This window comes from Lynx rufus, unplaced genomic scaffold (assembly GCF_022079265.1).
Source record: "Lynx rufus isolate CCGP_SWC_20201006 ecotype Redwood Valley unplaced genomic scaffold, mLynRuf1.p SCAF_3, whole genome shotgun sequence".
NCBI classification, from domain to species: Eukaryota; Metazoa; Chordata; class Mammalia; order Carnivora; family Felidae; genus Lynx; species Lynx rufus.
The window spans coordinates 116,059,316-116,131,404 of NW_025814845.1; the positions used below are offsets into that span (position 1 = coordinate 116,059,316).

Sequence of the window (72,089 nt, forward strand, 5' to 3'; positions counted from 1 at the left end):
CCACATACAATCCCACACTTCCTGATCTCTCGCTCTCTTCCTTTTGTCTCTCCACAGAAGGGGTCCCCTCCCCTCCGTGCCTATGCTGCCGGCTGCTTTCTCTCTCCCAATTCACAAACACTCACCTCTGCCTCGCCAAGCTGTCTCCTAAATCCGTGATTTTTCTGTCACTCCACAGACCGTGTTTCTGGGTGTTCTAAGTGTTCTGACCTCGATACAGCTGTACTTGAGGGATGAGGGAAGTCCCGGTCCCCCTACTTCTCTGCCATCTTGGAGAGTCCCTCAGAACCTGATTTCTCAAGTAAACGAATGCTGGCTTAGTTGTTCTCACATCAGATATTTGGAGACTGCTTCGTGTGCACCTGCTAGGATACACTTGCTGGTCCCCCAAAGCCTATCATGTACATGAGAAGCCAGCTAGATGTTTCACTCATTGAACAGTCGAGAACACGCACTGCATACCCTGGTGTGGCCTGTCGGTGTCCACATGGTGCAGACTATGTGGGGGAATGGCGAGGGCAGGTCCTGAAGAATCAGGCCAGCTTCCTGGGACACGGTCTCTTCGTTGGGGACTTCTTGGAAGGAGGCAGTCTTTGGCTATGCCCGGAAAATGGCATTCCGAAGCAACAGGGCCACAGTTAGTGAGCTTGCGCCATGGGTCAAAAGCAAACTTTTGTTTTGTTTCGTTTTTTTTCAGGTATCATTGTTAACGCAATTTTACACATAAGGAAACTGAGGCACAAGGAAGTCAGGTCACACAGGACGCGGCAGAGCTGGTTTTTTCAACCTAAGATGATGATCAAAGTTCTCTTAACCATTCTCTCCCATTCCTTCGTTCAATTTATTGAATGTTTACTATGAGCCAGCTGTTAAAGATCCATCAGTGAAGGAAACAGACTAAAATACATGCCCACCTGGAGCTGACAGTCTACAGGGAGAAGACAATAGACAAGCATGATAGATACTAAATTACATAGCGAGTTAGGGGTGACACATGGTATGGAGACAAAGAAAGGAAGGTAAACTGGTTTGGGGATTCTAATTGCAATTTAAGTGGGTGGCCAAGGAAGTCCTTATTTCAGTGAAGAGCTGAAGGAGGGAGAAAGTCCTGCAGCTATCTGGGAGGAAGACACCCACAGGTCCCAAGGGGGGAGCGAGCCTGGCATTTGGAAAGATAGGCAGGTGCCAGTGTCTGCACTGGAGGAAGGAGGAGGGAGGGGTAGCATGCATCATGCAATCTTTTCAATCCCCAAGCAACCCTGGGCAGCGGGTTTTATCCACATTTGCCAGAGTGCAACCTAGAGCCCAAAGTCACACAGTGCCAAAGTTAACTAACACCAGGCTGACTCAAAAGCAAACCATCCATTAAAAATGGGCAGAGAACCTGAACAGACATTTTTCCAAAGAAGACATACAGATAGCCAATCGACACCTGAAAAGGTACCCAAGATCACTAAGCATCAGGGAAATGCAAACCAAAACCACAATGAGATACCACCTCACACTTGTCAGGATGGCTAAAGTCAGACAGACAAGAAAAAACAAATGTTGGCAAGGATGTGGGGAAAAGGAATCCCTCATGCACTGTGGGAGTTGTCAATTGGTGAAGCCATTATGGAAAATAGTATAGAGATTCCTCAATTAGAACTCGAACTACCAAATGACCCAGCAATCCCACTTCTGAGTATTTATCCAAAGAAAACCAAATGCTCATTCCAAAGACGTATGCACCCCTATGTTCACTCCAGCGTTATCTACGATAGCCAAGATATGGAAACAACCAAAATGCTCATTGATGTATGGATGAATGGATAAAGAAGACGTGGTATTTATACACAATGGAATACTGATCAGCCATTAAAAAGAATGAAATCCTGCCATTTGTGACAACATGGATGGACCTAGAAGGTATGATGCTAAGTGAAATAAGTCAGAGAAAGACAAATACCATATGATTTCACTTTTGTGTGAAATCTAAAAAACAAAACACACACACACACACACAACACACATCGACACAAAACAAACAAAATAGAAACAGACACATCAATACAGAGAACAAACTGGTGGTTGTCAGAATGGAGAGTGTAGGCTATGGGCAAAATAGGAAAAAATAAAAATAAAAATACAAACCAAAAAATCAGTCTCACTGTAGAGCCCAGCTCCTTCCCACCACCTGGCCCTCCCGGTGCCACCATCCTCGGGCAAGAACAGGGAAGTCTTGTCACTGAGGAAGATCCACGTGGTGGAAGTAAGGAGTGAAACATAAGATGGGACAGAGAGGCTATGGCAGAAATCCAGGCAGAGAGGTGTTGGAGCTCTGGACCAGGGCAGAAAGCAATGAGAATAAAAGCATGGGAAGCTGGTCTGTGTATCCCATGGATTGGCCCAAGGAGGGACCACGGTCGGGGAGACCGGCTGATTGGCCGGCTAAGCAAATGATCGAGGAAAAGGAAGGCTCCGGTTATTCACTGATGGTCTTAACATGTGAAGGGCAGGAGGAGAGAGGAGATCCCACAGTTGTGGTTAAGAGAACAGCCTGGGGCCCAGCCATCCGGCTTCATACTCTGCCTCTACCACTTCCATGACTATTACTTAACTGCAAGTTACTTAATATCTCTATGCCTCAGTTTTCCCTTCTGTAAAATGGAACAATAGCAGCCGCTATAGCACATGGCTGTTAAGAAATAATCTAAATATTTAACACTGCCTTATACACTCTACATAAGTGTATCGTTTAGAACCTCTCTCATATGCACCACTTGAGAATTCTCTAAATTGACCTGAAGTAATTTAAAAATCCTTTCATTTATTTAAAGAGACTAACCTCCTTTCTTCTCTTAAGAAAATAAAGCAAAACCTGTGTCGCAGATGAGGCAGATACTGTGGGTGGTCAGCCTGTCATCTCTCCTTTCTTTCTTGCTGCCAAAACCCCAGCTTTGTTCAGGCCAACCACCCATCTCCACACAGCTATATGCTTCAGATAATCATAGCACCCCCATGGCCCTTGCTAAATGATTAGTTTAGGTTTCCTCAGTGGTAGAGATCACAGAAGAGACTTTCCTTTTTACCCACTGGATGCTACCAAATCCGGCTGTGAGGTCTGGAACTGCAGCAGCCATGTTGTGATTGTGAGGTGAGCTGGGGCCCTGAGGGCAAATCTGACTAAGAATTGCAGAGTAGAAAGATAGGACCTGGTTGAGCTGCTGACTGATCAACTCTAGCGTCACTCAACAGTGTCTTGCTTTGTGAGGGTCTTACACGTGAAGTAATAAATCTTTATTTCTTAAACCATACTGAGTTGGGTTTTTATGCTTCTTGTTTTTATGTTTCTTAAAGCTGGAAGCACTCTGACACTTTGAAGTAAAAATTGGGTAGCAATCTAGATAAGTCCATTCATTTTTTTTCTATGTACCCTATAAGAAGTGAAGCTCTAATTTCAAAATCATAGCTTTTGCTTTTCATAAACAAACAAAATTTTAAGAAAAACATATACCAATACATTGCAGCAGAGTTTGCATTATCGTTTTATATAAAAGGCAACAGTTGCTTTCTAAAATATTTTTGGGGTAGAACTTTCTTATTGAACCATCCCAAATTAGTCAGATGCTGAGCTGAAATTAAACGTCCACCACAGCAGAAGTGCCTTCTGAATGGCTGCTATCTAATTCTGGATATGACCACTGAAATAATTTCAAGTCTAATATGAACTAGCAGGCTGAACAGTCTGAAACATTAAAACCTAAAGAAAGATATTTAGTGGAAGGTACCTGTGGGGACGATTACTGAGACCAAAAGAATGTGGTCTCGATCTTCCTCACCTTACCTTATTCCACAACCTTTGACTCCACACCAATTTTAATGCCCCCAAAGTTGCCTGAGCCTTCACTTTTGAGATTTTAGCTTCTTAGACTTACCCCGTTGGCATTTAAATTTTAATCTCATACCCCTCTCCTGCACAAGGGGGAAGAATACTAATATTGTGTGTTAGTGGGTGAAACTTCGCCTTAAAGATCCAGCATATGGAAGTGTCTCTATCCAAGTGATGAATCTGATCCAGCATCAGGTTGGATTTAATCACCTTACTTGCTTCGGTCTTCTTCCTAGGAGGTGTGATGAGATCAAAGACTGGGCACCTGAGGGGGATAAGATAAAACAGGAGGTCTTGCCGCCTGCTTCAGTTTAATGCCTAACTGCCCTTCACGTAGTACCACCCAGCTTACTCCAATCCATTGCTTTGGGTCCCTGGGCACAAGGCACAACTAATAGCAAAGTATTATTTTTACCTCCGGTGTCTTTGGCTTTTGTTCCTTGGGAATGTTGGAGGGGCAAGTTTGGGAATGCGAGCTGTGATCTGGGGAGGAGTCAGGGGTTGCCGGTTTCCTCAGCTCAAAGCTGTCCTAAGGTCTCCACAATCTACCGCAACATCTCACAAAATTCCCATTATCTTCTTTAAACCATGAGCCGAAGCTTCCCATCCTTCAGGTATTTCCCCTGATCATTTCATTTATATCCAATAGCCTTAACCTTTATGTAATCAACTAGACCCTCTTGTGTGATGTTGATAATTCTTCTGGCTTCATAGGTACACGTGGAGTTGTGCTAAATCCAAAGCTCCTAACCATTTTATACCCCTCCTCCCCTCTCCTCTAACGCTTTGAAAATGGCAAATGGCTAATCACATTTTAAAATAACTCAAAATGTAAAGGTTGGCTTAGTAATTTCGACATACAATAGACATGTCATAAGAACAATGTTACTGCCTTTCTGCCCTAAATGACAAAGAAAGACACTGACAGATGATTGTATATTTTGTTTAATACTTGCATTGTTTCTATAGCGCAATTATAGCAATCTTTAAATTTACTTTTCATTACAAATATTTGTCAAGTTTTGTTTCAGAAACATTTTTCCTACTCTCTTGCACATGCACCCAGACACACTACAAAAAAACTCATTCATAACACAGTAAGGGCAAACATTATTCATGTAAACATCTTTCATTAATTTCCCATAATTTAAAAAAATCATAGAATCATAGATCTTGAATAAGGCTCATAGATTTAGTTCAAATTCCACAAAAGACCAATCTTTTGTTAACTGTGACGGGGTTAACTTTTGGTTGCAATGAATGCTGAAAGCATACCCCTAGGTTCCAATCCTTAAACATACCTCACAACCTAATAAATGCATTTCAGGATAAAAGGAGAACGTAGAAAACCCAAGAGGAAACCTTTTGAAAGAGGGAGCTCAGACCATGAACCTGATTTCTTCTATGGTAAGCAGACATCACACACCCCCGTGGTTTCCCAATGCAAGGATCGAAGTTAATTATAGGAACCCAAAATATAACCAAGTCACTATGTTAAGATACATTGGCGTGTGTGTACATATTGCTAGTATACACAGTGAAAATTTGTCATGTTTATCATTTCTTTATATCCAGGACCGAAGCAGAGGGAAAACAAACAAACAAACAACCCACTCAAGTTGAATGCCGTTACAAAGGAGTTGTTCTAGTAACGTAAGAGTCAGGAGAGTTGGGAGGTATGTCCCAGAGATGTGATTGGTCTTGATATTAAAACGACTTCTAACAACAGTGTGTAAAGTCACAGACAGAGGAAGCAAGGATTTGCATTATCCGAGGACGTCTCTCTCTGGTTGAAAGTTTGGTGCTTGCGTGCATAGTCTCCCAGAGCTGAGACGGGAAATGGACTGTGCTGAGAAATGGGCCCCTTGCCAGCGGCTCCCTCCTCCTTCCTCCCAGTGAGGCGGAGGCCAGGAGGCAGGGACTGCTGGCAAAACCGTGAAGTTCCACCCTGGGGTCTGAACCCCAACTCCACTGAGGGCAGCCTCCCTGACATGTGTGACTAGGCAGTAAGGGTGGCGGTTGATGGTGGCCAGAAAACCCAGTTCTAAGGTTCCCACGGCCACATCTGGCTTCTGATTCTGCTGCCCTGCAAAGAAATTGTGCTCCGGATAACTGCACCAGTGTCTCTAATGCCTCTAATTCACTCGCGGGCCCTCAAAGGCCTGGAGTGATGTCACTTAAAGGTGGACACACCTCCATGAGCACCTAACTTACACCAGGAAGCGGCAGAGGCACTGGGGAAGCCTACAAGCTCTCTCCACGTCAGATGCAACAACGCAGGGCAGTTGCCATGAGTCAGAGTTATTTGTAGGCTTTTGAGTTTTAAAAATCAAAATTGACCTGCATTGTATCTCAATAGACTCAGGTAATTCTCACCAAAAATTTTGTAATTTGTTTAAATAGCACTGGAATAATTCAACTTCATTTAAATATATTCATTCTACCGTGAAAATATTTCATACAAACATCTATTTACATACAAACACATTAAAATTTGTGAAAAGGGTTTCCACCCCTGTGGTTGTATGGCTTGAAATAGTTTCATTGCTTTGAATATGTCTGCACACATTTGGCAAAATAAAACTATTAAAATTTAGTAGTTGTAAAATAAAAAAGTGACAACAAGGCTCCAAATTCCTGAAGGGAAAGATCAAAGAAAACACAATCTATCAAGGTACCTCAAGTAGATGTAAATTTAATATATTTTGTGAACCTTTGATCTGTGGCAAATAAACATTACAACTATCAGTCTTGCAACATAGTTTTGCTTGTTTTTCTAAAAAAAAAAAAAAAAGATGTCTGGATTCTAAATCACTACTCTTAAGACAGAAACTTGAGGCAACTGTTTTAAAACAAGGCAAAACAGAAAACTATACTTTCTCGGAAGATCTTAAATGCACTTTGTAGTGAGTGATTTAAAATTTTATATATTAAAGGAAAGTTTCTATAAAGTGCCACATACTGTCTCACTGAGAAGGCAACCCTTGAATTCACTGTTTACAGTTACTGCCACTTTAATAGTTACAATTAAATGTTGTAAATGGTTACACTTTTGCTTCCACGTTGGCCTTTCCAGCTTGTTGGTGGTAAGGAAATAGTTTTTCAAGTGTGAAGAACCCGTGGAAGGCAAATACATTTAACTACAGCCCCGGACAGGTTCAAAGAGGTCTTGAAAAACGAACTTCCTTCTTTGTTTCTCAGGTAGACCAGGGACGAAGCAGGTTAAAATAAGAATAGGTACTACGAAACTCAAGCCCTCCCTGCCTGTTGCCTCTTAATGTCATCGTTCCTTTGTGTCGGAAACTCAGTCCTTACCGTTGTCTTGTTAGTCCGTTCAAATGTCCATGTGGGACATACTCCTACAGATTAGTTCCTATTCCTAACTCTAACACAAGATAATATTTTGTCCTAGAAAAGCTGCTAAGGAAAGATCTAGTCATGCAGGAGTTGGACTGAGACGGCTCTGAGTGAATCTCCTCCAGACGTACCCTCACGGGTGCCAGCGTGTTTTGGGAGAGCACAAAGTTATTTCTTTATTCCCCACCGCATGGAATCTTCCACAATTCTGCTGTGGTCATGATGCGACCAAAACTACCAGATTTGGCTGCTTCCTGACATGTTTCCTTCCACCGTGGATGTAAAGATTCAGTAGAGAAATACATCCCGAGGCTTTCCCTGTCACACTTCGGCTCGAATAAGGAACAAACACGTTCCTTTCTCACCCGTTAATTCTTTATGGTACCTCAAACCACCACGACTTCTTTACCTACCTACAGAACACAGTGAACCTCAACCCCCCTCTGATTCCAGTCCATGACAAAGCCTTCCATTTGGGAGTGGGGTTTGGTGGGGGGGGGGGGGTCGTGGGAGAGCAGGAGCGACAAAGCCAGGCAGAGACGCAGAGTAAATGGCCAGAGGTACGCACGGAGGGCCTTGCAAGAAAGGAGAGAGGCTCAGAACAGGGAGGGAGAGGACGGAAAAGAGCGAGAGATCAGCTGGACATGGACAGCAAAGCTTCCTACAGACAAGAGAGGAAGTGGAAAGAGATGGGACTGGAGAATAGGAGGAAGAGCCAGGAGGCACAAGAAGAGAGGAGGGAGAAAGAGCGAGAGAGAGAGAGAGAGAGAGAGAGGCTTGGGTGTACTTACTGTTTCCCCCGATTTGTCTGAAGGTCACAGACACACTGCTGGGTTTTTAAACTGAGGGTTGTCATTACATATCTAATTTGAAAAATGGGTTAGCTGGTACTCCTTACAACTCTTCAATGCCTTATATCAAAGGAAAGAAAGGAAGAAAAAAAGATTCCATTTGAGTGGGGTAGTTCCAATAACCCATCAGGTCAGAGATTACACCCCCACTGCAGCCTCAGCAAGAATGACATTGTCCCCGGGAATGACGTCACTCGAGGCACAGCTGTGTTGGAAGTGTGACCGGCTCCATCCTGACCTCGCTCGCTGACCTGGCTCTACAGCTCAACTGGCAGAGGGCCAAGTAGAGCCATCTTTCTCCTGAAGACAGTCACTGACTTTGGGACGCATTTGAATGAAAGCACCCGTCAGAATACAAGTCCCGAGACTGTCCCTCTGTCGCTGTCTACAGAATGGTCTCTTTCTACAGAGAAGAAGCTATCCTATCCTGCTGCGTTTTCATCCAAAAACCCTATTGGTTCCTTTTGCGGGAGGTCTTTCTGGCAGCCCTGACCACTTCTCACATGTGAACACTCAGCTCATCCTCCCTGAAACCACCGCCACCTGGATGCACGCCTTGCACTGGCCACGTGCCCTGGCACTGCAGGGGGGGGGGGGGAGCTCCAGGATGCTGGGCCCTGCAAAGGAGGGAGGGGCCCCTTCTGTCACTGTTTGAGGGCTGAATCCTGTGTCCAGGGGCCGCCTGAACTGAAAGTTGTGAACAGCGCTGGATGGAGCACTTTTGCTAACTTCTTCCTAAGAACAACGTGCACCTGACAAGAAGGAGCAAATTCTGTCCTGTTTCTTTACTCCTCTCACTGCTACCAAGCAATCCGTGCTCAGCCAGAGCTCCCCCACTGGCTTGGAAGGCTGTGGCTCTCAAGACCAAACCGGCTCAGGTGACAGGTGCCACCACCAGCGGCTGCATTTCAGAACCACCGCTGCTCTCCAGAACTTTCCAGCTGCCTTGTGGAGGCATCTGAACAAGACATGGCTAGGGCACGTGGTGAAGGCGCTGGCAAAAGCCCAGAACTCTCAGAATTCATTCAGAGCGATCCCAGATACGTTACATACCTAACTAGCTAAACTAAAAAAACAGGGGTTTTCTCCTTATTTCTGCACTTGTGGTTACACATGGCTCGCAAAATCGCTGAAATGCTATTGATATCATTGCTTTTAAACTATACAGGTATTACTCTTAATTCACAATGCTTTGAAGCAGGTAAGTGCTTTGAAGTTACAATAATGAAGAGTTTTAGTATTAAGGTTTAGATTTGTACCTAGTGATCAGTATGTCTCTCTTAACAGTAGCAATTAAAAAAAAAATCAACTTTTGAATTCTGTGTTAGAATTCTAGTTTGTTATTTGACTTTTGAATTCGATGCACTGTGCCACAAGCCAGACTGCTCTATGTTATGTACATTTAAAGTGTACCCGAGGAGAAGAAATTACTAGTACTATTAAAGATATTGCAAAATTGCCACAGTTACTGCTTAGAAGTACTAATTTCCCTCTCTCCTTTCTTAAAGTATATATTACAACTCTTCCATAACTTAACGCAAACAACGTAAACTCATCTCTTCTCACATCTTAAAGCAAAGGTATCTTTGTTTACATGCGAGAATAATAATTCTATAATAATACCCTGGCCCTATGAGCCAGTTCTTTATATTAGGACATAATAATGAAACAATGATATAGAAAGAGCCAGAGAGACCTACGCACTGGCACGGACACGAAATCCATTTGGAAGTTTTCTCTTATAAAAGATATAGCTAAGATAGAGAATGAGACTGAGGGGTGAAATGACTCAAAAAGTGGGGTTCTGTTCGCTAGGAAAAAAAAAAAACAAAGCCATTCTATTGCAAGATACAGATCAAAGGTTAAAAGGCAAATTATACTACATTTAGAGAATAAAAATGTAGTAATTCTCTATCCTCCATACGGCACATACACCAAGTGTGAAAACACACCTGGTGTTGGCCGTAGGAAAAAAACATCATGGAAAAACCACCGGCTAAAAATGACTGAAAAGCCCCCTTTCCCTTTTTCAGTCTAATCATTTGGCATCTCTGAGTGTGGTACAGATTTAGACTTGAACCACCCAAGAACATCATGCTGTGTCAAGTGTTCGACAATACCTCTCAGTAGGACGTTGTTGCAAGGCTAGCTAATTTTAAATCTGGTATGAGTAATACAGTCAAGCCTAGTTAGTATGCGAGAAAGTCGTTGCTAACGCAGCGTGAGAGGATGTGATGTCACAGCATGAGCAGTCCCTGGTTGTCCCGTTGTCGGAAAACGTAGTGCATAGATCCAAGTTTCTATTCCAGGTCTCTGAAGCCCAGGGCTGAGCCTTTCACTTCTGCTGGGTGGCCTGGAAGGCCTTTAGCTCCACCTGGTACCACTCAGGGGCTTCAGGCCCACTCTTCCCCGGGGGACTGTGGTCATAGCCGTAGGCAACGGTGAGTTCCTCATCAGCCTCCACAGCTCGGAGTGTGCGGATGCATTTGATGGGCCCAAAGCGGGGGTGGACAAACCTAGACACCAAGATGCACACAGTCATTCCTGGGCCAGACCAGGAGGTTAGAAGCAAAGCCTGGGTGCGGGTGGGGGTGGGGGTAGGAATCCCCCACGAGCTCTTCCCTGGGTACTACTGGTAGGTCCTCAAGTGTGGCCCACGTATCGGCCAGCATCAGCTTCTCACCTGCGAGCAGCTAGACGTGGAGAATCTCAGCCCCGCCCAGACCTGATCTGGAATCTGCATTTTATTTATTTATTTATTTAAAAAAAATTTTTTTTTTCAACGTTTATTTATTTTTTGGGGACACAGAGAGACAGAGAATGAACGGGGGAGGGGCAGAGAGAGAGGGAGACACAGAATCGGAAACAGGCTCCAGGCTCCGAGCCGTCAGCCCAGAGCCTGTCGCGGGGCTCGAACTCACGGACCGCGAGATCGTGACCTGGCTGAAGTCGGACGCCCAACCGACTGCGCCACCCAGGCGCCCCTGGAATCTGCATTTTAACAACAGCTCCAGGTGATTCGTGTGCACACTCAAGTTTAAAAATCTCTGTTCTATCTTCCTTTTTGAGCATATATGGCACTCTGTATTTATAAACCAACAATCATGGTCAACCACAAAAATCTGTCCTTAATGAGAAACTGGATCCAGGGCAGCCGGTCGGCATTTCGGCTCACGTGGCCCGTAGCAGGCGATGAGCCGGCTGTACCTTGTGGGCAAGGCTTTACCAGGGTGCTTTGGGAGCTGTAAGGAAGAGCCCTCCGGACTTTTAAAAGCAAAAAACTCTGCATTCCACCTATACAGACAGAGGAAGTGTCGTTTTCTAGCATAAAAGTAGATGAAGATTTCTTTCCAAGAGGGAAGCCTAGACCTCTCTGCCAACCTGCCTTTTAAACATTTCCCTGTGAAGCATCTTGTGAAGGGAGCAGCTGCGGGTGTCTCAGAACCTGAGGCAGGGCTAACGCTATGGCTACGTTCCTCTACCAAAGGCTCCCAACCCGGTTCACTCCCATAACACCTGCGGGAGAACAGGAGATAAGTCAGTAACAGACTTTTAGCTCACCTAACGGCTTCCGAAACCCCAAATGGATATATACATATATGTAAGGCATGGCCAAAAAGAAACTTGCTTTATTTCTATATGTATTGGTCAAATAAATCTCATTCGTTTATAGTCACATTTTGAGCAAAGGACATTGAGACACCAAAGGAGAAGTTTCCAGACCCTAAGTTAGATTGGCACATGCACCATGATAGGAAGTACTTGGCTAGTTCCCTCTATTGGTGGTGAGGAAAGGAGTGTGTCCGTGGTGTAGGGACATCTTTTACGTGGTGGACAAAGGAACAACCTCACCCTCACTCCCAGGGGTCTCTATGTTCACCCCACGTGGGTGTCATCTTTCCTGGAAAGCACTCTTGACTCAGGTTCAGAAGACTCTGGTATGAGTCCTGGTTCGACACGTTATTACTGCCCCCTCTCAGAGAGCTTACTTCCGTATCTCTGAATCTCACTTTCCTTGCCTGCAAATTCATGGTAATAGTAGTAATCCTAATCCTCTAAGAGTTGTCATTGTGACAAAATAGGATCACATATATAAAACATCTCACACAATACTTGGCACAGAGGACTCAGCTACTCTAAGTGACTACATGTGCGTTGTGTGTGAGCATGTGCACATGCACAGAATTCTCACACTGTGCCCCATCACAGACATCCATCCCTGCCCCAGGAACTCAGGAATTCCTTATGAAAATCACAACTCTTTGTCTCTAAATTAAAACATTTCATGAAAAAAATAATACCCCTGGGGTGCCTGGGTGGCTCAGTCGGTTAAGCGTCCGACTTTGGCTCAGGTCATGATCTCGGGGTTTGTGAGTTCGAGCCCCACGTCAGGCTCTGTGCTGACAGCTCAGAGCCTGGAGCCTGCTTCGGGTTCTGTGTCACCCTCTCTCTCTGACCCTCCCCCGTTCATGCTCTGTCTCTCTCTGTCTCAAAAATAAATAAAGGTTAAAAAATTAAAAAAATAATAATACCCCTGAAATGGAGCTCAAGCTAATCTTCTCGTGCACTGAAAAAGTCTGGGAGAAGCCTAAGACTTCTGTTACAACCCTCTTCTATTTTCATTTTCCTACGTGTTACTGTTATTTTCAAAGAGTAGAAAATGGACACCCTGAAAAAAACTCAATTTCAGGTGCTGATTCTCCAAGGCAAGCACTAAGGCACAACAATTAAGGACACTTAGCCACTTGGACTAAGAGGTCCGAGTTTCCTGTCCATGAGTGAGGGGACAGTAACGGAAGTTGCCCCACAGAGGTACTGGGAGGACTAAATGAGGTAATTCAGGAGAAGCTGTTTGCACAGCACCAGCCTAAAGTGCTCAGAAAACGCCAGCAGCACGATTACTGGTCAAAGCAAACCTCTGCACCGAGTGGTTTGACCCCTTGGTGACATGTTACCTATATTTACAACTAGGAAAGTAGTCCATCTGGCATTTTGTATCAGACTACAGCTTATGGGATATTGTTTTATTTATGTCAAAGTGTGCATAATAATACCAACGATTTTACAGACAAATGAATGCCATGAATTGGTATCTGATTTTTTTTTTAGTGTTTATTTTTGAGAGACAGAGAGAGAGAGAGAGAGAGAGAGAGTGAGTGAGGGAGGGAGGGACAGAGAGAGAAACACAGAATCTGAAGCAGACTCCAGGCTCTGACCTGTCAGCACACAGCCCAACGCGGGGCTTGAACTCACGAAGGGTGAGATCGTGACCTGAGCTGAAGTCAGAAGCTTAACCAACTGAGCCACCCAGGTGCCCCATGTCTCTGAATTTTATATGATGATATATTATTATTCAGGTAGTCTTCCCATTACCCCAAACAACTAATATTTCACATTGGACTCAAAGAAAATAACCCTGAAGAGTACAGGGACTTGATTCTGCACAAATGGTTCCCTCCCTTGTCTCCTGTGCTCTCTTCCTTTTGGGGAGAAAAATCATGTCCTTGCAATGAAATCACAGAACTAATTTGTTTTGAAAGAGCAGTCTAAGTAGCATTTATTATCGCTAGTCACCACTGCTTTAAAAGATTGTTGGTAAGCTGTATGCAGCTTGGAACGATGCTTTGGCCTAACTCACATTGGCCACGAAAGCCTTGGAGTTAATAACAGTGTCCGTTTCATTTTACATGACACATGTCCTTTGCCATTTCTACCTGCCCTTTAAACAGCAGTTGTAGCTTCAGTACTTGTTTCTGGGTGCCAAGGGGAGCAAGTCCCTGCCAGAACAATTTTCAAGCCATCTCAGGGATGCAAGGAGGGACATTCAAATCCTGGCAGTTTTCCCACAGATTAAATGCACAGGATCTAATCCTGCTTCTGTTAACAAGCAATACACTGAGGGACTGCAGGCTCTAACTGAGCAGAAAAGGTTGCACGCAGCTGCCTGGCCCCCAGGAGGATCTGGCATTCTCCAACTGAGCTAAGGAGATCAATGATGATGGTACAAGGAATCCCAACTATACCCTTCAAGGAATAGTCAGAGATGCTTCACTTTGGGAGGAGGACATTCAAGGGGTATATGAAAACTTCTAAAATATTTGTAGGGCTGCTATGGGGAAGAGAGACTGGCATAGCGCACGAGAAAGGGAAATGATTAGGGCCAAGGGCTGGCTGTTCCAGGAAACCCACTTAGTATCCACGGAAACAACATTCTAATCATCAGAGCCCAAAAGCTAGTTTCATAAAATCTTCAGTTTGTCCAGACAGCTGCCCTCAAGGGCGGCTCCCCGTCGGTGAAGGTTTACAAGAAAAGGTTCTACGAGCAGGTGGAAGTGGAGGCTCCAACTCTGAGAGGTAGGATTATTTGGCTTTTTAAAATAAGAGCTTTGTTGAGATGCAATTTATATACCTCATAATTCACCCATTTGAGGTATACAGTTCAGTGGGTTTCAGTCGTGCAACCATCACCACTGTCTAATTTTAGTTCCTTGCACCACCCTCAAAAGAGACCCCATGCTCATGCGCCATTAACCTCATTTCCCTCCACTCCCCCCGGCCCTGGGCAACCACTGATCTATATTCTGCCTCCACGAATTCTGCTGTGGTGGACAATTCATACCAATGGAATCATACACTATGGGCCTTATGCGACTAGCTTCTTGCACTTAGCATGATGTTTTCAAGGCTCATCCACATTGTAGCATGTGACAGTACTTCTTTCCTCTGTATTGTCAAATAATGCGGACTCTGATTTCAGGGGTCTTTTCCAACACCGAGACCTTGTGCTTACCTAAGCTTTAGCGTTTTATTTTCCTCCTTCCTTTCACACACCTAAAAGAGTTCACTAATCTCCACTGTGCAGAACAATTTTAATTTTTCTAGTATTTCAAGTATAACACCACCCTTACTTTTCCAGAATGAGACAACGGAAGGACAAAAAAGCATCAACAAAACAGTGCACACAAAGTACAGTATTTCTGTAGCATTTCTACCCTTCCAAGCACTTTTCCATTTCTTGGCCTACTAAGGCCGGAGGAGGAGCTAGTTAGATTCTGAGTTTCAGGTCATAACTGTGAGGGTCCTGGGAGGGTAACTTGGAGGGAGCGGCCTTCCGTGGGGCGGGATGACACCTGTTACATGCCCTCCTCTGTCTCAGGGCCCTGGCGGATAGGACCTAGATCTGCCCTGGCAGCTCGGTGTCATACTCACATGTCGTAGATGCAGTTTGGAGTGAAGGAGTGATTTGCCTTGTGTCCCAAGGAGGCACAGTACTTGGATACATGGTTGTAGGGCTCAGGCACATCAATGACCGTTTCTTCATCGAGGGAGAGGGTATTCCCATTAAGGGCCCAGTCCCTGCTGTCAACCTGTAGAAAACAAGAAAGCAAACATTAGAGATAGCCATTCTCCCTAAATCTCAAAGAACATCAGCAATATTAACTCATTTATCCTTATGTTTCATGGTTTGAGTGTTATATATGTGAAAAGAACCTAAGGCATCTGTCTGCACACTGATGCTGCAAAAGCCATTTATGGGCAGCACCAGGCAGCTCAACTTACAATGTATTAATTTTTCTTTATCTTCTATGAAAAAAAGGATTTGAAGTCCCTTAAAAGACACACAAAAATATAACCAGATGTCCCTAGGTTGTTTATTTCTTCACTGCAGGCTAAGACTTGTTACTTCAAAAGCCTTCCAGCACCAAACTCAAATTTTTACACATCTAATTGTTTTTTTTTAAGTTTATTTATTTTTGAAAGAGAGAGAGACAGACAGAGCGTGAGTGGGGGTGTGGGGCAGAGACAGAGGGAGAGACAGAATCTGAAGCAGGCTCCAGGCTCTGAGCTGGCAGCACAGAGCCTGATGCGGGGCTCGAACTCACAGACTGAGAGATCATGACCTGAGCCGAAGTCGGACACTCAATGGACTGAGGTACCCAGGAGCCCCATTACACATCCAATTGTTTTTTAAAGGGCCCAAACAAAGCAGAGTTTTAGCCATTCAGGGCCTGCTTTCCTGGGGACACCTGACCCCACATCTGCCATCAGTAGATTAGATAATTCCAGCACCATAAAGCCCCCAGACGGCCTGTGTCCTTTGGAGGTCTCTGGCCCAGACACCCCTCACCGTACCCCAGGTCACCTAGACACATAAGCCCCCTCTCTGCCCCTCTCTTTCCTGGGAGTTCCCTGCCTTCCTCCTGCTCTGTTTGTGGCCTTCGTGCACAAGCTTCTGGATGTGCTGGGAGCACATCCCGTCTCTTGCCGCCCTAAGCACTGCCCAGTGTCAAGAAAACCTGTGTGCTACTGCCTCCTGTGGTCTTATCTGTTTCTCTGATCAACCTCCAAATCCCTTGGACCCCTACTGTGAAGATGAGGCAAAAGAAAAACAAAAGTAAGAACATCAAGTGGAACCAGAACTTGAGAATGCAAAACTGTGTTTCAGGAGAGTCCTTCACCTTTGTTACAAGCAGGTGACCAATGTGACCAGCAGAGTCCCCAGCTACCAGTGTGCTTTCTTACCTACATTAGGGCTCATTCACTAATAGGCTTCCCTTCTCCAAGCCACTTCCCCACCCCAAGCCACAGCCCAGGATGTGGTGATGCCAGCCGAACAGTTTTTTGAGAGTAAATAGGATCACTTTTTTTTTTTAAGTTTATTTATTTATTTTTGAGGTGGGGGGGAGGGGCAGAGAGAGGGAGAGAGAGAAAGAACCCCAAGCAGGCTCTGCACTGTGAGCATGGAGCCCAGTGCAGATCTTGATCTCATGAACCGTAAGATTGTGACTGGAGCCGAAATCAAAGAGTCGGATGCTTCCCCGACTGAGCCACACAGGTGCCCCTAGGATCACATTTTTATATAGAACTATTGACTCTCAGAGTTGTACTGTCTCTCCTGCCCCTAAATTACAACTGGGCTGTTATTTGTACCTGATATTTATTCAACAACTATTTACTGAGTGCCTACCATATGCCAGGCACTGTCCTAGGTGCAGGGAATATAGCAGTGATGAACGTGAAAAAAATCTTCACGGGTCTTAATATTCCAGCCCTGTCATGTGATACTGAGATACCATCTACTTTAGGTTGCTGTTAGTTGTATATTTTTCTTATCTCCCCAACAGAATCTAAATTTCATGAAGGAGGGTGCCTATCCATTTATACAGTACAGCACAGTGAGTTTCACCTGGAGCCAGATTCTGCTGTTTGAAATCCTGCTTGAACTCTGACGGTTACTGTATTTGTGACCTTGGGCAAATGGCTTACCCTCTCTGGGCGTCAGTTTTGTTATCGGTTATCTAATGTTAGAATAAATAAGTAGCGTGTCAATATCCTGAGCCACCTTTCATATGCTGAATTTCCTGGACCGTCAGACACAGAAGTCTGGCTATGACCAGGGGATACCGCGTGCCCAGCCACGGCTCAGTTTGAGTGCAAAGCCATCCTTGTTGGTACAACGGCTTTGAAAGTGCAAACACTTGATGATTTCATGGCATTTCCCCCATAGCAGTCCACGGCAGGAAGTAAAAAAGTGAAGACACGAATGAGCAATAGAACCAGCAAGCCCAAGTCCTACACGCTTAATGCAAGTGAGACCAGATGGAGACGACAAGCCAGGCTAAAGCATCGACTTTCTGCCCTTAGGCAGACATGTAAGGAAGTTCATTGTGAAGCGAAGAAACAGAAGCAAAAACACACATGAATTCTGGAAAATATATCAAAGTTGTATTTTAAAGGCAAGAGGTGATTATTCTTTAACTTTTTGTTTTCATTTTTTGTTTGTTTGTTTTTGTTTTCTTTTTGGGGTTTTTTTGGGGTTTTTTTTTTGGCAGTAGAATACTTCCTGGCTGGATGCAGGCTACTGTGTGACTTTTGCACAAACAGGAGGGGGCCTGCCTATACAGTGCCCTGTGCAAGATCATAATAATTACTAACAGAGTCCAGTTGGATCTCAATTTTTCAGATACTGGGTGTAGCACAGTGCAAAGCAATTGCTGTCTCATTCACGGCAATATCCCACTTTTGATAAAATAGCTGTGAAACTTAAAAGAGACCCCAGAGACATCCCCTGTCCCTCCCACCATGTGAGGCTGCGATGACAAGAGGGCCATTCATGAACCAGGAAGTGGACCGACCAGACACCAAATCTGTCAATACGTTGACCTTGGACTTCCAGCCTCCAGAACTGTGAGAAATAAATTTTTGTTGTTTATAGGCCATGCTGTGAATGGTATTTTTGCGACAGCAGTCCAAAGACTGCTATGAGACAGTGTATCCCACCAGTTTTACCAAAAAGACTGTTCTTTCATATTTCTAGGGAATACTAAAGGGGCTAACAGGAAAATTAAGAGTGTTTGAAACAAAGCCCGTTAGCCAATCAAGTTGATTCTCCGCTTCTACCCCACTCACCTCTTGGTGTGTAATTCGAACTCCATTATAAAAAGACATAACAGTATTAGGTCCCACTGCTACCTTGGAAAACAGTCCTTCTCCAGCACTGGAAATGAGAGATTCAGCAACATAAACCCTAAATAGGAAAAACAGTCAAATGATGGTTCTTTCAGTTTGATATGTTACTTTAAAAAAATTTTTTTTTTCAACGTTTATTTATTTTTGGGACAGAGAGAGACAGAGCATGAACAGGGGAGGGGCAGAGAGAGAGGGAGACACAGAATCGGAAACAGGCTCCAGGCTCCGAGCCATCAGCCCAGAGCCTGACGCGGTGCTCGAACTCACGGACCGCGAGATCGTGACCTGGCTGAAGTCGGACGCTTAACCGACTGCGCCACCCAGGCGCCCCGATATGTTACTTTTTATATCAACCATCAACATAGTATGGCTACTGAACCCAAAACATCAGTTCATAGTAATCCAGTGAGGAAGGAAGGAAGGAAGGAAGGAAGGAAGGAAGGAAGGAAGGAAGGAAAGTTAAGCCCTAACATTTGGCATTAGAAATTGAGGAACTGCTACTTATGTACCTTTTAAGAGTGATGTCTAGGGGGTGCCTTGGTGGTTCAGTCAGTTAAGCATCTGACTCTTGGTTTCAGCTTATGTTATGATCTCACAGTTCGAGGGCTCAAGCCCCACATAGGGCTCTGTGCTGACAGTGTGGAGCCTGCTTGGGATTCTGTCTCTTTGCCCCTCCCTGCTCACGCACTCTCTCTCTCTCAAAATAAATAAATAAAACTTAAAAAAAAAAAAGAGTGCTGTTTAAAATACGCTCTCAAATATGGGGAATATTATATATAGTTGACCCACGGGTGTAAACTATGCAGGTCCATTTATATGTGGAATTTTTTTTTAATGTTTTTATTTATTTTTGAAACAGAGAGAGACAGAGCATGAACAGGGGAGGGGCAGAGTGAGAGGGAAACACAGAATCCAAAGCAGGCTCCAGGCTCTGAGCTGTCAGCACAGGGCCTGATGCAGGGCTAGAACTCATGAACCGTGAGATCATGACCTGAGCCAAAGTCAGATGCTTAACTGACTGAGCCACCCAGGTGCCCCTATATGTGGGATTTTTACAGTACAGTACCACAAATGTCTTTTCTCTTCCTCATGACTTTTTCTTTTCTTTTCTTTCCTTTTTTAAGGTTTTATTTTTAAGTAATTTCTCCACCCAACATGGGGTTCAAACTCACAACCTTGAGATCAAGAGTTGCACGCTCTACCAACTGAGCCAGTCAGGAGCGCCCCTTTATGACTTTCTTAATAACATTTTCTTTCTTTCTTTTTTTTAATGTATTTATTTTTGGGAGAGAGAGAGAGAGAGAGAGACAAAGACAGAGTATGAGCAGGGGAGGGGCAGAGAGAGGAGACACAGAATCTGAAGCAGGCTGCAGGCTCTGAGCTGTCAGCACAGAGCCTGATGTGGGGCTCGAACCATGAGCTGAGATCATGACCTGAGCTGAAGTTGGTCATGTAACTGACTGAGCCACCCAGGCACCCCCTTCATAACATTTTGTTTTCTCTAGCTTACTAGAGAAATACTAAGTAAGTAATAGTAAGTAAATAGTAAGAAATACTAATATTTATTAAGAATACAGTATATAATACATATAACATAAAAAATATGTGTTAATCAACTGTTTATGTTATTGGTAAGGCTTCCTATCAACAGTAGGCTATTAGTAGTGAAGTTTTTGGGGAATCAAAAATTATATGTGGATTTTCAGCTGTGTGCAGTGGGGGAGAGGGGAGGTGCCCCAACCCCTGTGTTGTTCAAGGCTTCACTGTATTCATAAAGCAACTCAACATTTGATAGGAGGTTTTTTTAAAAAAGAAATTATGTTTTTAGTTAATGAGTGTTTTTACTGTCTTCCTGGACAAGTAAACATTTCCAAAGTAATTCAAGCTATGCCCATTTGTCAGGGCTAAATAGGAAGGAAAGGCTGTTTTAATTAAGCCCCAAGATGAATCTTTCACTTGAAACACTGACAGTTAGTAAAACATATTCAATATGCACTTCCCAACAAAAGGGTTTATAGCATGTCCACTAACTATGGCCCAAGGGTCAAATCTGGCAGCTGCCCACTCTTGGAAATACAGTTTTATGGAACGTGGCCACGCCTATTTGCTGTCACTTGTTGCTTTAGCGTTACAAAGGCAGAACTGAGTAGTTGCAGTAGGGACCTACAATATGGCTCTTTACAGAAAAAGTTTGCCAATCCCTGGTTTACAGGAAAACAGCACTCACTCATCATTATTGAACTGGATTGAATAAGAGAGTGCATGCCCCATGAACAACTAACATTCCAGTTCTTTGGGTGCTGTGATCTAATGACTCTGGTGGAAATGCTCATCTTTAATTTTTGTTCCATGGGTCTTACGCTTATTTTATGGACTAGAGGACTAAATTATTGCTTCCAACTTTACTCCTTCCCTGTGGTAGAATTATACATCCTGCTGCTTTGCCATGTGACCTTGTGGTGCCTCCTTCACGGTGGGTAGACCATGTACCCCTGCCGGGACCATGCTGGGCTTGGCCGTATGCTCTACTTTGCTACTGGAACATGGGCAGGAGGACTGCATGCCAGGGCCCAGGTGTTAAGAGGATGACAAATATCTGTCAGTCTTCCGCGATTTCCATTCATCTCCACCAGAAGAAGATGCCTCAGGAGGCCACTGCTCCTTCAGCCTGCATCTTGGAATACAGACATGTGAAACCGACCTGAACCCAACTTGAAATCTGAAGTCCAGCCTCATCCAGCTGAGCCAAGTTGAGCCTGGTCAAAAGTGGCTGAACCTCAGCTAACCTACAGAATCATGAGTGTAACCTAACATTTCTGCATTCATAAACCACTGTTAGGTTTTGAGGGTATCATTATACAGCATCATCACAGCGGAAGTAACAAAAAAGATGGATACATACGATCATCGCGCTTTTGTGTTTCCGGTAGGCAAGAGACAAGAGACCAAACCCTTCCCTTTGTAAATGGACCACAGCTTTGTATCAAGAAAGAGGCCTTTCATTCATTGTGACATTGTGGTGGGAGCCCTGTCAGTTAAACCAAGGAAGTGGCCCATTTTTCAGATGGGACCAGAACAAAAAGTGAATGGGAGTCGTGCTTTGTAAGCCAGGCTAACAAATGAGTGAGGCAAAGAGAAGGCCAACTGCAGATGGCACTCTTACTCAGGAGCAGGCCAGCTGCTAGGGGACGAGCATCTCGGGGAGAGTACCAGAGCAAGTCATACCAAGAACTGAGCACTGGAGTTTAGAGAAGATGAAATGGAATGGGACTTGACACTTGGGGAATGAGCTTATAGAATCGGAAGCTTGTCATTTATAAGCTGGAATGTCTTTATGCTTCTTATATTGTCTTTCTTTCATGCCTGTTCTCTCTTAGTGAATAAAGAAATTGTCTTGTGTTCCAGATCCCCTCAGCTATGCTAAGTAAAGGAGGCATTCTGGTTCCTGCCTTGGCTAGACAGAGCTTTAAAGAAGGTGAAATGCTCTAGAGGCCGGCATGTGGCTTTCATTGCACCAGGGCCCTCAAAAAGGGGACAACTGGGTAGGGCATAGCTGGCTGCCTAGCCCGACAGCTGTCTATATGTAGAAGTTTCATTCTGGGACTGACACATGGCTGTTCTGTGCTTTATGGGTGGAGAAACTCTCTCACAGGGACAGAGTCTATATGAGCATAAAAACACTCTTCATCACAATATATAAACTTTTTTTCAGAGAGCCACAAAGAAGGATTAGTTCCCACCATTAGGGCTATTTAACCTCCTATAAACAGGGCTATTAAAACCACAAGGAAAAAAAATTACCTCTCTGATTCATATGGATCTGGAAGAAGAGCATTGGTAGAAATGCAAGATGAAGTCGATTTATCAAAGTGGTACACCGAACCTGAAAAGCAAACGAAAATCTCAATCCAGGGATTACAGAGTTAGGGAAGAACTTTTACAGCGTCTCTCTGTATTCATGGGACAGAATGAGTTAAATAATGAAAAGTGTTATTCAAGTTATAGCACCTGGTGGAGAGGATGTGGAGAAACGGGAACCCTCTTGCACTGTTGGTGGGAATGCAAACCGGTACAGCCACTCTGGAAAACAGTGTGGAGGTTCCTCAAAAAATTAAAAATAGATCTACCCTAAAAAAAAAAAAAAAAATTTAAAAAAAAAAAAAAAAAAAAAAAAGGGGCGCCTGGGTGGCGCAGTCGGTTAAGCGTCCGACTTCAGCCAGGTCACGATCTCGCGGTCCGTGAGTTCGAGCCCCGCGTCAGGCTCTGGGCTGATGGCTCGGAGCCTGGAGCCTGTTTCTGATTCTGTGTCTCCCTCTCTCTCTGCCCCTCCCCCATTCATGCTCTGTCTCTCTCTGTCCCAAAAATAAATAAACATTGAAAAAAAAAAAATTTAAAAAAAAAAATAGATCTACCCTATGACCCAGCAATAGCACTGCTAGGAATTTACCCAAGGGATACAGGAGTGCTGATGCATAGGGGCACTTGTACCCCAATGTTTATAGCAGCACTCTCAACAATAGCCAAATTATGGAAAGAGCCTAAATGTCCACCAACTGACAAACAGATAAAGATGTGGTTTATATCTACAATGGAATACTAACTACTTAGCAATGAGAAAGAATGAAATCTGGCCATTTGTAGCAACATGCATGGAACTGGAGGGTATTATGCTAAGTGAGATAAGTCAGGCAGAGAAAGACAGATACCGTATGTTTTCATTCATATGTGGATCCTGAGAAACTTAACAGAAGACCGGGGGGAGGGGAAGGGGGGAAAAAGTTACAGAAAAGGAGGCAAACCGTAAGAGACTCTTAAATACTGAGAACAAACTGAGGGTTGATGGGGGATGGGGGAGAGGGGAAAGTGGGTGATGGGCACGGAGGAGGGCACTGGGTGTTGTATGGAAGCCAATTTGACGATAAATTATATACATATATATATATATATATATATATATATATACGTGTGTATATATATACACACACACATATATATACGTATGTACATATACGTATATGTGTGTGTGTGTGTGTGTGTGTGTGTATGTGTATATAAAAGTCATAGTACCTGGAATAAATTCTTCAATATAATTAAAAAAATTTTTTTAAGTTTATTTATTTTGAGAGAGCGAGAGAGCGAGCAAGCAGGGGAGGGGCACAGAGAGAGGGAGAGACAGAATCCCAAGGAGGCTCCATACCGTCACCACAGAGCCCGACAGGGGGCTCAAACTCCCAAATTGTAAGATCATGACCTGAGCTGAAGTTGAATACTTAACCAACTGAGTCACCCAGGTGCCCCCAAATTCTCCAATATAAATGAATGCTTTTAGATTTGCTTTTGAGTTGCATTTTTAGGTCTTAATGAACAGCCATCGTATGTATTTCTTAAAATCCCATTTTTGCTTTTGAATTGTCTTTATTCAAATGGTTTAAAAAATGCTTGTGCAATTAAAATTTTTAATCAAGAAAATGCTTTGTCATGAAATTCTGAGATCTCTCTGGGCAGATCAGGTTGAGTGATGGTTTTAAAATTTTCTGGTGGTTTTCTTCCCAGTAGACACAGTCTGTAGACTCCAACCACCCAGCCCTGGCAATTGTCTCCTTCACTAAAAATAAACATCCAGCCTCACCAGAATTAAGAACAGAACTGCTTTTGATAAAGCAAAAACACAGTCATCTTATTTCTATTAAGGTTGTTCAGAAGCAAGTCAGTAATTTATTCCAGAAACTAAGGTACACAACTGTCCTAGATTTAACACTGGTTCTCCGCAAAGGACCAGCCTCAGAGAGCCTTCCCAGAGCACACTGAAGACATCCGAGGCTCTACTGCACAGTAAGTAAAGAAGCACATTTCAGAACCGATGGGCTTAGTCCTGTAAAGTAAATTCTTTTAGGCACTAAGACATCACAAATAGTCCCAGTAAGCAATTCCTTGGTGGTTACCAGTGGTTACCAGGTCCTCTTTCAGTTTTGTTTTGTTTTGTACAATCACAAAATCCAAAATCAATGTCTCAAACTAAAAGTTAAAAAGCAATCAGGATCAGTCAAGGTCTAGCTAGGAAACAGACCATTTGAGTATTTCAAAGAGAGAATTTCACTCAGGGAATTGGTTATACAGAGCACGGAAGAACTGAGAAGCCAAACGGGCAGGTAAGGAGCCCAGAAACTGGCAAGAACTGGAAGCCATACAGCCCTAAGCCAGAGGGACAAAGGCGGAGAGGGTGTGCCTGGGGTTCTAGAGTTGGATTGATGCGGGACCTTCCTGTTGGGAGATGGAATCAGGAGACAGGCCACTGCTGGAGACACTGCTGGACACAGAGAGATCTTCTCCCCGATTCCTTTCCTCTCCATGCCCTTGGCCAGTGCCTCCCGATGGCCAAACCCAGAGAGAAGCCAATGCACATGACCCTAGGAAACGTGGCCTGCCAGCGGCAGAAGCCTCCTGCAATGAAAGCAGGACATGTGGACAAGAATTGCATCTGGGAGCAAACGGGTAATGGACCAACGCACAATCCATTAAAGGAAGTTAGTTTAAAAAAGAAACAACCCACACAATTCAACCAAACTTTTCTGTGAAATACATGTTGTATTGCACAGAAAATCTATGAACCTCCACCTTCCTTCTTTAGACTAAACCTTTCATCCCAAACGTACAGAGTGCCAACTACATGTAAAGCACTGTGTTAGGGACCGTGCAGGTGCAAAGAGGAGAAACACCTCCAGCTGCTCTTCAAGGAGCCAATGCTGTCTTTTCCAGCTTAATGTCCCTTCCTGTTTTTCCTAGATCTGCTCCAGGCAAATGGAGCACAATCTTTAGTTTTACTCCTCTCCTCTATAGTTTATACTATGCCCTTTGACCAGAATTCATTCACTTGACAGTCACTAATTCTACGAGGTGAGCCAAGCCTTAAAGACAGAATGGGAATTAACAGAGAAAGGAGTTCCTTTGTCGAGAGGTGAAGAGACAAGGCAAGAAGAAAATCCCGCCTGAGGCATAACGAAGAAATCAGCGCATGGTAAGCGGAGAACTAGAAGCAATTTATGGGGAGCCCCTGGGTGGCTCAGTCAGTTGAGTGGCTGACTATTGATTTCAGCTCAGGTCATGATCCCAGGGTCGTGGAATTGAGCCCCGCTCTGGGCACCGGGCTTGCTTAAGATTCTCTCTCTCTCCCTCTGCCCCTCTCTGACATGTGCTCTAAGTAAATAAAGATAGAAGCAGTTTGTGGTTACAAAAGCATAAAGAGAAAGGGTGTGGTGGGAGAGGTCGGCGAGGGGCAGGTTGAGAGTACTTTGTGTGAGGTGTTTGCATTACGTTTTCCTCCTCCCAATGGTGGACCAGATGGCAGCATGGCCCTGTCAGACCTCATCTGTAGGTTAGTCCGCAGCTCACTGACAGTAACGAGAGGGGCTGGGGGAGTGCGGTGGGGAGAGGTGCAGAACACTGAAGACCTGTGTCCTGTCAGTCACCCAAAGCAGCCATGCTTCTTGACCTTTGTGAAACCCAAATTGCTCAATGTATCCTTAAATTAACAGGCCTGCCAGAATCTCACCAGTTATGCCCCTCCTCCCGACCTTTACTGTGGCCTTATAATGAAAAGGGTGTTCATCATTTACAACCAGGAGTTCTAAAAAAAAAAAAAATACCCTTTGAGAACTATTACCCTCACTTCCCAAAATCTGTTTCTTACTTATACTAAGAAGAAGGTAATAATAACAATAACTTTCATTATGGTGTTTTTACAGTCGCTGCCAGCACCTTTTATAATGAAGAAACAGTTTCTGAAGGGATAAAGAGCTTGCCCGAGACCACACTGTGGCAAATGCTGAAGCTGAAACTTAAATGAGGTGACTCCAAAGTTCAAGGCTATTGCCACTAAAACACGCTGCCACTTGTGAAGTTTTAAAATTGGCATCACCATTTGGGGATCCTCCCCTGGCCCAGGTCCCTTCATTTCTAAAGACTGTGGCACTGTCTCCTTTCAGAACACATGTGAAGAGCACAGATATGAGAATTTGAAGTGCAAAGATTACTGTTTCACTTAAAATGAAAACAACTTCATTTGGGGAGGATTGAAAATTTACAGAAAAGTTGCAAAAATAGTACAGAGATTCCCCAATATCCCTCATGATTTCTCCCAATGTTAACGTCTTCTACTTCTTCTTTTTTAATGTTTATGTATTTATTTTGAGAGAGAGAGAGAGAGAGGCAAAGAGAGGGGAGAAAAACAGAATTCCAAGCAGGCTCCACTCCATCAGAGCAGAGCCTGACTTGGGCTCGAACTCACGAACCGTGAGATCATGACCTGAGCCAAAATCAAGAGTCAGTCACTGAATCCACTGAGCCACCCAGGCGCCCATCTCATAATGTTAACTTCTTATGTCGCATGGTATGATTGTCAAAATGAAGAAACCAACATAGCTACATTACTATTAACTCAACTTCAGACTTTATTCAGATTTCACCAGTTTTTCCACTAATGCCCTCTTTCTCTTCCAGGATCCAACCCAGAATCCCACATCACATTTAAGCTGCCTCAATTTTTAACTTAAAAAAAAAAAAAAAAAAAAAAACTGAGACATTTAAAACAACTCAAGTTATAAATGCTAGATTTCCCATTTTTGGACATTCTCCTCTGGAGATTCTCCTTCAGATCACAAATAGCTAAATATTATTTACAAATGTGAGTGCCTAGATTTATTATCTTTTTTACTTTTTTCTTCTTAGAACCTAACTTAGATTGGAAATACACACATATATTGTTTTCAAGGAATCAGACCAATATAAACAGCTTCTTTTTTTCTTTGTTTTTTTCCCCCAGACTTTCTACAATAAATAATTTTATACGCAGAAAAAAACATTTAGTATGCCGTATTGTACTTCTATATGGAAATGGGGGGAGGGCGCATGGGTGGCTCAGTCAGTTAAGCGCCCCACTCTTGATTCTGGCTCAGGTCATGATCTCACAGTTGCGAGATGGAATCCTGCCTAGGGCTCTGCAATGGATGTGGAGCCTGCTTAGGATTCTCTGTCTCTCTCTCTGTGTCTCTCTCTCTCTCTGCCCCTCCCCTGCTCAAGCTCTCTCTCTCAAAAAAAAATAAACAAAAAAATAAATAAATAAATAAAATGAAAATAAAAATAAAATAAAAAAAACTAAAAGGAAATAGGATTTTTTTCTAATATGATTCCACTGGGCTCACTCATGTGTCCAGTATGTGTCCTGTGAAGATGCCACTATGCATTTATCCTTTCCAATCAGAGCTCGGGCTGAATCAGCTTTACAATCTGTACAACCTGGAGATCTACCTAATTTGATTCTTTAATATCATTGAACTGTATTTCAGTTTTTTCTGAGATATACTAATCTTTTGAAATTCATGGAATTACTGCTGTCATTTGTTCAATTCTTCCCTGTATTATTATATAGCTATATTCTTGTCATGTGACTTTTAGCATCTGCTACTGAAGTGCATATTTCCCCATCTCATTGATGTTTGGCTTGACTATGTGATTTGCTTTGACCAACGAAAAGTGGGTGAAATTATGTCAATTCCAAGCCAAGCTTTCAGAGGCAGCATAGGTGTCTGCTCATGCTCTGACTTCTTGTGACCCACTTGGGAAAATCTTGACCCAGGCCACCAACATCCCTTCAGATGGCCCCAGAATTAAGACCGGTAAGACACAATACAATAAGAAGCCTCAAGTCCAGCCATGCCCAGCCCAGCCCACCCCAGACCAGCTGGAGTACAGCTTATCACCTGTATTTGAGATGTTAAGGTGTTTGTTATGCAGCAAAGCTGACTAATGCATGATTAAAGTGGACTAGACAAGGAAATTAACTTCTCTCAATTATGCCCTAACAACCTGCTTTGGAATTAGAGCATGCTTCTGAAGCAGATCCAACTTACTTCCAGGCATCAGTTCAAAGTGAGGCCTTCCTTCTTCAGTGGACATAAGGGTAGCCAGCTTTCCCTCTATCATCTCTCCATCAATGAATTTTCCATAAAGTGCGGTCCTCTCGTCAGGGTACACATACGCTATCTTCTCGCCTGTCATCTCCCCGTCTTCATTTACTTCTCCCACAAGGCTGCCTCCATCCTGATGGGAGAAGCCAAAAGCCAGAAAATATCATATATAGTATTTATCCACACGGCACGACTTCAAGAAATTTTTCTTGTGCACTCCCTTCGTGGATAGCACTAACATAACAGCTTAAGAACTCAGAGAAAAACCTGACGCATATTTACTTTCCCATCCAACCCCATACAAATAAATGGCTAGAGGTTACATGCAGAGAAGCACAGAAAGCCTGATTTAGGGAGTCAGAGACCAAGCTGCACTTTGCAATGGTGACAAGTTACTGACACTCTCTCTTGGCTTGTTTTTGAAGAAGAACATACGTTGTATTTGTAATATTAGTTACAAACATTTAAAGGAAATGTAACAATAAGTGTTACTTTGGGCCGATACCCAATGTGATGAGGAACTGTGGCAGGATGGTTTTATTCACTATTCATACCATTTCACTTCTCTATGTGGCATTTTGGATTTCTGGCCCATTAAAAAAATCTTTAGTTCAGATGTGTTTAAGAATTAATTTAGTGTACATGAGTAAAGAGAGTTGTCTGCAGTTTCTTTTTTTAAATGTTTACTTTTGAGAGGGAAAGAGAGAAAGCATGAGTGGGGGAAGGGCAGAGAGCCATGGGGACAGAGGATCTGAAAAGCAGGCTCCAGGCTCGGTGCTGACTGACAGCAGGGAGCCTGACGTGGGGCTTGAACCCATGAACTGTGAGATCATGACCTGAAGTCAGATGCTTAACCGACCCACTGAGCCACCCAGGTGCCCCTGCATTTTCTAACAGATAAAAAAAGGACTTCTGGACACTGCCTTTCTAAGAATCCTACACCACCACTTTTTATGGCATTAGAAGGAAAAGTGAAAAAAAAATCAACTGAATTCTATTCCCTCCCCCATCACCACTTTCTTCCCACTTTTCTTTATTTACTGTTCCCTTCTGCCTCCTTCCAGGAGAGAAGCCAGCTGTGCTTCCTGTTCAACTGTCACTTGCTTTCATTCCTAAAGGTCATTAAATACTTCAGAGCAGAGGCTATCATACAATTCTGTAGCTTGGTAAACGCTAGGGACATAGTAGGTGATCCACAAATACTTTTTGAATTGAACTGGGATACCAAAAATAATCTAATAACTAATCAAAAAAATAACTGAATCTAGACTACAAGAAATGTTTCCTTTTTTACTGCCCATGCGGAAGGTCTTTATGGTATAACTTTGAAAATCTGGGACCTCTTTGGGTTTGATGTAACAAGAGTAGTGCCATGACATATTCTAAACGCTTGGTTACTTCTCCAACTCAAAGGTTCCAGAAACAGCTACTCAAAGACAGGAGTACAGGATGACTTCTGAGTGATCCCAACGGCTGCTTACAGAGAGACAGCAGGAATAAATAACATCAGGTACGTGATTTCTATAGTTCTCCATAGTCTGATTGCTCTTCGGAGAAAAGACTTTATAAATTTAAAAACGAATCACAGCACTTTCATAAAAAGAAAAATACTTGGTAGCATTTTTCATGGACAGAAAGCGCATTAGAGCTATATTATTGCTCTTTCTCCTCCCAGAGTTAATTCTTAATAACCCAGCATAAACGGGATGATACTTCCTGCAAGATCTGCCTTCAGGCTTTCAGGGGTGATTACTGAGCAGAACGGTGTTAGGGCGTTTCTGCTTCTCATACGCTGTAACTAATGTAAGCCAACGTTACCAGTTATTTGTACAGAATTCTGTCTTTCTAGGGTCTCAGATTTTTCTCCTTTAATACTCTAAACTTCTGGTTTGGGGGTGGTGGTGGTGAATTTCTCTGTCTAGTATGATAAAGCAGAGGTTCTTTTATTTCCAACAGGACGTAAACACTTTTAACTGAAAATGACGTCACTGTTCCAAGGTAAAATTCTGAAAGAAATAAGCTGTCCTGAGAGTAAGCTTATAAATACTCTAAAGGGAGCCATTCTTTTTTCCTCCCCTTGTTTCTGCTTTGACCCCGTATCACAAAACAGGTGCCTGTCTGCTGTGTCAGGGAGTGCTGGGGAGGAAGCTGCTGCCTTCTCTCCTTTGCTAGGAGGCTCCCCTTCAGGGAGAAGGAATCACTCATTTGAGTAGTGAGAAGGCGGGGTCTGACAGCCAGCGCCACCCATCTATTAGGTGGAGGTGACAGGGCAAAGCCTGCTGCCCCCAGAGGTCCTGTCCTGAAAGCTGTCCGTGCCCTCAGGCTGCACCTGCACCCCTCTCCATTCCTGCCCTTTCCTTGGGGAAGCTCCCCCAGGCAGGCCCTCCTTCCCTGGGGAGACCCGGGACTTCTCAGAGCTCTATCTGCAGCTGGTCCAACTGTTCCGTTCAGAGGGGGAAGGAATTGAAGTGCATTCTGACTTTGGGTCCATAGCACGTCTCCGACCCAACACGGTCATAATAAAACCGACCTTTTGATCTCTGACACCTAGGTCTATTTCCTAGTGGGTTCTGAATTCAGAGAGAAGAGGGATGTCATTAGCCCTCTCCACTGCCAACAGATACCGTATATAAAGCAAGTGTTATCCCAGGTTAATTTTGAAAGCTTATAACTCCCCGGTGCTTCTTTCCTAAGGCACAGTGTTCTCTGGGTATTTAATAAGATAATAATTAATACAGCAGGCTGATTCATACAAAAGGTGATCTCCTCTAGAGACTTTAATTGATCCTAGTCACAAGTAAGATGACAAGTAGTAGGAGGATCTGGTAATCCCTATTTTGCCTCTTCCCTATACCCAACTGCACGCACAGAGTTCCACTTTCCCTGACTCCATGATTTACTGTCGCATCGGCAGATCCCCAGCGCCAGGCGGCAAGATGCTCAATCGGCCTACTCCTGAAACAACAAAACTCTCTGTCTTCCTAAGCTGGTTAAGAACCTGCACCACTTCCCTCTTCCTGCTTGCCCTGTAGGCAGTGACTGAAAGGACTTTTGATCTACTGCAGAGCCTACTAAGAAGATATGTTAAATGTCTGGGCAATCATTTAAAAGATCTTTTGTGGTATTCTTTCCTTCTGCCCTGCTCCTAGAGTAGAACTTTTAAAAAAAATATTTTACTTATTTCTTTATTTTTAAAGTTTATTTGTTGATTTTGAGAGAGAGACAGTGAGGGAGGGGCAGAGAGAGGGGGAGAGAGAGAATCCCAAGCAGGCTCCGCGCTGTCAGCACAGAGCCTGATGGGACTAAATGCCACAAACTGCAAGATCATGACCTGAACTGACATCAAGAGTCAGACGCTCAATCAACTGAGCCTCCCAGTCGCCCCTTTAAAATTTTATTTTAAAAAAATTGTTTTTTAATTTTTATTTAAGTTTTTGAGAGAGAGAGAGAGAGAGAGAGCATGAGCGGGGAGGGGCATAGAGAGAGAGGGAGACCTAGAATCCGAAGCAGGCTCCAGGCTCTGAGCTGTCAGCACAGAGCCCGGCACAGGGCTTGAACCCTCAAACTGTGAGATCATGACCTGAGCCGAAGTTGGCCACTTAACCGACCGAGCCACCCAGGCGCCCCAAGATTTTATTTTTAAGTAATCTCTATACCTAATGTGGGGCTCGAATTTACAACCCTGAGATCAAAAGTCATACACTCCACCAACTGAGCCAGCCAGGCACCCCGAGTATAACTTATTTTTAAAGAACAATAATGTGTAAGTAGATTTAGCTGGGGGCTATTTTTCTTGTTATACCTGTAATAGATCTTTTTTTTTTTTTTAATCATCAGAAAATAGGGCTCAGAGTAAGAAAAATTGTATTCTGACTTAAGCTCTGGACAAAATTAAATATTATTATTATTATTATTATTATTATTATTATTATTATGTTAAGTAAGCTCTTTGCCCAACATGGGGCTTGAACTCATGATCCCAAGATCAAGAGTCACATGCTCTACTCACTGAACCAGTCAGGTGCCCTGGACAAAATAAAATTTTAGATAAAATATTTTCTAAGGTCTATTTTCTGACACATTTTCTGGAAATTAACTAATAACAGATGGGATATTTGAAATGCAAACAACAATTAGAGCATTAATTCCCAACCCAATGAGTTTTGCCACATCTTTTTGCTCCAGTAAACCCTAGAAATATTGGGAAATATTACCAAATACTCAAAGGCAAGTTAACTTTAATCACCTTAATTTAAACAACATAAGCCATAAACCACTTATAAAGCAGGGAGTAGGGTTGTACAATCAAGTAATAACAGTGCGGTAAGTCCCAAAAGATGGGAGATTGCTGGATCAGTCTCCTGTATGAGAACCAGAATGAAGTGCAACAGTGAAATATTCCATCTCTTTCTGTATATCAGAAGACTATTTTTAAAAAGCATGCATTTTTTTGGTCTTTATTAGTGATACAATAAAGCCACTTTGTCCCGATTGATTTGTTTGAATCACGACTATTCTTTCCTTTCCAAAACACCACTGAAGAGGAATGAATAGTAGTTGCTAAGATCAACAATCTAAGTGGACAGTGAGTAACAGTGAGGGGCACACCTTGTAAGCTGGAGGCTTCAGCTCCTGTGAGTCTCAAATTTCACAGATTGGTATTTTCTAACATAGAGAGTACATGTTACTCCTCATTGTGAGGAGTCAAAGCATCGGCTTGAAACATGTTACATTCCAGCAAAATGAACAGTCACCAGGCTTACTGGGTAGTATATCCAGCAGACTCCATGCCGAATGTTATCTTTGTATTGCCCCTTGAAGATCAGTCTCCCATCCGTGTCGTACTCCTGGGCGGGACCATTCAACTCTCCGTCTACATACGTGCCCTGGAGAACGCCTCCGTCCTCGTAAGTGTACACGCCCTGGCCCTGTAGGGCATCGTCCACATAATATCCCTCTAGAGTGCTGTGAGAGAAGGGAGAACAAAAGGGAATGGTCAGATCATGACTGTGCTCTCTGAAAAGAAAGGACCACATGAAAGGCACTGCATGCCCAGCTCTGGTTTGATGCTGACCTGTATTCAGCCCATCTCCTGAATTCCCTAGATCGCTGGGAAAAACACTCCCGAGATACAGGTAGCATTAGAGACAGAGAGAGATCTACTTCTTAACTTCCTGGTTCCTATTAATCCTTTTTCTCTGCTAGCAGAAATAGAGAAGAACAAAGGTACAGGTGGAAGCTGAGAACAAGCCTCATCTGAATACGTTTCAGGGCTAAGATGCCGACCCATACCGGGCAATAGAAATGGTGGCATATCACACATAAACCATTGATGCTTAACTCCCTCAAGAGGGGTCCAGACCTCACTGGTAGTTCTCAAGCTCTTTTAGATTGCTTGTACATGTAAGTATCTAATAATACGAAAGTGGTTTAGAATGTAAATGTCTACGTGTTTAAGTCATTAAATGTATTACTTATGGGTGACAATCATAATTGGTAGCCAATCAAAAGAACCCCTTCCATTTCTTTGGGTGATATATGGGAATTTACTTAAGTATATGCATGCGTGTGTGCGTGTGCACGTGTGCGTGTGCATGTGTGTGTGTGCATGATCAGGGCAAATGGGGGCAAGTGAGGAAGACTGCAGGCTGAGCCTTGCTAATATCATTAGTAGCCCGACAGTGTCGAGACCCATACTTCTAGAACAGAAGCAAGCTCATGGGGGTGCTCATGGTGATATTACAATAACTTCTCCATCGCTCCTCATAAAACACTTTTGGAATTTCAGTATGTTTTCAGCCTCTCAAAGGTCATTATGCAAGGAAACTAACTTCACCAAAAACTCCCTTTATGTACAGCAATTTGGAATAAGGGAAAGACCAGCTCAAATAAGTTTTAAAATTTAAAATGTAAGATGTTTATTAGCAACAAAGACAGTTTGTTTTAGTACCTGCAGATAGTGTCCATTCATCAATTCAACCAACAACCATTTATCGGGTGCCTTCTAAGTAGCGAGCATTGTGGGAGGTTCTAGAGAGCATGATGAACAAAATAAACAAACAGGAGAGGCTGGCAGGCACACACTGTGTAGTGGGGACAGATGGGACGCAAAGGGGGCCGTGAGGACTAAGGTGGTTGCACCTGACTGTGCCTGGTAAGGTCTTGTCTTGCTTACTGAATGACAGAGTGAGCTGTAATTATTAAATGAAAAGCACAGTCTAAACAACACAGTAGCCCCTGATCACACTGTAATTACACTATCAGTAGTCTCCCAAGGAGATAAATAGTTCTCTTTCAGTTTTGTTTGTACTACCAGTGATAAACAGGCAGAGTAAATTCATGAAGAGAATGAAGTGCACTTTAGCATAGCCCTTGCATAAGTAATCACAATTCTGTATCAGTGAGGTTGGAACTAATGAGATTCGACCGTCATTAGACTCCCCCAACAGCCAAAAAATAGGTAAATAAATACAAACAAAAATAACAACAACCCTGTCGAAAGATAGCTAAATCAACGGATGCAATGATGCAGTAGATGGTGCGAAAAACAACTTCATCATCTATCTTCACAGTTAGGATGGGCGGATAAAATATAGGATGCTCAGTTAGGTTTGAATTTCAGAAAGACAACAGATAGTTTTTGTAGTTTAAATAGGTCCCTAATATTGAAGGGAACACAGTTATCCTAAAATATTTCTCGTTGCTTATCTGAAATGCTGTTTTAACTGGGTGCTGTGGATTGTAATTTGCTAAACCTGGGAACCCTATTGACTAGATTCTCAGGGAGCATTCAAAACGTTCCTGTGTGTGTTTGAGCAGAATTATCCTGACAGACGAGTCTGCCAGTATTTCTCAGGTTGAAGATCAAATCTACATGGCATGGGTCTTGCAAATCCCTGAAACAATAAAATGGACTTGCACATACTTCCCCGTAACCATCCCCAGGAGTTTGTCCTATCCTCTTACCGTGGAGCCTGTCCTCGTTAGTATCATAGCACCAAAACAAATAGCTATTTCCCTCTTAGCCCGACTGACAAAGCTGCACAAATGCAAATTCTTTTTTAAAAAATTTTTTATGTTTATTTATTTTTGAGAGACAGAGAGAGACAGAGTGCAAGTTGGGGAGGGGCAGAGAGAGAAGAGACACGGAATTTGAAGCAGTCTCTAGGTTCCGAACTGTCAGCACAGCGCCTGATGCAGGGCTTGAACCCACGGACCTTGAGATCATGACCTGAGTCCAAGTCGGATGCTTAACCAACTAAGCCACCCAGGCGCCCCCACAAATGCAAATTCTTAAGGCACCGGAGAGCAAACTTACTGCGTTATTTTTTAGCACCTGCTTGAAAGAAACAGCTTAGCCCCCTTAGCAAATTTGTATGATAGCTTGGATGAAATCTGATGACAAAAGGAGCATGTTATCACATGAACTGGGTTCTCTAGGGCCATAAAAATGACAAGGCTTTGAAATCCTCTGTCACCGAGGAAAGAAAATAAAAGCTTCTTAGTCTGGTGTGAAAGGTTCTGCCATTCTAACTTTTTCTTCCAGGGGATGCTGGCAAGCCACGGTCTGCTGCCTGTTTGTGTAAATGCAGTTTTATTGCAACACAGCCTCGCACATTCCTTTCCGTGTCCTCTGTGGTTGTTTTCATATTATAACAGCAGAGTTGCAGAGTTGCACCAGAGACTGGATACGGTCCCCAAAGCCTAAAATATTTATCATCTCACCCTATACAGAAAACGTTTGCTGACTCCTGTTCTATAGTCGTCGCTCACACTGGTTTATTCGCTGAGCCCAAGCACACCTCTTAGCTTCCATACCATGTGATGCTTGCTTCTTCCTGTAAAATATATGTAACCAAACACTTTTTTGTTTTAATTTTTTTAATGTTTATTTACTTTTGAGAGAATGACAGAGAGACAGAGAGCGAGTGGGGGAGGGGCAGAGAGAAAGAGAGAGAGAAAGAGAGAGAGAGACAGAACCTGAAGCAGGCTCCAGGCTCTGAGCTGTCAACACAGAGCCCGACACAGGGCTCGAACTCATGAACCCAGAGATCATGACCTGAGCCAAAGTTGGACGCTTAACCGACTAAGCCACCCAGGCACCCCTATAACCTAACGTTATAAATCCCGGAGGACACATCCAGGAAAAAAGTTGTGGGCCATATTTTCTGGTTTTTCATTCAAAACAGAAATAACCTTGGGATAAAAATGAGTCTTCTCAAGCCTCTGGCATTTTTCTATTCAAAAAAGAAATAAACTGAAAAAATGGCACTGTTTTGTGGCAGCTAAATTGTTGCTCTCTGAGAATACTTGAGAAGTAGCTTTCTAATCCTTCTTGCGGAAATTGGATTGAGAGTTGCATTTTGGAGGAAGTCTGCTAATCCTGGTTTACCCAGATCCTACCCACTCTCTGCATGGAGCCCTGCTTCCCCTAGTCTACCTTGACCTCTGCAGCCATGGTCCATCTTTCTCACTGGAGCCTCATCATGAACCATCACAGGACTGTCCATGTCTTTAATGATGGCCAATTTACGTGTCATATTTCTCTAGATTGTAAAACCTTTTATAGGAACAAATTAGGCATTATCCATCCAAGCATCCCCGCCCTAACATATGGACACAGCCTGCCTTCAAGTGGTTATTTTCTAAATGAAAGAATGGAAATGGAAACTGGGCTAATTTTGCTTTAAGAAGATGGAGAGGGAATATAACAATAGTAACAATGTTACTCAAGTGCAGGGAGTATTCTTTATATGCAGTATACAGGCATACAGTCTGCAAGTTAGGAAAGTTTCTGAAACTCTGTGCTTCATTTCTTCACTTGTCAACTGCAGCTACTATAAGAATTAAATGGGTTAATATCTATCAAGAGTTTAGAAGATCATCTGGGACACAGGGACTGCTCAAATAAATAATAACTATTATTATTAAACATGCACACTCATGGGTTTGATGGTGAGCTTTCTACTGAGAAACCAGGCTTAAAACAGCATCGGGGAAATAGTTATGAGATACTAGAATAGTCAAAGAAATGTATAAAACTGCTTTAAATGTACTTTAAAAGCAAGCAAGAAAAGGGGTGCCTGGGTGGCTCAGCTGGTTAAGCATCCGACTTTGGCTCAGGTCATGATCTCACGGCTCGTGAGTTCAAGCCCCACATGGGGCTCTGTGCTGACAGCTCAGAGCCTGGAGCCTGCTTTGGATTCTGATTCTCCGTCTCTCTCTCTGCCCCTCCCCAGCTCATTCTTTGTCTCTCTCCCCTTCAAAATAAATAAACATTAAAAAAAATTTAAAAAAAACAAGCAAGAAAGATTCCTCTATCTGCAATAATTTATGAGTGATCCATTGCATGGCAGGATGGAATAAATGCTCCTTTAAGTGAAAAAAGTAACGTGTATTCATTGCAAAATAAACAACAACAACAACAACCAAAAAACCCCAGCGCTACAAAGATGTAGAAAGTAGAAATTCCCACTACTCTTTCTCAATTTGGCATGTACCACTTAAGATTTTTTCCCCCTGTGTATATATCATGTACTTTCCCACCTTTGTTGTGGCTGTTTCAATAAAAATGGGAACATACTGAATACAATGTTCTTGACTTGTATTTTCTTAAAGTCCCTTTCAACATGTTGGCAGTTTCTTTGGTATGTTAAACTACAAAAATGGTCTTTTGATTTAGATTTTTCTGGCACCAGCAACTGAATCAAGTAACCAGAAATGTGGAGAAAATTGAAACATCAATTTTAATTAAATTTCTTTCCCTACATATACACACAGACCATTTTTACCCATTTTGTCAAAGCTCTCATGCTTAAATTTCTGGTAATAAATTACAAAAACTAACTTAAAAGAAATGGGGAATTTTTATAATTATTTATCTAGAATGACACATCTGCATTTTATTTTTTAATATTTATTTATTTATTTTGGGGGGAGAAGCAGAGAGAGAGAGAGAGAGAGAGAGAGAGAGAGAGAGAGGGAGAGAATCTCAAGCAAGCTCCGTGCTGTCAGTGCAGAGCCCCACAGGGGTCTCCATCTCACGAACAGTGAGATCATGACCTGAGCTGAAATGAAGAGTTGGATACTTAACTGACTGAGCCACCCAGGTGCCCTGCACATCTGCATTTTATTCAAATATTACTGTATTATCATGTTAAAAATTTCTTTAACACTGAATACAAAAAGTGCTTTTAGGAGACTTGACAGCTTTGGCTTTTCCTTGGTATTCTGGGGGCTAGAATGTTTTGGGCTTTCCACTCTCTGTTCCGTCCTCCACTGTGCTCCCTTCCTTTGGTCAGCTATAGTAATATAAGAACCAAGATGGGTGGGGGTGCTGGGTGGTTCAGTTAAGCTTCTGACTCTTGATTTCAGGGTCTTGAACTCAGGGTCGTTGAGTTCTAGCCTGGCGTTGGGCTCAGTGCTGGGCATGAAGCCTAGTTAAAAAAAAAGGGGGGGGGGCGCCTGGGTGGCTCAGTTGGTTGAGCGTCTGACTTCAGCTCAGGTCATGATCTCACACTCCACGAGTTTGAGCCCCGCGTCGTGCTCTGTGCTGACAGCTCAGAGCCTGGAGTCTCTTTCAGATTCTGCGTCTCCCTCTCTCTGCCCCTCCCCTGCTCATGCTGTCTCTCTCTGTCTCAAAAATAAATAAAAACATTAAAAAAATTTTTTAATAAAAATTAAAATTAAAAAGAAAAGAACCAAGAGAGAAATTTTAAATGAATCATAATTCTACTTTAAATTCTCACTTCTAGCCAAATTAAATTGTGACTCTTAGTATTAAAACATTGTTTCAGCAATCGTTTTATATGACAATATACATATTATATATTTTTAGAAGTTTGATATAATTGACATACAGCATTATATTATATATTATCTCTTAAAATGTTGAAAACTAAGTAAAGATAAGAAGAACATCAACAACAAACCGAAGCCATCTACTAGGGCTGTATCTGCGAGAAACTTCAATTTCTTGTAAGGTGTGATATGCAAGCTGAATGGAACACTATCATGCTTCCAGGTAAGAGAATGTGTTGTTCGTCTTTAAAGTTTTTTTCTATCCTTTAATAGATCTGTGAGTCTGTCGTATCCGATTATTATAAAGGCTCAAAATGACAGTAACATTTTTTAACTTTATTTTTGTTTGTTTAGAGAGAGAGAGAGAGAGAGAGAGAGAGAGAGAGAACGAGTGGAGGAGGGGCAGAGAGAGAGGGAGACATAGAATCCGAAGCAGGCTCCAGGCTCTGAGCTGTCAGCACGGAGCCCGAGGTGGGGCTCAAACTCATAGACCGTGAGATCATGACCTGAACCGAAGTAGGATGCTTAACCAACTGAGCCACCCAGGCACCCCTGACAGTAACATTTCTGAAGAGGAATTAGTGAAATTTAGTTTTGCTCCCTAAAAATAAATCCTAAGGAAACTCTGCTAGCCACTGTTATCAACAAATAATAGTAACAGCAATAATAAAAGACAATAAAAATAATAATCCATCCTTGATCTTGAGGGCATTATGCTAAGTGAAATGAGTCAGACAAAGACAAATGTTGTGTGTCCTCACTTACATGTGGAATCTCAAAGGGCCTCACTCATAAAGACAGACAATAGAGGGGCAGTTGCCAGGGGCTCAGGGAGGGGGAGATGAGGAGCTGTTGTTGGTCAAAGGAGACAAACTTCAAGCTATAAGATGAATAAATTCTGAGGATCTAATGTACAGCATGATGACAATAATGAACAATACCATACTATATACTTGAAAGTTAAGACAGTAGATTTTAAACCGTATCACAATCGGGGTGCCTGGGTGACTCTGTCAGTTGAGCATCTGACTTTGACTTCTCACAGTTCCTGAGTTCGACCCCTGTGTCGGGCTCTGTGCTGACAGCTTGGAGCCTGGAGCCTGCTTCCGATTCTGTGTCTCCCTCTCTCTCTGACGCTCCTCAGCTCTCTCTCTCTCTCTCAAAAATAAATAAACATTAAAAATAAGTAAGTAAATAAATATTATCACAATAAAAACAAAGGTAATTATATGAGTGAATGGAAGTGTTAACTAACCTGAATGTGGTAATCATTTTACAATACAAATGTGTCATATCATCATGTTGTACACTCACACTTACATATATCATATGTCCATAATATCTCCATAAAACTGGAAAAATGCAGATACAGAGTAAACAAAAAGAAATCCATGTTTTCTCATGCATTAGCTCATAGGGAGTCTCCACTCTGCAAGGTCTTTACAGGTTTTCTCATTCAATCTTTACAACTTGGAGAAGTAGGTATCATTATCCCCACTTTATAAATGAGGAAACAAGTTCACTAGATCAGAGCTCTTGTGGGTTGATTCTTCAAGTAAACTTTCCATCAATCTGCCAAGCTCCTACCAAGGCTGTTCAAACTCCTCTGAGAAAGTAAATACATTCGCCCCAGGGCTCTGAACTTGTCACAATTACTGCTAATGAGTGACCTCAAGTAAACTTAAGGCAAGAAAGAAAGGCAGTCAGGGTCAGAGCTATTTCCTTGCTTCTCGTTAGAAGAGACTGGTAGGTGTAGTGAGAAGAGGAAGGCTCTGGAGTCAACTCACCTTGGCCTGAATCTCAGCTGCAGCTCCTACTGACTAAGGTGGCCTTGGACAAGTTATTTAACCTCTCTGTGCCTTAGTTTCTTCACATGTAAAATAGGATTATAAAGCCTACTTCACAGGTTGTTATGAAGGGAACGTGTCCAAAGAGGAACAAATGGTATCAAAGTTCTCCATGTCTTTTCCACTCCCTTGCTTCCTGTATGTCACAGGAATTGTTGCTTTCATCAGCACAGTTCATTACAATACAGATGAATGTATTTGTTGAGCCCGGTTCCAGCAAAAGCTGGATGACTATCAGGAACATAGAAGGGACTTTTGCCTTGTGTGGGAGGCTGGAATACATGACTTCAGAAGTCCATTCCAGCTCCAGTTTCCCTGAAATGCGATCAAGTGCTTTCTAAAAACCAAACACAAGAAATCCTGCATGGGCCTGCCACCTGGAAAATGGCAGCCTTTCTCAGTGGCCCACCAAATGGACACCTTTGCTTAGATTATTTGGCCAATGATAAACTACAAAAAGCCCTCTTAGCTGGACACATTAGTGTAGGGAATCAACACCAGGAGTAGTAAATAATACTTTGAAATCTAACTGGCACATCAAGGGGAAGCACCGATAATATAAAAAATATAACTAAATGAATTCACTCAACTTTAACTCATAATCAGGCTAAAAACCACACAATTCCCTAATATTCCACAGCCCAAAGCCAAATACCTCTTTCTTGTTACCATTCTAAAATTTCAAAAGGTTCTGCAAAATTGCCTTTACATCCATAAATCTTGGTTGAAATGAGAACAATTAAGGAAAAAATGCATTAAAATGCACTATTAGGGGCGCCTGGGTGGCTCAGTCGGTTGAGGGCCGACTTTGGCTCAGGTTATGATCCCGCGGTTCATGGATTAGAGCCCCATGTCAGGCTCTGTGCTGACAGCTCAGAGCCTGGAGCCTGCTTCCGATCCTGTGTCTCTCTCTCTCTCTCTCTCTCTGCTCCCCTCCTCCACTCACACTGTGTCTCTCTCAAAAACAAAATAAAAAACATTTAAAATTTTTAGAAAAATGAACATTCAGACCTGGGGATTAGTATAAAAATTAGAGATGTGTACATCAAAGTATTCTGCACAGTAAACATTTTCATAATACTCCACCACAGTACTCCAGCGAATCCACTGGGCCAGAGAGACTGCAGGGCCTCATCAACAAAGCCTCAAGATTCCTTTCTCCTCACTGCATAAATGCCTTCATCTCAGGACCAGAGCCGATGTTAAGTACCAATTAACTAATCTTAGTCTTAGGACACTTTCTTCATTTCTCTACAGAGGGGGAGAAAATGGAAAACAAAGCTGCTTGAAAAGGCAATTTAAAAACTAAGGTCCATTTTCATGGACCTAATTTGTGGGATAAATGATCTGGTAAAGGAGGACTGGTCTGAGTCTGGGTTCTGACTTAAGCCAGTTTTAATAAGTTTTTCTGTTCTACATTTTGCCATCTAAAAGAAAAGGCCAACTGTTGATTAAGATCTCAAAACTAGCGAACAGTCTGAGGCTGAGATCATAGTAAAAAGGCAAACCATGTACATTTTAGCTATTTAAATTGATTTAGAAGTAGATAGCTATTTCCTGATTTTACCTTGCATATATTTAATTAAGATGCTTCAATTCTCCACCAACAGTGGGCATCTCTGTGGCGTGGGAGTGGGGGTGAGAAAAAAGGGGGAAGCGTGTTCACTTCTTACACCGGTGTATTTCTTAAAGTTTGTTATTCTACCAAAAGTATTTACTATACCTGCAAATTTTAAAAAATAAAATATTCTGCTTCTATCTAGGAACTTGGTTGAAAACTTAACAGGGCCAATTTTCCTGGTGATCTCAATGTTTAAAATTCTTATTCAGGATTATCATATTGTATGTAAAGTAGAAAAGTGATTCTAGACCTTCCCTGATATAAATTTATATTTGCTTGAAACCCTCTCATAAATCACATGCCCAGCTTTTGGCAGAGGTTGTGGTAATGGCTTCACAAATATATACTTGACTCCAAATTCATCAAGTTGTATATATTAAATATGTACAGCTTATCGTAGGTGAATTACACCTCCATAAAGTGGATTTTAAAAATGCCACACCTGGGGGCGCCTGGGTGGCGCAGTCGGTTGGGCGTCCGACTTCAGCCAGGTCACGATCTCGCGGTCCGGGAGTTTGAGCCCCGCGTCGGGCTCTGGGCTGATGGCTCAGAGCCTGGAGCCTGTTTCCGATTCTGTGTCTCCCTCTCTCTCTGCCCCTCCCCCGTTCATGCTCTGTCTCTCTCTGTCCCAAAAATAAATAAACGTTGAAAAAAAAAATAAAAAAAAAATGCCACACCCAGTTTCAGGTTTCATGGAAGATTAGAATGCACTGGGCCAAATCTTCTGTCACTACCACTTTGCGATTTTCCAAACAGGTTCTGGCAATCGCAAACAAACCCTTTGATGGAAACATAAGCCAGCATTACAGGTGTGAACAGCTTGTAAAAACTCTAAAAGTTTTTACCTTTTGTTTCCTCATCTGTTATTTCAAAACCCTGATTTCAGCCTTTTTGGGGGAAGTTTTTCAGACTAAAGCCTCCTGACTGGCAGTGAAAGCACAAGGTCCCCACTTTGTTTTACCCAATACATCAGACCCTGAAAACTGGGAGCAGTAGTAGGGGGAAAAATAAATAGGCAAATGTAAATTAAGGTACTATTCTCTGGAAAAACTGCTGACTTCTCCATGACCACATCTCATACCCACCTTAAAAAGACTTAGAGATTCCACTGCCCTTTTTTTTTTTCAGTCATAAGATTATCTCACTAATGTTTATGGCAAATCCTTTTAGCAGATGTCTCATAATATGATCAGTATTGGGCTTAAGAAAGAAGGTGACAGTGACCTTTTAAGAACTTAGACACCACTACATCACATGTCATAAAAGCAGTGATACTGACCTTCTCCCCTCAAAGTATTAGCCCCCATCTATCTGAAGAAGGCTAACAAAGATAACCTCTTAAGGTCCTTGCTAACACCATCATTCTTTGATTCTAGTATTTGACCTAAGTCTCTACAGGTGTTTGCGTGGTATGTATAAAACTCATGAATTAGTGCTTCAAAAAGAAAAAAAAAAGTCCATGAATTTATTTCTATTTCATAGGTAGTTACTGGCCTAGTGTTAACACCTGACATAGTGCTTCACCTTTTTCATGTTGTGACACACGTACACTTGACCGCAGGGGTAAACGGATGAAACTACTCGCAGCCAGAAGTGACTAGCTTACTAACTTGACAGAGGGAGGGAGGTGCTTGGGAAGTGTCAGGTCCCACCCAGCTACCCCCAGAGGCGACAGGATCAGTATCTTGGAGCCAACACAGCTCATTCTTAGCACACTGGTGTGGAAGATCAGTCTAGCCCTACAACACTGTGCGTCAGGTCTGGGAAGCAAGCAAGTAACCAACATGAAATTAAACCAAATCTGCTGGACTATTTTCCCCGAGTCAGTGGATGACAGGGTATGATCACCAAACTACCAGATTTAAAGCATGACTGTGTGTGGGGGGTGGGTGAGTGGAGTGGGTGCTCTGGGTGAATTCTACAATCCTACTTTTTCTTTCAGCTCCCATACTCATTCAGCAAGACTTTTTTTTTTTTGGTTAGTATGAAATTAAGGGAAAGTGCCATGATGTAGTAGCAGATGAAACAGATTCTACCCTCAAGGAAACCTCTGTCTTATAGGGGAAATAAGACATTTACAGAGATATAAATTTGTTCAATGAATAAATAAAAGAATAATTGCAGCATCAGGAGGTAAGAAGTGACACTTTCCAGAAAAGAGGTATAAATAAACTGCTATGAAAATGAGGCAGGAAAAGTTTCCCTCTGGACAGGTTAAAGGAAACCGTGAGAGAAGAAAGCATTGATATCAAATCTTAAGAGTCCTCTGTGGGACCTAGGTATCTGCCAGGTATCCACAGCAGGGCAAAATAAAGGAAATATCTGGCTATTTAAATGAACAGTTTGCAAGCAAACCTCAGCTAAAAGGAGATGTGGTGTGGGGTTGGGAACAACGGGAAAGAGAAGGTTGGAATTAATAATGAAAACACAATTTAACAAAAAGTCTATGATGGGTTTTTATTGCTTTCCTTATTTCCTTGTATCAGATAATGGGAGAGCCTGAGGGACTGTTAAAAACTTTAAACAAACCACTCCAGGGGTGCCTGGGTGGCTCAGTTGGTTAAGCACCTGACTTCGGTGCAGGTCATGATCTCATGGTTCGTGGGTTCGAGCCCCAAGTCAGTCTCTGTGCTGACAGCTCGGGGCCTGGAGCCTGTTTCACATTCTGTGTGTCTCTCTCTGCCCCTCTCCCGCTTATGTGTGCTCTCCTCTCTCTCTTTCTCTCCAATAAATAAATAAGCATTAAAAAAAAAAAAAACATTCCATCTATAGAAAAGGGATTCTGGATCACAAGCCAGTCTCTCGATCACCCTTGAACTGTCACCTTAGACATTCCCTTTTCCAAAGGAAATCCATGTTTTAGGAAGCTTCAGCTCATTACCAATGTCCAGAGCTTAGAAGCAGTTGCTCTGCCCTGTGCCCTGCAGAATCCTACAACCTGCTTTAGCTAAAATCCATTTCCACATTACCCAACCAAGTGGTCAGAAAGAGAGCTGGTCCTCGCATGGCTCAGAATTCCTCCAAATGCTAGAGAAATTCACGTGGCTGCTCTTTGTTTCTGAAGCTGACAAGGTTTAGAAGTCATGGTTCAAAGGCTGGGTGTGTGCAACTCCAACTCTTCTCGAAAGAGAAAGTCATTTCTACAGTCATTCCCACCTATCTCAAGAGGGGAAGGAGCTTCTGCCTCACAGCGTTGTCAGGTAGGAGGCGAAAGGACAGTAACAAGAACTCTGCTGGGAAACATATTTTAAGCAGAACATACTAGTTAAGACAGCACTAAGGTCTCGCACATAATGAAGGTTATCCCAAAGAGCAGTACTTCAAACACCGTGGGTCTGGAGCTGTATGCCTCCTATGTTTACCTGTCACATGTCTCACTGCATGACCCCTGATGATGTGGTTCTGAAGAGCTTTGCTGAATATTTTCTTGACTAATCTCATGAGGACAGAGTATGCTGAGGAAATCATGAACCCACGAGCTGGCTGCATCTTCCTTTGGGATGTGAAGAAACCAGACCGTGATGGGGAGAAAGGGCTGCGTGCAGTGGATTGAGTGTGTTGTACTTGAGAACTGCCCAAACTGGCCCCTGACAAAAACAATCCCCATTTGTGGGACTTCATGGAGATCCATTCGCTGGAGGAGCAGGTGGAATCCATCAAAGAATTGGGACCCACGTAACCAACTGGCGTGCGACGGGAGCCCCCGATTCTGGCGTGACAGAGCGGCTGTGTCAAGCACACTGTAGGAGGCAGTGATGACGGACCCAAGCCTGAGGCTGGCCTCCCCACAGCAGCGCAAGTGACTTTCTTGGTCCCCAAGGCAGTGCTTACATGTTGGGGTTGCTTTCGCCTTTTCTATTAGTTGTACTAAAACATCCACTGAAATTTCATTTGTACCATTCCTTCAAGTAAAGTAATTTGGTACCCCCGCCCTAAACAAAACAAAACACAACTGTGAGTGGTACCTGCCATCAAAGAAGAAGAACTTTCCCCGTCCATTCTTCTCTCCGTGAACAAAGTTCCCCTCGAATCTGTCTGTGGAGGAGTAGGTGACTGTGCAGAACCCGTGTGGCAATCCGTCATCATCCAGGTGCCCTGGAGAAAGGGAACCGCAAGGCAAACCTTAGCATCTTCAGCTCTCTCCCACTGAAATGTTCGTGCTCAGATCCTGCCAGCAAGTTCCCTGAGCAGCATCCCCTCCTTGCCTGAGGGGACAGTGAATGTCAAGGTCTCTGTGCCTGCATCAGCAGGATCAACTTGACTGTTAGGTACGCTTTGCGAATGGATGGGGACCACAGCAGAGGGACTTACACACGTTTCAGAATATGAACCAAAAAAATAAGCTTGCATGTTACTGGGGACTAAAAGTTATTACCAATAATAACATCTGCATGTTTCAATTTACCAAGTACTTCCCTACGAAGCACCGCTTCTATTTGGAATTAATGTCCCCAAACTATCACGCTTAATTGAAATGTGACTGAGCACCAGTTTATAGTCTATTATAAGGTACATTATCTTCGCAGTAAGTTATCTAATTGTAGAACTCAGTATACAGTATGATTTTGTAGCTTATTATATAGTATGATGTGGAGGACTGCTAGCCAGGTGACTTTTGAAAACCTCACTGCTTGTTAGTTGTTACATTTGAACAACAAGGGACATAGCCATGTCTCAAACTGCCCTAACATTTATACACCTCATTGTACTAACACATGAACTCCTAGTCCTTCTAAGCCTGAACTTAAGCTTAACCTTGAACTAACTGCTTTACGTTGCAAGTCATTTCAGCTTTGAATGTTTAGTAATAACCTCGTCATATACCCTCTACCACGATGTTCAGAGGGCTTGTGCTTTAAATGCAGCTAGAAGTATCTACATGGCCATTTAAGTAGTGATTTTGAACATCAGCAGCACTTATACTGTGATCCTTAAATTGCTGGTTCTTCCTGGATCACAGACTGGTGGTATATTCTAACATTTATGTATACAGTCAATATTTAGGTTTTTTTTTTTTTAATTATTCTCTACATATTTCCTAAAACCCAGGAGTCACCTCATTGATGTCTCCCCAATTTCTCTGGTGAGCTAATTTTACGGAGGTGGGTGAAAATGAAGGCAATAATTAATCTACTGGCTTTTCCTGGGTTAACAACCTGGGTCATGGATGAAAAAGGTATGAAAGCATTAAACACTGTGTGCAGTGCAAGGGACATTAAACACTTAAATGTGGCTTCCAGATGGCTCACAGACATAAAAGAAAACACAAACTATATCACCACAATGAATGCTTTTGTCTCCTAAAATGATTTCTTCTAACATGATAAAAAAAAATCATCCCTTAGAAGAGAGGTTAAGTAATAAGCATTATTATGAAGAACAAAAAACCTCTTCACTTGTGTTATTGATTACATAAACATAAAATAACAATGAACAAATATACTGTTTTATTGCTACATCTGACTCTGTGTAGAATGAGTTACCTAGAATATTACAGCAAAACAGGGCTACTTAAATAAATCACAATCAATATGGTTCCTTTCCTCTTAACACAAATTTTTTCCTACAAGGAGCCAGGAAATTAGTGGTTAGAAAGCTACTAGGCCATAATTGCTTTCTCTCCCCCAGAAACTAACTATACATGACATACTCAATGATACTTGAGTCATGTGAAATAATTTGGACAATTATTTCCTAAACATGTACAGATAACATTTCTCTGATTGAAGTAAATTAAATATACTTTTTTTTTGTATTTTCATAGAAAAAAAACCCCACTCAGTGTATAGCTAAAAGCTTTCTTCTATGAAATGTTAGGATTAACATTTCTATGAATTTAGCACTCTACTTATAATTTAGGTATAAATATCAGAATAATCATTTTAACCTTATACTGAGGCAGTTACTAATTAGTTGAAACTGTTTTCCCCACAGAAAACAGTTCACGTATTTCAGACTTTAAAAAGTTAACATGTGATGAAACTTGTTCTTCTACTTGACGTCCAGAGTACTATTATGATACTCATGAGTACCAAGGGGGAAGAAGTCCAGCGTAAATTCATTTGCACCTTTCCTCATTCACAACAGTCCTGTCCTACTTCTGGATAATACATTGCAGGTGCATCCTCAGCAGTGGAAAATTAGAGAAAATTTAAAGTGTCATACAACATACTAAAAGCACTGTGAGGGCCAGTACTGATCCCCAGCGAGATGAAAGCAAAAACACCACTCCGTCCCATTCCATGAAGAAGGATGCTTATGTCAATGTGTCTTTCCACAGGCCAGGAAGAGATGTCCCATCATTTCTTGGGTGACACTGTGGACATGTGACATATGACACTTCCTTCTCCCTTTATCAGTCCCTCTATCAGCGGGACCCCTTGTTGGCTCGTTTGTTTTGTTTTCCTCTCATCTTTGCCAAAAGGAGGATGATGTTATCAATGGACAGGATCAGTTAAAAAGCTAGAAATTACAGGCTGTGATCGTTCAAGAATTCCACCCTGAATATTTAATAGCCCGGAGTGGTTCTCCCCGCAGTAGAGCTTTGTATCTAAACAACAGCCACAACCAAAACAATAACAACAACAAAGAGACTTTCCAAAGAAAGAACTGTAGGGAAGAGAAGAAATTGGGGTGTGACGCCCTCACGTCACCTTTCAACATAGAAGATCCTCTGGTACAACCCTTATGCAAGCACCCTTTGGATAATAACATCCTGTAATATTTGTCCGGTCAGTAATGGCCGTTTAACGGAGGGGGCTACTGCTATACAGAAAAGAAAAAAGTGTGCAAACCAATGGGCGATGTCCTTCCTTGTTATCTAAAGTAAACCTTACCACAACCCCCCACATTCCAAGCTTATTGCCTCATCTGAGGAAGCCAATGCTAAGCACCTAAGAAACACACTAACTACTCTGAACGTGCTAATGATATTGAAAGCCCCTTCCCAATTCCTTCAATCCTTTCTTTTCTCTCTAGAGAAGGGCACACTAGCAAACTGCCCTTTCTTCCTTGCTGCTGTCAGAAGAAGGTACTGCTAGGGGCAGGTATCCGCAGGACCCGGGAAGAGAAGCAGAAGAAGCCTTTGTAGTTAATAAGGTTCTCAAAAAAACCACCAGGATCTTCAACAGCATGTCCTGATTCCGAATTCCTATCCCTTCCAAGCGTTACCTAACTCAGAGAGAAACACCAGTCCTCCTTGCTCTCATTGAGGTCAATTTGTAAAATGCTCCAAGACAGCCAACAGCCTTCTGGGCCAGTTCCCACCAAACAGAGGTTGAACACCAGACCCAAACAACAAGGGGAATTCACTTGAATGACTGTTCTGTGTTGCTAATGCTGTCCTGGCTCGTGTGCCATGTATCTGTCCGCGGCACGATTCTAAATATTTACAGAGGTTAGAGAAGGAAAAATTTACTTTTTCCACTCTGTTCTAAAGATCATTACCTACTGAACAGATAGAAAGTTAAAAATCTCCCCCTGGAGTTACCTCTGAGCTTTTTTCCTGTATCCTTGTAAGAACACAAGACCAGACCTGTATTTTGTGCAATGATGGGACACTTGGGCAAAGGAAATTCCCTCTGGATCAGACACTGGCTGCTTACTGCCTCAGGCTTACCCCACAGGAGATCTGAGAACAGGGTGTGTGTGTGTGTGTGTGTGTGTGTGTTTCCTTCAGAACAAGAGACCCTTACATGCACTGTTGGTTTTGTAGAACAGGGATGCTTTAAAAAAGTAATAATAATACAAGCATAATAATACAAGCACAATACATTCTGTTTTGTGCAAAGGACATGCTCTTGTGAGGATGCATTCACACTGGTTGTTAAAAACATACTTTGATTTTTGAGAGTAATTCTTTGTGAGAGCTCAATTATTAGTTGTGAGGGTCCTAATTTTAATGCGTGGCCCACAGGGAGAGGGTGCTCCCAGTGCACTGAGCATGCCTTTTTCCCAAGTACAGAACATGAGCCAACCTTATTAGAGACAGACAGGATCAGATATTAGGGGGCCTTAAAAATATTTTTAATATTTTGAGGAAGTTGGGGGCAGTGGAACACTGAGATGCTTACTTTCTTTCTGGCTCCATAGTTCTGGAAACTCTGACATTTCCTCCTTTTGAGTGTTCTTCCTCAGTGTCTCCTCTATTTCTCCGAGCCTTTCCATTTTTTCTTGTCTGCTTAACCACCTATCTGGATTATTTCAAGGAACCTTCTAGGCAATCCCTTATCCTGCTCACCACTGCTGGTTCGTCTTCCCAGAGCAGAGCTCTGGGCCTGACATTCCCAGCTCTAAAAAGCCCATATAGCTTCCTATTGCTTTCAGCACACAATCCACCTCACCGGCCCATGACACAGCCTCTTCCCGTCTTAGCCTCCACTCTTCTCCTCGGCCCTCCTAGCAGAACTGAATGATTCGTCTCTGAATGTGCCTATGTCACAACAAGATGCCAAACCTGTGTGCACTCACGGAGCTCCTCTCTCCACCAGAACCAACTCTGGACCACCTCTTCCAGGAAAATCTTTCCCCATCCACTTCCCCAAGCTGGAAGTAAGTCTTACTTCTTCTCGGCCACCATAATTCATCTGCTTGGATATGATATGCTTATTTAAAATGATATTAAGGACCACCTTGTATTCATCTTTGTATCCACGGGTAGACAAAGAAAGAGATCTAGTAACAAACAGTTCTGTTCCCAAAGCTAAACATCACTTCCTACTGAACCAATGAGACTTGAAGAGTTTTTTCAAAAGCCACAGCAGGATCTCAGGTGGCATCGTCAGGCCCTCTGAGGCCAGGGGTTGCTACCTTCCCAAAGGCGCATAGCCAATAGGAGTACACCGATATTCCCTCCACCACCCACCTTTGCCCTCGGGACTCATCTGCTCAGAGCCTAGAACTTCACCTAGGCTACAGTTCCACCCTGACAGAGAACCAACATATAAACTCTGATCCTGCAAAGATCAATTTCTTCCCCAGAGTAAACTGCTAGGTTGGAAGAAAAAGAAGAAACAAGAAGTCTGTTGGAGGGGCTGTAAGCTAAATTCTCTTTCCCCTACATTTTTCTGAAGGTCACTGAACTCTGTCAGAACCAACCTCTGGAGTGATAAGAAGTGATACTGACAGAATACTTAACTGTTGCTTCCACACTCAGTTACCAAGTATTTCATATATTTGAATGACTCATTAAAAATTTTTTTTAAAAAAAGGAAAAATGTAGGGAGAAAGTCTGGTATGGGGGACAGAGGTTCTGGAGGTCCAAGCTTATCTCCTACCTCACTGAGTGTCCTTGGATTTGTGCCTCAGTTTCCTCCTCTGTAAAATTAGGATAATATTAGTGCCCACCTCAGAAGATGGAGTGGCTAATGTGTGTGTGGAACATTAGCACAGAGCATGAACACAATAAGAACTAAACAATCACAGCAATGATAATAATTGCGAAGACAATCAAACTGCCGAGAACAGAGGCTCTGTGCATGGAGAGAGGTAGGTGATTCTTGGACACCAAGATATTCAGACTAGCCTTTTACCAGTCTCCCATGCATGTGGTGGATGATAAGTAAAGACTATTACAGAGGCACTAAAAAGGCCAACAATGGCTGGAGAAAAGCCAACTGCTACAGTTCACTTCGTGTACACACACATGCTGTAGATACTGAGTTTGAGCTCTAGATGCTTCTAAGATTCTGCGCTGCTCTACCTGTTTACTGTCAGGTACAACTGAGTGACCGTGAGTCCTGGATTGCCCCAAACATTCAAAGCTTAAACTAGTTTTTTCCACCATGACCCCTCTCGCTCTCAAGCACATTCTGATTTGGGACAGTACTGTATATGGCCGTCCTATATAAGTGACTCTTTCTTGTTTGTATACAGAATCCCCCAAAACAACAGAAACATTTCTAAAGCTGCTTGTTCGCATTTTACAAGAAGCCCAGGGACTGTGGACAACTGGGCCTTATGTTTCTAAAAAGCTTCAAAAAGAAAGGTGGTCTAACCTGGGGAGCACTGTCTGCGATCAAGGGCTTGCATTAAAATTTTACAAGTAAAAGTAAACTCTGTAGAATAACAAGCCCTAACAACTCGAAGAGAGCATGTTTTTCATTTACCTTTCCTAACATGAAGGCACAAGATGTCAATAATGTAAATTTAACGAAGGCTTCCAATGAACCCTCTCAATCAATGTCTCTGGTGCCCCCTGAGCCCCCAACATTGGCTTTAATTATTAGACAAACAGTTCTGTGAGTTCACAACATTGTGAAATTAAAACAACAACCAGCCTTTGAAACTAGATAAAGGAGTAAGTTTTAACAGTCACACCAAGATGGATAATTCTGAGAAAATTCAGAATAATTAAGACCTCGAGGTCACTGCAGTCAGTTATGTTTTATAAAAATCAATGTATCCTTATGCATTTGTATAGTGTGGCTACTTTTTCTTTACCTTTTATGAGCACTTGTTTATACAAATTAGATAGAAACCAGACTCAACCAAAAGCTTAAAATTATTTACTTGGATGCTTGGTTTAAAATATTCTCGAATAATACCACACAACATTGCAAAACATCACGACGCACTGTCTGGGTTGGAATCAAATAAATAAACACGCTAAAGAGTATTTTCCAATATTCAGTGTTACCAAATCATAACATCTCCTGATACAAACAAGTAGATTGTATAACGTCCCCACCTCGCTCTTTAGAACTAGCAAAAAAAAAAAAAAAAAAGAGGTGGAGAAACTCAGCAAAACAAAGTGGCGAGAAAAGTCGGGGGAGGGGCGCTAGAAGAGAAGGGGCGGAGAAACACGACACCAAGGCGGTGATATCACCCACAGCCAACGGCATGGAATTCAGAAAGTTAAGTGTCACCCAGCAATTTCGGTCAGGGCTTGCGGCGCGCCTGTACAGCGTGGCGGCGGCGGCACCCGGGCTCGGAAGCAGGAAGGGGGAGGGGTGGTTTCACTGAGTTCGCTCGGGGGCATTAGAGGCGAGGGCCACCGCCTCCCGGTCGGCGTGCGTTCAAGCCCCGGGTCGGGAGCGGCGTTCACTGCCCTGCAATGATTTCATCTTTTCGGAAAAGCGGCCGCCCCGGCCGCGGCTGCCACGTGCCTGGTTCGGCCCCGTGCGCTGCGCCGGGGGACGGACCCGGACGCGGCCGCGGTCACCGCAGGTCGCAGCGGCGAGCGGAAGGAAAGGGCTGGCAGCCGGAGGGGGGCTTGCGGTTGCCAAAAACGGGCCGGGGGGTCGTTCCGCCGAGACCGCCGGTCTCGGGGGGCCTGTCCTCTTGCGCACCCCCCGGCTTCCATCCCCCAAAGGGGGAAGGCCAGAGTGCGGGGCAGGTTCGCAACTCCGAGGGCGGATGCAGGCGGTGGCCGGCGGGCTGGAGTGCCCGTACCCTCCCGGGGGCCCCGGCCCCGCGGAGCCCAGTTCCTGGCCTGCGCCCCACCGCGCAGTGCGCGCTCCCGGCGGCGTGGCCGTGGCTGCCCGGCCCGTGCCCGAGCCGGGCAGCGGGCCACCCGCGTAGGGGACAGTGGCGGCCGCGGGGCCCGGCGCCGCGCGGGTCGCAGCCCGCCACTCCTTCCGCGTTCCAAGCCCTCGGCGCCTCCTCCCCCAACCCCAGAGAAAAGCTTGTACCTTCCACCGCCTCCTCCACCATCTCGTCGTCGCTATCCATGGCGGCTGGGGACGGTGCCCAGCTCTGGGCCGCGCAGCTGCCTCCCGTCCGTCCGGGTGCTCCCGGCGGCTGAGCGAGCGCTGGGGCTGAACCCTGCGAGTTTGGAGGAGGAGGAGGAAGAGGAGGGGCAGTCGGGGCTGGCTCGCACTGCCTCCCCCTACAGCCCTTTCAATTCCTTGGTCTTAAGCTGCTGCGGCAGCACTCGTCCTCCCCCCCCTCCCTTTGCCCGCTGGCCCCTAGCCGCCGAGGCTTCGGGGTGCCGCCGTGGCCGCCGCCGCCGCTGCAACTTTCTCCTGTAATACCCCCTCTTTGTTATCGAGCAGATGATCCGCTGACATCACCCAGCGCCGGTGCGCTCCCTCCCTCGCTGATTGACAGTTCCCTGTCCCTTCCCAGAAGTAAGGCTCCTTAAAACGAAAGGCGCTCCTGGTCCGCGCTGACTCTGCGCCCCAGCCAACCAGCCCCCGAGCCCATCAGGGTTTATCTTTTGCTTCTGCTCGGCTGGGTGCGCTCCGAGAGCGCCACGCGGTCCTGTGCACCGGGCTTCCTGCGGGTACTTGGGACCGCCCGGTTACCGTCCTCCGGGGGGGGGGGGGGGCTCAGAACTCTCGCCCTCCAGCTGTGCTGGGGCAACTTGGAAAATCCCCCGTGCCCAGCCCTCCAGCCCCGCCTCGGGACAGCCTCCAAAGAGCAAGGGAAGCCAAGGCAGCGTTTCTGACGCTCCAGCACCTCAACTTCCTCTCGCCCTCGCCCCCGCCCCCACTTTACCCCGTTTGCCACCCGGAGCTGCACGAGTGAGGCACGCAGGGGAGCGCAGGTGTCCCTGCGTCGCCGCATCACATCCGTGAGCAGGTTTCCCAGACTCAAGGGGGTGACATCCAGCCCCGATTCCTCTCCGGGCTGGGGCTTCCACCCCAGCGCTCCGCGTCCCCACCCTCCTCGGGACTGTCAGGCGTTTCGAGTGATTCGGGAATTCAGCAAATCCAAATGGCAGCGGGCTCGTTATCAGGCAGGGGACTAGCCGCAGGGAAGGCCCGGCAGGTTCCTCCTCGCGGTTGTGGTGATGGAAAAGAAGCCACCGAGTGGAGCTAACGAGGAACGACCCTCCTCCGTCTGGCGCGCCTCCTTCTCGCGCCTTCCGCCCTGTACGTGTGATGCCCCAGCTGTCTCCCTGTTTCTCCAAGTGCCAAACACTCCATAGATTCGGGCTCTTCAAGTGGAGAAAATCACGGGGCACCCAGTTCCCGGCCCAGCCACTTACTGTCATTGTGGCATTGCCTCTTACAGGTGGCGGTAAAGGGCGGCTGTAAATAGCTGGTTAAATGGATATGCAAATGTACACAATGTACCGTGGAATTACAGGGTGCTGCTCTGGGCATCTGCCAAGAACAGCTACTGCACGGGAGGAGGGGACAGGAGCGAGCAAAGAAAGTTGTTCCATTTTGTTTTCAGAACAACGAATGAGACTTTGGGGATTTCAGAGTACTTCCAGCACCCGGAGACCACGCCTTGTTTTCGGCTTTGTGCTTAAATGCTAGATATTTTTATCGAGTATTGTGAGTTTCTTCTTAAATTCAGTTTTTCTTTGTGAAACAAAAACAACAACAACAATGTTAGGGACGCTTGTCCCATTCACTGCCAGGAATTTCAATCTCTTTTGACTGGTTTTGAGAAACAGAGGGAAGGGCCCTGGACCAGGAGTTAGGATACTTGGGTCCTGGGGTTGCTGACCTGCAGAGGGGCCTTGGGATCTTTAGAACAGAGTGAAAATTCCTCCTGCCGGGGAGAAGAGGCTTAGGCTGCTCTAGTGTGAGACTGCTCAGGCATATACTATACTACTCTGAGATCCCCTGACTCAGGCTAGACCACTCAGAGGTCTCCTGGCTTCGGCTAGACCACTTTGAGTTCTTCCTGCTTAGGCTATGCTGGTATAAGTTCCCTCCAGCTTGGTCTAGATCACTCAAAGGACTGCCAGCCTAGGCTTGACCACCCTGAGGTTCCCCCACTACCACCCCCCCCCCCAGCTGGGGTTAGACTACTTTGAGGTCCCCTGGCTTAGACTAAACCTCTCTGAAGTCTTCTGGCTTAAGTGCAACCTCCCTAAAGTCCTCCAGTAAAATACATGGGCTCCAAAGCTGTGCAGAGCAGGTGTCCCTGAAGTGGAAGATGAAAGAGTTACTTCAGGTTTCATCATCATCTTCAAACATGAACCACAGAAATAGGTTTTTTTTTTTCCTGATTTTTTAAAAAGCTATCAGGTACCGAACTTGGTCTCTCATTGGTTTTGAGTTATGTGATATTTTTCTTATTTCCTTTTTAAACATATCATCTCCTCCCTTACATGTTACATGATGCACAAAAACACACCAGTTCTTCTTCCCCAGTTTCCAGTTTATCAAGAGGCAGAAAACATGCCGAAAGCTTCAAGGAAGCAAAAAGAATTTATTCCTTTACTCTGAGGGAGCTGAGGCAGGGAGAAGGTGGCTTGGAAGAAATCGGCCCTCCCAACACACAGGTGTAACTACAGACTCTGGGTTTATGGTGGGTAGGTATGTGGGGGCGTGGGGATGAGTGACGTCACAAGTGTCCTGCCCCTAACTTTAGGTTCAGAGGAGGATGTCCAGCTGTTTCCTGGTGCTGTGAGATCACCTGTACTGCACACCCAAACCGTCAGGTGCTCACGTTCCACCTGCTCCTTTGAAAGCACCTGCAACACTGCACACAGCGCCTATCGCAGAAGCAGGCCCCCTCTGGACTGTAAGGGTAGGGGTGCGAAGCACCAGGGCCTTCCTGCCAGACTGGGCAGTAGGGAGCGAAAGCTCCCCCGAGAACCTTCTTCAGATCTGCACACGAGGCAGTAAGCAGCCTGGACACAGCCCCAGGCCCCTTCCCCTACCATTCATCCCTGCTGGCTCTGGGCCCATAGTTTAGGTAAAATTGTTTTTATGGTTCCCTTAAGATGCATTTACCTTCTTACAAATCTACCTGTGTATGTTTTCAATCGCCTTCTCTCTCTAGACTGACTGATTCTTACGTGCGGCTGTAGAACCCAACACAGTGCCTGGTCCGGAATGAAGGTTAAGCATTGTCCGTGATGATTTTGCAGAGGAATAGTTTTATAGAAACAGCGCCGAGGCTCACAGACTAGATCCTCTTCCTGTGTTTTGGCAAAGTGCTTTGTTTTAGCTGAAGTCTGAAGAGTGATTTTGAGTTGTTCTACTTTCCCACATCTACTGGCCCCAAATCTGCTTCCATCGCATTCTTTCCCACAGCTTCCTTCATTGAGAGCTCATTTCATAAACCCACTTTGCACTTGGCTCCCCGCCATTCTCCTCTGTCGTACTCGGTCCCCACCAATGTGGTCACGGGCTAGAAAATCAATAAAGCCCTTAATCACCATGTGCAGCAGCAACAGCAGCACTGCCCAGCTCCTAACTCAGCAGATCCAGGAGCACCGCAGCGAGCTCTGGCAGGCGGAGGGGGCTGCACAGGACCTCTGACAGCCAGGGCTGGGGGTGGGATTGCTTCCGTGCTCACACCGAGGCGTGACTTTTCTAAGCTGCTCGGTCTTGCTTCCTTTGCATCCAAGGAGATACCCTTCTCTTCACATTCAGCTTGGGAAACGTAAGTCCCTCTCCCACTGCAGCAAGCAGTCACAATACTGAATTATCTTACTCATTTTACTGCCCATGTCTTTCCCCAGAGAAGGCTGGTGCTTCCTCAGAAGACTCCTAGAACTCTTGCAGTAAATATATTTTTAGAGGCATCTTGTATCTTATGCACCCTCCTACAATTAGGGGCAACAATTCTGTCCATTCATCGCTATGCGCTAAGTGAATTGTGAATAATCTAGTGGATGTGGAGCTTGTGTGGGATTCACTAGTGCTGGCTGGTGACCCCTAGCTAGTGACTCCAGGATCATTGATCCCTCATCCTGCCCTGCTCGGTGGTCTTCCGAGTCTCCATGATCTAGGAAAGCAGGAACACCTCAGGGGTCCTGTTGGATCTGTGGCTGATATCCTGGCTCTACTTTGATTATTTGCTTACACTGCCCGCAAGGAGACCAGAACAGGATGGGTGAAGGAACTCTTAAATAATCATCAAGTCTCATTTTGGCATTGCTCACCCCTTAACAAGGTCCCCCCCCCCGCCGCCACCACGTTCACCAATGTGATTGAATTCTCACCCCATTTATTTTATATCCTTCAAGAACTAGCCATGCAACTGGGCAGTTAAGCATTCTGGACCTTAGTGTTTCCAACTGTAAGTGGGCTCTAAAAATTATTTTCCTGGGGAAAAGTTAAATAGAGCATGAAGAGCCCCACGGACACGCACAGGAAAAGGAAAGGGGAAGAAGCCAGGACAACTCTAACTAACTGAATATTCAAGACCCAAGTCAACTCAGCTTAATGGCACTGAGATCTGGGGGCGTGAGAGAGAGACCTTTATCTTACTCTAGGAAGAGAGGCATGGGACTTTCAAGAGAACCAAGGTGCTTGGATTCTGAATTACTGAGTCACTAATCAAGGTCCGTGTTGGTAACAACTGCAGAAGCTGGAGGGAGGGGCAGGGAGAGGAGCAGCGAGGAGAAGGGTGTGGGGGAGGAGATGTGCATGAAAGGGAAGCATTTACAGCATGTGGTGCACAGCAAAGAGCAACCAGGAACATCAAGGGCACCAAATAAAGGTCCGGGAGCAAAGGAAGAGATGGAGAAAATTCATTCTGCTGGAAATAGACATGACTGCAGTCATGAAGAGGACTCCCAAATTCAGGGTGACCTGATTTGGTTACGGCAACAGGAAGTGCAGGAGAGGGCAGAATAACCTGACCTGAGGAAGTGAATTAAATAATAGAGAAGACATCATAGTTGCCATGGCATTAAAATACCTCGCACCACATTAAGCTTCTTTTTTTCTCTTTTGCTTGATTCTTGTTCTTGCAACATGTTAATGTCATTGCAGTATAGCCAGTAAACTAAATTTAGATCTTCTGGGGCATGGGGGAAGGGAAGATGCAGCCCAGATCTCCCTATCTGGGTCCACTCTGGGCAAATATTCTTCCCCCCGCAGTGTGCCTGGTGCTTTTGGTCCTCGCGTTGTGGGATATGAAAATCCTTGTCGGGCTTGGCTTGGGTCTGGTGAAGCTGCTGAGTGACATAATTTGGGGGAAAAAAAGACAAATGGGAAGCAATTTTCAAAGAGGCACTTGCTTTAGAAATTACTTCAGAAAAATCAATAAGATGCCGAAATTTGAAAAATACAAGTACCATCAAAACCAAATGTGTTTGGGGCACCTGGGTAGCTCATTCTGTTAAGTGTCTGACTTCTGGTTTCGGCTCGGGTCATGATCTCAGGGTTGTGAGATTGAGCTCCTTGTTGGGCTTTGTGCTGGGGGTGGGGCCTGCTTAAGATTCTCTCTCCCTCTACCGGTTGCGCTTGCTCTCTCTCTGTCTCTACAACCCCCCCTCTCCCCCGCCAAACCAAAAACAACTTTTCCTAAGTATTACTTTATTTTATTGCTTTAAAAAATATTTTAGTTTATTCAGCAAAAAGATTTTTTAGGTCCTGCCATCATTCACATGCAAATGCTACCATGGCAGAGGGTGGGTATACAGTATTTTTGATATTACTCTACACTGAGCGAATAGAAGGGTGTTTCCAGCCGACTTACTTACCACAAACGTTACCACATTCATCGAGGCCCAGATCCTGCCCTTCCTCAAGTGGATTCGCAATCATCAGACCTCAGGAGACTGATGTATATAACTGAATTATAACCTATAGACCAGAATACTTAGGTTGTCTTGGCAAGCACAGTCTCCCTTTGTAGATAAGCATACTTGAGAAGATAAATTCCATCCAAATGTTTGCTTCGTTAGCCTGGAGTTAGAATAAATGAGATTAGTTATGTGGTCCCCAAGAGAAATACTCCTGATATAATGTCCTGAATGTGGCCACCCGCACCCACTCATCCCTGCTCAGATGGCCCTGCCTGCCTCTGAGACTTTGGGCTTATTTTCTGTCTGCTCCAGTCTCCTCAAACCGGTTTTTCCACACAGCATTCTCTACAGCCAACTAGGCAGATTCACACTTTTAAAGTCATAATCACATTCTATTTCTACCTTCCTGATATCACAGTCCAGTCACTTTGATGGGGATTTGGAGCATCTCCAAATTCTTCAGTCACAAATGTAGTCGCTGTGTTGGTTTACTCCTTCTGAATTCTCATCAAATCCATTGTGGATGCAGATTTTGCTAGTCTAACTTTCTGAGGGCAACCTGGTTCCCGAGTTCTTAGAGAAGCACTACATTTTTGCTCCGTGGGTCACCACCAGCAGCCTAACCTTCCTGAGGTTACCATGCACTTTGGACAAAGAGATCAGGCTTATTAAGACCCATATATTCTGGGCTGTGATAGATTTGTCCATGTTTTGTTGGGTATCCAGCAAAAGGATATTTTGTCTCCTCTGTGCAGGAATGGAGAGGTTGGCCTTTTGCTATGATGATTTAGACTGTGAAATTTCACCTGGAGGGGTACAGGTGCCATCCGCTAGAAAATAGACGGACAGCAAAATGTGTTACTCATTGTCCAAACAGGACTCTGATTTTGAACTCATTATCCAGAAATGAATATATTCACATGGCCCTGTTAACAGGTCACAACAAGTCACAAACAGGGACAAGTTGACGAAGTGTTTGGTATCCCAGGCATTGAAATGACACTTTAACCCATGAGCAGCCCATCCCCAGAGGGACTTGATGCTAAGCCATCCCTTTTCTGAATGTACTTTACTGGGGACATGCTTTGCAGTCTTTTTGAATGTAGAGTGTCCTTTCAGGTCATTTCAGGTCCTATTGATCCTCCTTGCTAAGTCCATAGATCAATTCCCAGGAAAAGATGCTGTGGCTAATCTTTTGGAATATCTTTCAGCCACATTTAAAGAGCCCAGCTCAAAAGCCCCTGTGCTCAAGATAGAGGGAGACACAGAAGAGCCCTGTGGCAGGCCTTGCACTGTCTCCACAGGGGACAATGCAGCTCGGTAGGTCTCGTGGAGATGTGTATTCTGTAAACCCTAAGCACCTCTTCCCAATCTGGCCTCTGGGCAATGCCTCAGGCCTGGGCTGAGGGTGGGTTCCCCAGCAGAGCGGGAAGTCTGGTTACTGCTTAGCAGGGAAGGTGGGCACGTCTTCCACGTAGCCTGTGCTCTCCCTCTCTGAACTGGCCTCCCCTGTGATTCTCTACCCATTGGGGTGAGGCCAGAGGTAGTGCATTAAAGCAGGCTAGGTTCATTCTCAGTTGTGCATAAGTCAACTTTCTTTTCTCTTCTACCAGTCTTGGGTAAGATTTGAGTATTTTGCAATTAACTTTCCCCTTTTAAACTAGTCCCGCTGAAAATGCTTGTGGAACATTTTTGGATTATACGATGGATTTATCATATTTATTTTATTTTATTTTATTTTTTTAAATTTTTTTTTCAACGTTTATTTATTTTTGGGACAGAGAGAGACAGAGCATGAACGGGGGAGGGGCAGAGAGAGAGGGAGACACAGAATCGGAAACAGGCTCCAGGCTCTGAGCCATCAGCCCAGAGCCCGACGCGGGGCTCGAACTCACAGACCGCAAGATCGTGACCTGGCTGAAGTCGGACGCCTAACCGACTGCGCCACCCAGGCGCCCCAGGATTTATCATATTTAAAGGTTCATGTTCATCCAAGGGCTGTTTCTCTTATTCTCTCCTAGGTTTTGAAGAGCTTTATCTTGGATAAAAAGTGATTTGGTATCTGCGATCTCATTTGTGTCTGATAGTAATCCCCAAGACCGTGAGGGTTTAAAGGCTTGCCCAGGATCCCACAGCAAAAGCATGACTGGTTGGGGCTCATATCAAGGCCCATTTGGGCCTTCCACCAATATCACACAGCTTAATGCGGAGTAAGAGATCCTTTTAAGGGTGAGCGTGGGAGGGCAGGAGAGAAGCGAGGAGATAACAGCATGTAGGGATGGTCTATTGTCTCCCAGGTGCTTGTTCCTTATGATTTCATTTAATCCTGAAAATGATCTTACCAAATATTAATTATCTCCATTTATCGAATAGGAAACCCAAGACTCAGGGTTTAAATAACTTGTCTGAGGTTCACATAAACTAGTGGTCGTGGGATTGGAGCCATGACTGTCCAAACTATGACAACATGTACAGAGAGGAAAGGGAAGTAACAGGAGAGTGGTGGAGAAACCATTTGGAAGAAGGCAGAGTAGAGGAAAAGTTTGTGGAGAAGCTTCACATGAGATTTCCTGGTGCCATCAAGTCCCCTGGTGTGGGGACTCGGACGGCAGAGGAATTTGTCTCTGGAAGTACACTTTGATGGAGGTGTCTCATGCGATACCTTGAGGCGTCCTTGAGATATTTGAGATGACCTTTACTTTTTTGAGATGACATACTCCTTGGGCCCAAGTTGTTCAGTGTGTTTTTCTGGCCCTAGCGGCTGACGTGGAGGGCAGAGGTTACGTCTGCTGCTGCTACACTGGGCGTCCTGATGCTAGGCACGGTGCTGGCTGGCTGTGTGGGACATGTGTGCAGGCTTATTGCCACAAAGCGTGCTCTGCCATTGACTGACCCAAACAAGCCCACCAGGGATGCTTGCTGAGTATGGCCATCTTGGGAGCAATTCATGTCTGACAGATGATTTTCGATCTGTCAGCACAGAAAAGGACAGAAAAATGCTTTTTGGAGAACTTCATTACATTTAAAAAGTCCAGTCTTACTCTATAATTTTAAACCACCATTTACTATGTATTAAAATTCAACATTTTTTTTCATACTTTCATTGAAAATGGATTGTGGACTGTATTTCTAAATTATAAAAAGAATGTAAAAAAACCTGTGATCTAAGAATTATGTGACATACAGAAGTAAGGAGTCATATGCTTCTGAGAATAGTAGATAATATATTTCCATAGCACAACGTCTATGAATATATAAACCAAAATGTCAACAGTAGTTATCTCAGAGTGATATGATCTCAAGTGATTTAATTTTTTCTTTTTGCTCATTTAAGATGTTTTTTTTAATAATAACTATTATTTACTTATGTAATTATAAAAGGAGGACTTTTTATTTTTAAATTTTTTATGTGTATTTATTTTTGAGAAAGAGAGACAGATCGTGAATGGGGAGGGGCCTAGAGAGAGGAAGGCACAGAATCCAAAGCAGGCTCCAGGCTCTGAGCTGTCAGCACAGAGCCCAATGTGGGGCTGGAACCCACGAACCGCGAGATCATGACCTGAGCCAAAGTCGGACACTTAACCAACTGAGCCACCCAGGTGCTTTTTTGTAATGCCACCAGCCAAAGAGAAGTTTCTTTACTTTTTTTTTTATTTTCTGTATGTGTAATTTGGAAATTGTAATAATTTCCACTGTATAGAGTGGTTGTGAGGACTAATCAGTGCATTGCATGTTAAGTACTTCAATTTTTTTAAGTTTTTATTCATTCATTTCAAGAGAAACAGAGAGCGAGCAGGGTAAGGGCAGAAAGAGAGGGAGAGAGAGTCCCAAACAGGCTCTGCACACTCAGCACAAAGCCCGATGCGGGGCTCGAACCCGCCAACTGTAAGATCATGACCTGAGCTGAAACCAAGAGTCTGACGCTCAACCTACTGAGCCACCCAGGCGCCCCAGTAGGTAAAAACACTTTCAAGAGTTCCAGGCACAGGGTAAGTGCACAGTAGCTGATGGCCACCACCATCTGACTGTCTTTGTATGAGTTAAAACTTCTGCCTCTCCTCTGGCCTTCTCATGGAGTAGGAGAGTGGCCTTTCAAGTCAGATGACGTAAGCCATTGCCCTGTTTAAAGCCTTCCAAATGTTGCCCTTGCACTTAGGATCAGATCTAACCATCTCACTCTGGCCCCAAGGCCCTGTAGGATCTGGTTTCTTACCACCTCTGCACCAGCTCTCACATTACCCTCCCTCCTTCTCATTTGCTGCGCTCCAGCCACACTGACCCTTTTGTTCATGGAATAAAATCAAGTTCTGTCCAACCTCAGGGCCTTTGCATTCCCTGTTCCCTTTGCCTGGCATTCTCTTCTCTGTATCTCTCTGTTCATAGCTGGGTTTTGATCTTGGTATAAAAGTTCCTCCTTAGGGAAGCCTTCCCTGGCCATCCAACCCAAAGTAGCTCCCTAGGCTCACTTCTCTTGTTTAATACTTGCCCTGCTTGATTTTCGAAAAAGCATTTGTTGCTACTTTACATGTTCTTGTTTATTTAATTCTGTTACTCAGTGTCAGTCTCCTCACAGACCTTGTGTGTTTTGTCAGTTTTCACAGGAACACCTAGAATAGTGTCCAGCACATCATGGGTGTTGGATGATTTAATTAATTAAGTGGATGATGGCTGCCAACTCAATGAACAATTTAACCACCTCCCACCACCTTCCCCTTAGAAGGCTGGCATTTTCCTAAAGAGGAAGAAGGCAGTCATATCACTTTATTTCTATATCCCCCCTCCTAGTGAGAAAGAGGATGATAAAATCAAACTGGTCTGTTCCTCAGCGTCCCCCACATGTGGCCAGATTCATAGATTTCTATCCCAGATTGAGATTAAAAAAAAAAAATGCTGCCAGATTTGAAAAGAGAATGCTTGTATGCTTTAACTCTGATACATGAGGCTGGACAGGCAGTCCCTACTCTACAAAGAGGTCGTGTTCCCAACGTTTCTTTGTGTATGTTGTTTGTTTCTAACACAGAATGCATTTTTTCACTGGAAACAATGTTCCCAGACTAGCCTACAAAAGCCTATTTAACCCACAATGCTCAGTATCAAAAATATGTTGAAATTCTAGGAAACAAAATGGAGAAAATGAGTGCAAAGTACAATTTAAATGTTTATCTTGAATGCTAGTGCTTGAGAGGAAGCAGTTTCCCACAAAGGAGGGTGAGGCTGGGGCCAAGGGTGTGGAAGTTTCGGGGAGCAGAGTAGAAGGGCAGTGGCGGGGGCCACCTAAACCTGATGGGCTGAGGCTGTGCACAAAAGCTAGGCCGCCTGTCAGGGCAGCCCGGTCACAGGCAGGTCTGAGCCTGTCCCAAAGAACATTCCTCCAGGTCTACATGCAACAGAGGACAGGCAGGGGCTGACACCAACACTTCCACCTGGAGAATTCAAGAGGCTAGACTCAACATGTGAGAATTCGTCCATAAAACCAAGACCTGAGTATGTAATAATCACGGACTCATGAGCCTTCTCGGGGAATTTCTGCTTGAGTTATCTAAGTACAAACATGATAATGCAACTTAAAAAAATCATAGGTTCAGTTTGGTTTCATCATTGAAAATCACTGAAATTACCACTAGGTAACGTCAGGCATTTCCCCTCTTGTGTCTGATCTTTAGGCCGCTGCCTTGTGGCCAAAGTTTTTAGCACCTAAAAGTTAGACCTCACAAAGCAGGGGGCAGGGAAGTCTCCTTCTCAGGGTGTTCTCTAATTTCTCATGTTATTTTGAATAAGAAAGTGTTCTGTTTGGGAAAGACTCATTAACCCGGAACAACTCCAATCCTCCCTAATTTTGGAAGCTTGTAGAGAGGATCTCCTGGTAGAGTTGACAGAGAAGGAGGCAAAGAAATTTAACACATGGGCGCTCAGCTATTATTCTTCCTCCAAAGAGGTCCTCGTGATTGTTGTACAGTGCTGTGTAGCATTGTAGATGAATTCTTAAAGATCATTTAAGAGCAATAGTGGTGGGGCGCCTGGTTGGCTCAGTCGGTTGAGCGTCCGACTTTAGCTCAGGTCATGATCTCACAGTTTGTGGGTTCGAGCCCCGCATCAGGCTCTGTGCTGACTGCTTGCTCAGAGCCTGAAGCCTGCTTCAGATTCTGTGTCTCCTTCTCTCTCTGCGCCTCCCCCACGCATGCTTTGTCTCACTCTGTTTCTCAAAAATAAATAAATGTAAAAAAAAAAAAAGAGCAATACTGGTAAACAGTTACACTTGTAGAGATGAGGAATCTAAATTTAGAGGGCGAATACAAGAGGAGGTAACACTTCCAACCAGTGTTCTATATGGAATTCTAAGTGCTCAGGCAGGAGCAGAATGTGCTCTTGAAAACCGTGTTAGGTGATTCCTAAAAGGGCTCTTGTGACAATGAAGCCATGAGAGCTGAAGATGTTTGTGAAGTGTTTGAATAACACGGTTTCGTGAAATGTGAGATTGAAAATAGCAATATTTCTGATGTCATGGGTGATTTAAATATATGTGCAGCCAAAGTAATATCTTAAATATTATAGTCATGTGACTCTTTCACCTCCAGCCCCAATAGTTTATATATTCAACTGGGCAAATTCCGGTGAAAATAATCTCGGTGGACAAACCAGGAAGGATCACATTATATGTGTTACCTCGTTATAATTAGCTGTATGTGGAATGCCTCACATATGTGTTTGCTTCTAAAGGAGGCAGAGCCTACTGGACTGAGAGGGAGAGGTTTACACTCTCCAGGCTCCAGTCTGGCTCCGGTGAACCTTGTCCTCCCGGCCGGTCACTTCTCGCCCTGAAGGGCTCAGTTTCATTGGCTGAGAAATGGAAACGGTCGTACTTCTTACATCACTGTTTTTTTTTTTTTGTTTGTTTTTAATTTTTTTTTAATGTTTATTTATTTTTGAGACAGAGACAGAGCATGAATGGCGGAGGGTCAGAGAGAGGGAGACACAGAATCTGAAACAGGCTCCAGGCTCTGAGCTGTCAGCACAGAGCCCGACGCGGGGCTCGAACCCACGGACCGCAAGATCGTGACCTGAGCCGAAGTCGGCAGTTTAACCGACTGAGCCACCCAGGTGCCCCTTACATCACTGTTTTTAATCATCTTTATAAATATGCAGACTCAATCATTGATGAATTTATACTAAGAATTAGAAGCAGGGTCTGGCCAATCTCAGATGACTTACTTTAAAACGATTTTACATTTCACTTAGTAGTGTCTTTTGGTATTTACCTTTTCTATCTTATCTTCTGATCTGCAATTTTACTTTAAGCAAAATAATGAGATGAGGCCATAAATATCAGCCTCAGCGGTTTTCTAGGAACAGCTTAGTTCCCCTCTCCCCCCAGGTGTGGTTCTTCCGTGTAATCTTCTCTACACTGTCGGCAGCAATATAATATGGAGTGGGGTGGCCCTAGACGAACTCCAAGTCCCACCCCTTTTTAGCTGTCTGGTATTTAGCAAATTTCTTATGTCTGTCTGTCTGTCTGTATTTATTTATTTATTTGAGAGAGAGATCACACCTGTGCATGTGCAGGGGAGAGGCAGACGGACGCAGAATCTCAAGCAGACTCCATGCTGAGTGCAGAGGCCGCTGGGGTACTCGATCCCATGAACCATGAGATCACGAGCTGAGCCAAAATCAAGAGGTGGACACTTAACTGACTGAGCCACCCAGGAGTCCCTCAAATTTCTTAATCTTACTTAGTCACGCCTGCCTCTTTTCTAAAGTGGGGATGTCAGTAAAATGAAAGCAGGGATGATAAATCCAGCTCATTGGGTTGTGGATGGGATTAAATGAGATCACGCATGTAAAATCCTGTGACCAATGACAGTTGTTGTTGTTGTTATTTTAAATGTTTATTTATTTTTGAGAGAGAGCGAGTATGAGTGGGGGAAGGGCAGAAAGAGAGGGGACAGAGGATCCGAAGTGGGCACTGCGCTGACAGCAGCAAGACTGATGTGAGGCTCGAACTCACAAACCGAGGGATCTTGACCTGAGCGGAAGTCAGATGCTCAACCCACTGAGCCACCCAGACGCCCTTGTTGTTGTGATTTTAAAATCTAGGCTTAGTATCCGTGTCCTGGGGTTGTGGTAACAGAGCACCACAAACTGAGTGGCTTAAAATGACAGAAATGTATTGTCTCACAGCTCTACAGGCTGGAAGTCCAAAATCAAGGTGTGAGCAGGGCCCATGCTCCCTCTGCAACATGTAGCGGAGTCCTTCCTTGCCTCTTCTGAGCGTATGGTGTTTGTTGGCAGTCTTCGGTGTTCCTTGGCTTGTAGACGTATCACATCAGTCCTATGGCATCTTTTCTTTTCTTTTTTTTTTAATTAAAAAATGTTTATTACTTATTTTTGAGAGAGAGAGAGAGACACAGAGTACAAATAGGGAAGGGCCAGAGAGAGAGGGAGACACAGAATCTGAAGCAGGCTGAGCTGTCAGCACAGAGCTTGATGCAGGGCTCAAACTCACGAATTGTGAAATCATGACCTGAGCTGAAGTCGGACACTTAACTGACTGTGTCACCTAGGCACCCCGTATGGCACCTTTTCCACGTGTATCTTCATATGGTCTTCTTGGTGTGTGTGTCTGTCTCTGTGTCTAAATTTCCCCTTTTTTATAAGAACCCAGTCATATTGGATTAGGGCCCACACTAGTGACCTCATTTTAACTTGATTACCTCTGCAAAGATCTTATTTCCAAATGAGGTCACATTCTGAGGCACTGGAATTCGGACTTTACATATCTTTTTTTTGCAGGGGGACACAATGCAACTCATATAACAGCAATAGTTCCTAAGAAAATTCTCCCAAAATAGCTAGTGTCTTAGATTTTGCTCTCTAAAATCCCTTCCCCTGCAAGATGTTATCATCACAGGGACTTTGCTCATCAAGCATGCTTAGACATAAAAAAAATTCTGAAGTTGGTTCTGTTTGTCAATAAACTCAAAAAAGTAAGGAATCTGCTCTGTTTACAGAGGGAAGCTTTCTTTCCAGCAGGTCTCTCTCTGTCAAGAGCATGTTACGAATTGTCACTGTTTCCAGTGAACTACTCACCGCCTTCTATCAGCCAGGCAAGAGCCAAACCCCATTCTCTCTTGGGTGGCAGCCAAGCCCCTCGCTGGGTCTTGATTTCAAAAGGTCATCAAAATTCATCCTTGCAGGGGCGCCTGGGTGGCTCAGTCAGTTAAACCTCTGACTCTTGATTTCAGCTCAGGTCATGATCTCATGGTTTGTGAGATGTGCTGATCTTGTGCTGACAGCTTGGGATTCTTTCTGTCTCTCTCTCTCTCAATAAATAAATAAATAAACATTAAAAAAAATTCATCCTCGGGGCACCTGGGTGGCTCAATCAGTTGAGCATCTGACTTTGGCTCAGGTCACGATCTTGCGGTCTGTGAGTTCGAGCCCTGCATTGGGCTCTGTGCTGACAGCTCAGAGCCTGGAGCCTGCTTTGGATTTTGTCTCCCTCTCTCTCTGCCCCTCCCCCGCTTACTCTTTGTCTCTCTCTCTCTCTGTCTCTCAAAAATGAATAAACATTAAAAACAAAAATTAAAAAAAAATTCATCCTTGCAGTTTCTGGTCTGCAATAGAGACCGGTGTCCCTTTTGACCTGACGTTTGGGATGCACTTGGCAATGCCTGCACCGTGGGGGTGCTATCAGACCACCCTTAGTGGACTAGGGGGAAATTTCCTAAGTTCTCAGTTAGTTGTAAGCTCTCTTAGATATCATCTAGTCCAGTGGTTCCCAAGTCTGGCTGTAGGTAGGGATTACCCAGAGAACTTTCAAAACACACCGATTCTGCAGCTTCATCTGAGACATGTTCAGTAAGAGTTGTGGAGGGGAGCTGTATTTTTAAAAGCCTCTCTAGGTGATTCGGTTACAGTCGACCTGGCACCAGCATCTGGAAGTCACTGGCAGGCGGGCTGCTGAGGCCCAGAGAGGCTGACGGATTACCAAGGTTGGTCAGTTGCTAAGTAGCTCACCGATGCCTAGTGACGGGCCGGTTCTGCTGCTCCAAATGTTTCCTTGTATGGTGCCAGGGCCTTCATCCTGGTGATGTCTTCAGGGAGAGCACGAGGAGCCCCGCACTGCGTGCAGTGGTTCCACAGAGGCTTTCGAGGTGTGAAATAGCTTTGCCATGGGCTGTACAGGTCTGGTACATCTCCTTCTAAGGGTTCTGTCTTTATTGTTCTTTGTTCCGACATAATTTTCTACTTCACTGGACCATGCTTCCGCGTTTTAAACTAGAAACTTTTTTTTTTCCATTTTTAAAAGAAGAACTAAAAGGATAGTTATAAAGAGCCATCAACACCTTTCCATCAGAAACCACCCATGAAAGGTAGAGGGATTAAAGGAAGTATGGGCAGGGCAGGGAGAAAAGTGACAGGAAGTCAGCTCCCCACAGAGGCGAGAATTGGGGATACAGAAGGGGAGGAATCCTCTGGAGAATCACCCAGCTCCCTACGTTAAGATACTTTCTGCTATCAGTGCTGCTTGGGACAAATCAGCCTCCTCAGAGGTAGGCTGACTGAGGAGGAATGTATGAGTTAAGAGCATGGGTGTTGAAATCCCGCAGACCGGGGTTCTGATTCAAGCTCTATCACCAGTGCGCCAGTTACGAATGGCTCTGAGCCTCAGTTTTCGCATCTGTAACGTGGGGATACTAATATGTCAGAAGGCGTAGTGACGTTTGGAGTTCCTGATTTCTGGTAGGCGGTGTACAAATCGTCGTGCTCTTATCATGGAAGAATTATGTTTTGGGGACTTATGGGGACATTTTTCTGTCATTTGCTTGAGGCCTTCTGCACATACCTTCCTGAGGGAGAACAGTGGACCTGTACCCCACTTTAGTGGAGTAAGTGGTACGATGTGAATGTGGCCTCACTTTGCTATCAGAGGAGGGGGCACTGTTTCTGGCCATCTGGCCCCCTTTCCAGTCGGCCATTGGTGGATCTGGAATAGAAACCCTTTTCTTTGCACAAATGAGATCAATGCAGGAGAGGCAAGTTGTGTTTGGGAGGGGTGATCAAGCGGGAGATGTCGGGTAGAAAAGGGTAGTTGGCTGTCATGAGGACCCAATGCCAGGCCAGAGAGGGCAACCCCAGACACAGGTTTGGGGGCAGGCATGAAGCTCAGGAGACCGCCTCTGCAGAGCAAGGAGGGCAGGCCGGAGCAGAGAAGGGGACACAGCAAAGACGGGACAACCTTGTGTATCTTCGGATTCTGTCCAGACCCACCCTGCTGGTGGACTTAATTATGAACTTTGGGTTCCTTCCCACCTAGGCAGGGTGCTCCTCTCCAAGCCCCAGCTTTTTTCTCTCTAAGATGGACAAAACCCAAGGCCTCCCTCACAAATTGATTAGAACAAATAAGCTGTAGATCAAGAATGTAACCCTGGGAAGGGCTCAGGCGGGTCTGTAGCACCCAAGCCACATCATCCCTATTGTCAAAAGCTTTCTCTCTTGCTCTCTGTGATTGTGGCTGAATTAGTTGGAGTTGTAGTAACACAGGGGCAAGTGTGTGAGTGTGCTCTTCACTTCTCAAAGACAATGTCCAGATGTTGTTTAAATCCCAAATCCAGGCTTTGCTTCTGAAGTTTTCTAAGTCCTTTGATACAGTGATTGTCGTCCAATCACTTAACATATTAACAATGAAGTTTCTAGAGAAGCATTGTGGGCGAGTTTCTAGATGAAGCAGAGATCCAGATCATTTCTTCTCTCTGAGCCTCCTTTTACTGCATAGAAGAAGGTTGTCTGAGCAACAACCAGGGCTCATTGTGATAAAATCCTCTGTGCAAAGAGGCAGTGGCCCAGGGCAGTCCACCGTGGGGGTAACGCAAGCAACCGGTTGTCAGTGCAGCCAGCAGGTCAAAGCCGGGTAAAATATGTGT

The 72,089-nt window shown here is 44.1% G+C and overlaps 1 protein-coding gene across 1 annotated transcript; it reads right to left on the minus strand.

The window, feature by feature from the left end:
- Positions 1–4,800: 4,800 nt before the first annotated feature.
- SETD7 (SET domain containing 7, histone lysine methyltransferase) lies at positions 4,801–54,606 on the minus strand. Its single transcript, XM_047091266.1, has 8 exons — positions 54,410–54,606; positions 46,745–46,874; positions 33,275–33,476; positions 28,455–28,644; positions 22,351–22,432; positions 18,490–18,607; positions 15,289–15,446; positions 4,801–10,595 (listed from the first exon to the last, which is right to left on the minus strand). The coding sequence occupies exons 1-8, from the start codon at positions 54,447–54,449 to the stop codon at positions 10,415–10,417; spliced, it is 1,101 nt and encodes a 366-aa protein (XP_046947222.1). The 5' UTR covers positions 54,450–54,606; the 3' UTR covers positions 4,801–10,414.
- Between the last annotated feature and the right edge of the window lie 17,483 nt (positions 54,607–72,089).

Bases quoted from the DNA above. Each gene is read 5' to 3' on its own strand.
- SETD7 (XM_047091266.1), bottom strand. From the start codon at position 54,449: ATGGATAGCGACGACGAGATGGTGGAGGAGGCGGTGGAAG. The intron at 28,645-33,274 runs GTAAGCCTGGTG...TTCTCCCATCAG, and splicing joins TCTGCTGGATATACTACCCA to GATGGAGGCAGCCTTGTGGG. The intron at 10,596-15,288 runs GTGAGTATGACA...CTTGGTGTCTAG, and splicing joins CCAAACTGCATCTACGACAT to GTTTGTCCACCCCCGCTTTG.